The sequence below is a fragment of the Seriola aureovittata genome, chromosome 18 (assembly GCF_021018895.1).
Source record: "Seriola aureovittata isolate HTS-2021-v1 ecotype China chromosome 18, ASM2101889v1, whole genome shotgun sequence".
NCBI classification, from domain to species: Eukaryota; Metazoa; Chordata; class Actinopteri; order Carangiformes; family Carangidae; genus Seriola; species Seriola aureovittata.
Genome location: NC_079381.1, coordinates 10,455,331 through 10,525,578, shown reverse-complemented (window position 1 = coordinate 10,525,578; position 70,248 = coordinate 10,455,331). Strand labels below are relative to the sequence as shown.

The 70,248-nt window shown below is 38.5% G+C and overlaps 5 protein-coding genes across 10 annotated transcripts; 3 read left to right on the top strand and 2 right to left on the bottom strand.

The window, feature by feature from the left end:
* The first annotated feature begins 14,082 nt into the window (after positions 1-14,082).
* ube2g1b (ubiquitin-conjugating enzyme E2G 1b (UBC7 homolog, yeast)) lies at positions 14,083-17,793 on the top strand. Of its 2 annotated transcripts, none has more exons than XM_056403630.1 (6): positions 14,083-14,453; positions 14,904-15,006; positions 15,112-15,209; positions 15,690-15,868; positions 16,440-16,550; positions 17,298-17,793. In XM_056403630.1, exons 1-5 carry the CDS (start codon positions 14,411-14,413, stop codon positions 16,524-16,526), a joined length of 510 nt encoding a protein of 169 aa, XP_056259605.1. In that variant the 5' UTR covers positions 14,083-14,410; the 3' UTR covers positions 16,527-16,550; positions 17,298-17,793. The 2 variants fall into 2 exon arrangements, with proteins under 2 accessions (XP_056259605.1, XP_056259604.1); XM_056403629.1 differs by having other exon boundaries at positions 14,091-14,453; positions 16,743-17,793.
* Positions 17,794-17,961: 168 nt separating this feature from the next.
* arpc3 (actin related protein 2/3 complex, subunit 3) lies at positions 17,962-21,573 on the bottom strand. The gene is made up of 7 exons (XM_056403628.1): positions 21,441-21,573; positions 20,949-21,048; positions 20,195-20,271; positions 19,729-19,797; positions 19,296-19,422; positions 18,681-18,775; positions 17,962-18,238 (listed from the first exon to the last, which is right to left on the bottom strand). The coding sequence occupies exons 1-7, from the start codon at positions 21,444-21,446 to the stop codon at positions 18,176-18,178; spliced, it is 537 nt and encodes a 178-aa protein (XP_056259603.1). The 5' UTR covers positions 21,447-21,573; the 3' UTR covers positions 17,962-18,175.
* Positions 21,574-21,653: 80 nt separating this feature from the next.
* Positions 21,654-24,343, bottom strand: gpn3 (GPN-loop GTPase 3). Its single transcript, XM_056403625.1, has 8 exons — positions 24,164-24,343; positions 23,889-23,997; positions 23,235-23,402; positions 22,956-23,080; positions 22,703-22,818; positions 22,362-22,458; positions 22,143-22,271; positions 21,654-22,060 (listed from the first exon to the last, which is right to left on the bottom strand). Exons 1-8 carry the CDS (start codon positions 24,209-24,211, stop codon positions 21,995-21,997), a joined length of 858 nt encoding a protein of 285 aa, XP_056259600.1. The 5' UTR covers positions 24,212-24,343; the 3' UTR covers positions 21,654-21,994.
* Positions 24,344-24,874: 531 nt separating this feature from the next.
* On the top strand, positions 24,875-30,032 carry rnf170 (ring finger protein 170). Of its 2 annotated transcripts, none has more exons than XM_056403627.1 (7): positions 24,875-25,046; positions 26,055-26,218; positions 26,775-26,850; positions 27,546-27,660; positions 27,864-27,937; positions 28,437-28,568; positions 28,945-30,032. In XM_056403627.1, the coding sequence occupies exons 2-7, from the start codon at positions 26,079-26,081 to the stop codon at positions 29,212-29,214; spliced, it is 807 nt and encodes a 268-aa protein (XP_056259602.1). In that variant the 5' UTR covers positions 24,875-25,046; positions 26,055-26,078; the 3' UTR covers positions 29,215-30,032. The 2 variants fall into 2 exon arrangements, with proteins under 2 accessions (XP_056259602.1, XP_056259601.1); XM_056403626.1 differs by lacking the exon at positions 24,875-25,046 and adding an exon at positions 25,144-25,421.
* Positions 30,033-30,674: 642 nt separating this feature from the next.
* hook3 (hook microtubule-tethering protein 3) lies at positions 30,675-59,735 on the top strand. Of its 4 annotated transcripts, none has more exons than XM_056403621.1 (25): positions 30,675-32,463; positions 38,392-38,477; positions 38,799-38,871; positions 39,172-39,222; positions 39,441-39,573; positions 39,722-39,789; positions 40,024-40,086; positions 40,683-40,766; positions 41,756-41,818; positions 43,561-43,724; positions 43,845-43,985; positions 44,369-44,456; positions 44,648-44,761; positions 44,918-45,028; positions 45,366-45,450; positions 45,559-45,628; positions 48,625-48,765; positions 49,166-49,253; positions 52,142-52,176; positions 52,330-52,412; positions 52,632-52,732; positions 52,867-52,971; positions 53,502-53,573; positions 54,262-54,398; positions 56,122-59,735. In XM_056403621.1, exons 1-25 carry the CDS (start codon positions 32,407-32,409, stop codon positions 56,135-56,137), a joined length of 2,229 nt encoding a protein of 742 aa, XP_056259596.1. In that variant the 5' UTR covers positions 30,675-32,406; the 3' UTR covers positions 56,138-59,735. The 4 variants fall into 4 exon arrangements, with proteins under 4 accessions (XP_056259596.1, XP_056259597.1, XP_056259598.1 ...); XM_056403622.1 differs by having other exon boundaries at positions 54,572-59,735; XM_056403623.1 differs by lacking the exon at positions 41,756-41,818.
* Positions 59,736-70,248: the final 10,513 nt, after the last annotated feature.

Below are 70,248 nucleotides of genomic sequence, written 5' to 3'. Positions count from 1 at the left end.
GGCGCAAAAGAAGGATTGAGAAAAAGACAAAGACAGACAGACAAGATTAGGAGGTTAGAAAAACTAAGGCTAGAACAGTCAGAGTATGAGCAGAGAGGTGGAAAACAGACAGCAAAGGCATGTCAGGATTGGAGGGGCGGCCAAAGACAAAGAGTTTCTGAGTGAAACAGACTCAAACACATGCACGCAGCCAGATAATGATCCAGGTTAAGCACAGGTTTGGCCCGTGTCCAGCTGGTCCTGGTCACAGAGAGGTCAAGCAGGCCACATCCATCAGCAGAGAAATGCAGGATAGACTCTTAAATGGCCTGGTTCCTCTCCTTCCAGCCGCTACAGAGTGATGACGGCCTTGTCTGAGATAAAGGCCGATCCATTGGTCTGATTTGTGGCTGGTGGAGCAATTTCAATACCCGTCTTTGGCTTGATAGATGAGGCCCCTGTTTGATAAAGGGCCAATTTGCCACGGGGCCAATAGGGATGAAATTGCAGCAGTCGCCTTTATTTTGTCCTTTCCTCAATCCACAGCAAAACAAGGCTGGAGGGGAAGAACCACATAATGCAAAGTAGGCACAGTAAAAACAGAGCTGGATAGAATATTGCTCTTTTCACTTGTAGCGGAGACTGAGGCTGTCTTTGATCATGAGCACACATCCTATTTCTTTAAACAGCAACAGTCAGATTTTAACGTACGAATCTGAGAAAATAAAATGAAAATGGCTTTGGGAAAGGACTGCTCAACAGTACACACGGAATATTAACTATCGGCCCGATTCAACTGCAGTAATATAAAACACAAAAACAATTCACTTCAGCCACCTGTCAATCCTCCCTATAGACTGAAGCTCAGGATAACTGTTAATGACAAGTGTCAAACTCAGGCTGTCAGTCAGGAATCTACAGAGTCGATTCACAGTGCATCCTTTGTGCTGCAGCATGGCGAGTACACCTGCCATTACTGCTAAATTACCTAGATCAAGCTCTTGCTGGACTCGCAATTGCACTAAAAGCACCAGCATATTGGCTGTGATCTCTAGAGAAATGTATAGTCTGGAGGCTGCATATGTATCTTTTCAATTTCAAGAGGTCAAGTGCCCAAAATTGCCAAAAGCCTTTGGGAGCAATATCTTCTTCTTTGTTCAGTCCCAGAATGTCTCTATAGTAATTAGGACCATATGTGCTTTAACTGGCAGAATTGAGGACAAGCAATTCTGGTAGGACGCCTTAATGTCATGTTTCATGTGAGTGTGCTTGATACCAGACCAGGAGAAGAATACAGAGTATGAGAGGCCCACATGTTTATATCTGCCCTAAAGTTCCTTTTTCTCACCTTTTGAGTTTCTTCAGGGAGTTACAACTCCACCTATGCCACAGTAGACTATGTAAATCATATCTTGGGGCACACGAGCGTCTTGCTCTTGAGGAAAGATGCTGGCTGACAACGTTTTGACATGAGAGGAAGAATACGCACTTGATGTGGTTGACAGGGTTCGTGTGGAATCTTTTCCTGCCAAAAAGAAAGAAAAAAAAAAGAAACACAAAGTTGTGTATTGAGTTGACTGCATATGGTAGAGTCAGCTGGAGACTTTCCAATTTACACATTATTATTGGTTTTAGTGTGGCCTTGGGAAAAAGAAGAAAACAGACAACTTGTTTGTTCTTGTGCACCAGTGGCTCCCAACCTTTTTGGCAGATGTTTCACCAACAGCTGTGTCCTCTAGTCCTTCATCGATGCCACCCACCATGTTGCAAATGTCTTCACTATAGCTGATTTCAAATAGCACATTATTTAACTGTTAATTCTATGAAATTGGATATAATATGGGATGTATTTCATACAATTCAATGTTAACAATTGTAGTACTTCCAACCATTCAACCTTTTGCCAAGAGATTAACCCTTTATCCATTTAGTTAACTATCCAATGTTTATCCATTACTTATTGCTAGTTACCCGCTACTTTTACCAGTTGGTTGATTTATCCTTTTACATTTCGCTAATTATTTAATCTGTTCATCCATCATTTTTAGCTAACCATTAAATCTGTTTATCCATTACTTTTAGCTAACTATTTGATCATAACTAGTCCATCATTTTTACTCGTCTATTAGCCATTTATTATTTTACTATTTTACTTACTATTTCACTGTTTATCTATTCGGCTACTTTTAGCAGTCTATTTTAACTATTTTCTAGCTAACTATTTAATCTGTTTTTCCATTACTTTTAACTAACCATCTCAACTGGCTGTATAGCTACCTGTTATTAGATAGCTATTCAGCCATATATTTCAACTAGCTATTTATTACAACATTTATCTATCTATTTGAACCATTTATCCGTTACTTTCCGCTAACTGCTTGAACTTCTCTCCTCATTGCAACCTAGTTGTCGCACTGTTAGTCATGTATGTTCTGTTCAGGTGTTACAGCTGACAGTGTGTGTATATACTTTTTTCATCGAATCATAATTTTATCCATAAATGGTCAGGATTACATGAGTTGGTAGAAATTGCACAAAAAGAGGGGAGTTCACTGATGAATTAAATTAAGAATGCAAATGTTTTGACTGAAAAAAAAAAGTATTTTAGAATAAAGTGATGGATGAAAGACGACAGAGATATATTAGGCATCTGTGGGAAATGTCAAAAACCGGTGTCAAACGAAAATCAAAATTTGGTCTGAGCAATATGAGATATGATATGACAAAAACATTTCAGATTTTCATCAAGTTTGTACAAACCTTATGAAGATGTTGAATATAGAAACTTTGATGGAATTATACCAACCCTTGTTCTGACTGCACCAACTGTGTGCATTGCAATCACGTTGCAGAGTCATAAATCAAACTTCAGCTTCTCAGACAGAGATTATCAGAAACCTTGTTTCTGCCTCCTGAGTCTCATTGTACTTGAGAATTTCCCATGTGTGCACTAAAACATCAGTGGTAAATGAATTTGAAGGGACTGGTCATTGAGCTTATTTTGGAGCAAATAAGTCTCAGGCACATACAGAGAACGGCTTTTCACAGAAGAATGGATTGAAATATCTCAGAACAATCATTAGCCTACCACTGAAACAAATGTCAGCAGAAAACTGCAGCAAATGTAAGAATATCATACATCATCTTCTCTATTAACAGGGATTTGACTTAAAACACTTGAAGCAGGAAAAAGGATGAAAACGGAAGCCCTCAATTTAAAATCAATGGTACTTGCGCACCCTATATCAAGAGCTTTTCTCCTCAAAACCAGATGTGATACAACATAATCATACTTTTCCCAAAAGTAGATTAATATATCAAAGTGTAATGCTCTTGCAGGGGGATATTAGACTAATTTTACACACCCAGGATCTCTTTCAACCCGTTTGCGTGCATGAATGATTTCTGTTAGATGTTGCATTATCCAGGCCAATCTTGTTTTCATCCTGTAATCTTGTTAATCAATTCTGTTTTCCTCTGTGCCACAGCTTGTTGTGTACTCTTATAGGTGAATAAATAGGAACATTGATGAACACTGAACACATGAAGCCTCTCATTTGTGCGTGGCCACCAACTGAGAGGACAATCAGGACAGCAGCTATTCCTGGTCATAAGCCTGAGGCAGCCCTCTGTCTATTACTTTACTGGACAATATTCAGTAATAGGGCAATTGGTTTTTATGAGCACAAAGCAGCAAGTATTGTCCTGGTTTTCCACAGTATGTATTTACAGTGGCGGCTTTAAAGGTCCTGCTCTGAAATGTCAACAGGCAATAAAAAAAAAAATACATTGGAAGTCTATTTTGCATTCAAGTATATTAATTTATTTTGGTGTCATTTTCACCTATAATCTATCATTTATCTTAAATTGAAAGGTCAAGCATCAGACGTAACCATTGTTTGTTACAAGCTACACAGTAGACATTGTGCACAACCTTTTAGGCTTGTAACCCCTTAAAATGAAGCTTGTGACCCCTTCATTACAGGGTAAGGTTTGCCGTGGTCATGATTTGTGAGCAGCTCAACCAAAGAGTGATTTTTTCTATTCAGACTGGTTAAGTTTAGGGAGTTTTAGAGACCCGATGTTGTAGAGGTGTAAATCTTTTCATGAGAAAAAAAAGCAAACATTGACTAAAAATTAACTATGTTATGTAACAGAGGTCTTTTATCACTTTGTAATTCAAAGCTGACCAACAGAAAGCATGTTGAGAAAAAAAAAAATCAATGGTCTTTGAAAGATTCTTTCCTTTGAAGATTTCTGTAAATACCAGGGAACCATTGTACATGTCTTTTATAATTCTGCTGTAATGTGGAAAGGCAGGGTGATATTGGAACCCTGAGTGTGATGTGTCGGCTGTACAGTGACAAAATTAGATTTATTTACCAGCCATTTATTCATCATTTTGACTGGCCTACTAATATCCGGGCAGAACCACAGGGACTCCAAGGATGTTTGTGAGGGATGAGTGCATTTAAATCAAAGCAGGATGTAATCAGCCATGCAGGGTGTTGAGCTGTCCCTGGGGGATTTAATACCCCATTATTTAAAGCAGGGCACATCAATGTGAAAATAAAACACACGCTGGCAAGAGTTACTCAGAGCTGTCAAACATCAAACCAGCAAAAATCACCAAATTTGTGATTTCACAACATATCAGATTCGTTTTTTAAATTAGTTTGTCATTGTTCTGTCAGACACTTTGTTCTAGAAATGATTCTTCTTTCTAACTTTTTTATTGTCTTTCCTCTGGAAATGCACTTGCTGTTTCTCTAGAGCTTTAATTTACACAGAAAAGCATAACCATTAAGACATTATCACACTGTTTCAGCCTAAATAAAGGCTGTACTCCTATAAATCCAGTCTAAAACTCTGCTGACTGTGTCCAATAAAAATATGTTGTTCCCATTAGAGTTGTCTTATATATACTGTAGTGAATAATTATTGTCTATTAAAAGATAATAAGGCTGTAAGCCCTGACCTGCGGTAAATCATTTGAATGTACAGTCCACATTTCAGAACAACAGGACAGTCTGTGTCTTGGGAAAGTGGGAAAAGCTGTTTTTGTGAATGCAGGATTGTCATTGCAGTTCCCCAGATGATCTGGAAGGATGCTGGACAAGGGAAGGGATGTTCTTATCTCACACATTTGCTTTGGAAGTTGCAAGAGGCTAAACTCTCTGGTGTGTTTGTCTAGGAAGTTTATACATAACGTTGCATGCTCAGCAACTTTCTCCGCATAGGGAAAAGAGGTAATAGGTGAAACTGTCAAACAATTCAAATCACAAAAGTTGCAGGTTGTTATGTTAAACTCATGAAGACCTACAGTCTCCCCATTTAAAATGTGGGTGACACTGCCATCTATTGAAAGGCAGCACCAAAAGACAATAAATATACTGCATTGAGACCTTTTGATACCAGGACACCTTTTTATATGAAAATATTTGTCTTGTTTATCCCCTTTATTCTAATTCATCAATGCATGGTATAAATATTTACATCTATATTAATTTCTTTTTTTCTTTTGAAGTCAATTCTGTGCTAATATGATTGTAAAAACATGACTGTTGATCATAAAAGAATTGATTTGGGGACAGTTTGTCCATTTATTTATTCTGCCTATTCTCAGAGATGTTTATTTTCTTTGCTGGAGACTAAGTGGTGAGTTGGGATATATAAGTCCAATCAATGAATTTCACAGAATGTATAATTTCCCATACAAAGGAACTTCAATTCCTTAAAATAAAAAACTTCAGAAGCTAAACGCAGCAGATGAGCCAATCTGATGTTGTTGGAGGGATGTAGGTATTTTATGAAGATAATGGCGATTACTTGAGGTAGTACAATGATGACTGTGAGGTCTTTGTTTGTAGCTGTGATAAAGCTTACAAAAGCTTTATAATAGTTACATTATACTGAGTCTTATGTGAAAGAAGATTATTAACCAAATGTCTTGAGTAGCACTCCAGACAGTGTGAGGATGACAGCGACTTCCTTTTTATCAATAGGAAATACTTTTTCTAAAAGTCACACCATAAAGCTTTTGCCTTGGATAAGTGTGAAATTGCTGTTAGACGACATTTCGCCTCTCAGCTAAGGAGCGAAATGATGATGAGTCATAACAGCACATGATTGTATATTCTGTAGCAGATAGTGAATAAGAAGGTAGTTCAGTTAAAACTACAATCTCCCTCTTCCTCCATGTTGCTGAAACAATCAAACAGGAAGTCCCCTTCCCTGATGTCTTTCCTTTAGTGATGAAGTTGTTACATACAAGAAGAGAGTCCCTCAGGTCAACAGCAAATTTTAAAGAAAAAATCAAAAGGCTTTAATGACAAATTATTCCTGATTAAAATACAGATGTTCTAGGCTTTTCTGTCTTTTGACTACAAACTAATTATTGCAGTGTATTCAACTTCTTCTTAAGTATTGTGTTATTGTAAATAAACCATTTAGCAACACCTCAGATAAAGCCAAGTCACTGTAAAACCCACAATGATTAAATCAAACATGGCGAAATTGAAATTCAGGGTTCTGTGCAGATGGGAAAAAAAGTTTCCACTGCAAATTGTACTAAAAACATAAATTACCTGCATTTCCAAAATAACTTGTTTTTATGCGCAATGGCACAAAATCAGCTCTCAAAAACAAGAAAAATTGGGGAAATGACAAAAGTCAAATTTTGCTGGCTAAGATTTTTGAAACAAGTAAAAACAAGCGTGAAACAAGTGCAATGCTGTAAGATAAAAACTGCCTGGTAGGAAGAAATATCTTATCAGACAAAAAACAAGCAAATATTGCCCTGATTTAAGATATTTCACCTCGTTAGTAATGCCATTAACGTGTTTAAAGCTCAAATTAAAAACACTCTACATTCTCAGCAGAGGCCATTGATTCAATAAATGATGGTAAATTCAACTAATAGCAGTGAAGGAATTAGTCCATATTGATCGGCTTTTTCAGACCACAGATGCGGTTTTATGGATGCCTACTGAGACATACTTTAATTTTGTTCTCATGTTCTGGCCAGAAACAGTCGAACAAGTAATTGGGACTGCTGATCCTGGGCCTAGAAAGTGTATTACTTGCAGATGTAGTTAACCAACATTGCTAGAGGAAAAGTCAAAGGGTCACCCAAATCAATAGTTTTCCTGCTGCTGATGCTTGAATGTGTACAGCAAATTTCATGGCAACACTTTTGAAATTCTAGTCATAGATTTAAAAAAAACAAACAGATGGAGATGAGTACATGAATTCTGCAACTCTGACTTTACTATCTATTAATTACTTCACTTTATGTGAGGGTGTACAAAGTTAAAAAAATCCCCAGTTGTCCAAAAAAGACAAATACAAAAAAAAAAAAAACCTACTGTTGGTTCCAGGCAGCAAATCATTGTGACCCTTTTTACAACTATCATAGTCCAAAGAGAGTGAGTAATCCCACCAGCCCTCAGTGCAGTAGTAGTAATAACCTTTCCACTAATTGCTTTGGCACCATGACAGTGACTTTCTACCACCACGCTAGTTTTCAGTTGCATGCGTCGCAGTTTCCCTCAAGCCCTTATCCACCAATATCAACTGTTCAACAGGTGGCATCACCAGCGAATGAAGAAAAACATACTTACCTGCAATTATAGATTAACAACGAATGTACAAAGGTGGAGTTTGTTTAACAAAAGGAATCACTGGTTATGTCAATAAATGTTATAGAATCAGCCGTGAAACATCAGCGTCTTTCCACAAAACAGACTCCACTGTACATCAAAACAGCATCAGCAGCAGACAGCATCAAACAAGGCTGCGTGCAAGACATTTAAAAAGCAATTACTATCAGATTAGGTATGAGAGACTACAATGACATTGTAAGCACAGTTTCTAAATAATACCTCTCTTGATTACTGCAGGCGTAAACTAATTAAGAGAAACAAGCCATCTGGCGCATGTGGACATGGTCAGGTCAGCTAAGATTTCCTGATTAAAACACATTAAAAACAACAGCAGACAGGGCCACATTCACAGGTGAGACTGTGGAGCATGCGACAGTTTGTGCGTAACCTTGGGGATGTAGTTCAGCTTTGATCATACTTTCATGAATGACAGAGCCATCTATGTCGAGTAGCACTTGAATCAGCAAGAGCTGGTCAACCTGGACTATTTTTTGAAAAGGCTGAAACTTCTACATTCCTTAAATCCCCCTCAGTGTTACCCATCGTGTTCAGAGAACACCGCATGAGCACCAGATAAACTCTTTGTTCAGAGCTTTTTTGACTTGATCAGTGAAAATAATACAGACAGTAAAGGTCTAGGAACATAACACCATAATGCTGATTGTGTGATATTTCCAATCCTCCAAAGCAAAGGAGTGTGTGTGAGATTAGCTCCATGATATTCAGGTTACACATGCCTGACCAAAATATTTGAAAATCGATTGTGTTGCCAGTATAAACAGCCCTTGTTGTTAAGTGGTCCGTAGCTCTGTACAGATCAATCTTCAACCAGGCTGAATCAAACATAAATAATTAAAGTTACTTCTTGGAGCCAGGTACAATCTGCCACTTCTTTATTTTTTTTTTCTTTTCTCATTAGAACTTCATGACATTTGAGTGAAAATACAGTGATTATATATTTGATTTCCAGTTTTAAATCAGAGGCACTTTTAAGGTAGCCTAACCTTCCATTTCATAGTAAATTTTCAAGTAAAGAGGTGTAAGTCAGCAACTCATTCGCTTTCTCAGTTTAAAGAGTATCAATTGCATTCTCCAATGCGGTTTCGACCTCAGAACACCAATGAGACAGCTCTAATCAATGCAACAAATTACCTGCTATTAGCCACTGACCAGGGCTCTGTATCTTTTCTGCCTCTGTTTTCAGCGCAGCCTTTGATAATATGCAGCATTTTTTTTTTTAAATCACTGTACTATATCATTGCCTAGTGACACAGTATTTAATAGAAACATTATTTTATACAAATAAGACAAGTTATATATACGGCATGTACAGCTTCTGTCTTATGTAAGTGTTAGCACTCTAAGTTAAGTGCACATTTCCCAAAAGCCCCATTACATTCTGTTATAAAATAGATGTTGCTGCTTGCTGCCTCGGAGTCATTCCTGTTGTGTTTGTCTTTATTTATTGCTCCATCGCAAAAGGGAAATGTGTTTGAAGAGACTTTTTAATCTGCATTTTGCTCACTACACTGTCTAATGTGACAATTTTCAAAAGCTTTGGTCTGTTTACATGTTACACATTGAGGCAAATACATGTTGAAAGCCAGCAACAGGCCAAAACCAAGAAAGTGCTGTACCATTCTTAAATGAAAGGCTGGTTGACAGCTACATACCAGGCAGCATTAAAGGCAAAAAAAAAAAAAGAGTCTTTTATCTTTTATCGTATTGACACTGGATTTTCCTCAAGCTATCAGAGAGTTTACAATGAGACAAGACAGCATCTGTGTAGCAGTCTACAACCACAACACGTGTACAAAACATACCAACAAATGTCAGTTTCAGTCAGAGACACTTTCATCAAGGAATTGAATATTTATAGCAAATGGTTACACAGCTGGGGGAAATGCTTCTGCTTTTTGAGGGAGCTCTCCCCTATTAACATACACATGCATGGATGTTACAGTTAACAACAGACAGAAGAATCTACACACCTACCCTTGTGGCAATGTTCCTGTAGTCTGCACAAATGCAAGATGATGTTTGAAGGAGCATATGCAAAGAGCTTATCTGAAAAAAAAAAGTGAGGGTGACAGCAGGATCTGTGTGTGTGCTACCACCCCCAAGACTAACCAAAATAGACACTCCTTCTAATTTATATTTGATTAAAACACTCATTTTCTCTGCATTTATGATGGGTGCCTGTGGGCAAAAGTCAAACAAGTCGGTAAAAGATCTGAGGTGACTGGAGTGCTGGTTGAAGCAGCAGAGAAGTTCCTGGTTATATGAGTGAAATGCAGTAGGGATTTGTGAGGGGAGATCCACAGACATGAGTGAGGATGTCAGCTAAGATGAAAATGAGTTCAAGAAATTATTTAATATGCCTATGTTGTATTTTGTGCCACTAACAGGCAGGAAATTTAAAAAATTGTTGATTTTTTTTTTTTTTTTTTTTTAGAATAAACTGGTATTTTAGGTTGTTGCACCCATGGGCGTAGGTTTCGTTTGAACACTTGGGACACACACTAAGTGTGGGTTCTGGGGACCCTCCCCCTGGAAACTCTGAGCATCAAACACTTCGTTACCTGTATTCTGGCGAATTTTTATGCACCAATTTGTGCCTTTCCTGCATCACTTTATGGTGGAAATGTCTTTATTTATGAGAATGAAAACACAAAATTCAGACACCAGGTGACAGTTCAATTTATAATGAAATATAATGCAGTAAGGCTCATGAATTCAAATGTCCCTCACTGTCAACAAATCACATGCTGCCGTTCTTTTGACTTTCTTTGGACAGCTGTTGCGCAGTTAATGCTGGATTAGCTTCTCAGCTGCTATCTTAGCTAGCTAGCAAGGCTTTATGGGCAGGCAGCATTACCTTAAGATTAGACTTTTCCCTTCTGGCTCCTCCATGGTTATCAACCTGCTTGCATGAGCACGGTGCCAGAGGAGAGGAGGAGATGCTGTGCTGCCGCTGACTGAGATCCCAACACTGTGTGTGTGTGTGTGTGTGTGTGTGTGTGTGTGTGTGTGTGTGTGTGTGTGTTTGTTTGTGTGTGTGTGGTGGGGATAATTACATTTGCCTCAAAAGATTCAGTGGTTGTATGAACTCATAATTCATATTCATATTTTGGGAGTAAAAAAAGACCCACTGCTGAAGAAAATAGACCTGCCCCTGTTGGAGGCAGTGTTGCGTCTATGAGTAATGTTATAGTGTTTTTTTTTATTGTGGATGGAACAAGGCACGTGTTCAAAATATTGAGGGGGGACATATTCCCTGCATCGTCTTATATTCCACGCCTATGGCTGCACTACATTATGAAAGAATGAAAGTTGTATTAATGCAGATGGGGAAGGGTTTATTCCTGAGCACTGAGAAAATATCCATTAAAATAAATAATTATAACTGTAACTTTAACTGTAATTAAATCTGCTAAATTAGAGTGTGAAAATCAGCGGTGCATGCATGGTTAGTCAAAGAAGGGTATTAGGATACAAGTGTCAGAAGATAGGGACACTATTACTTATATACTGTAAATATATAAAATATTTTTAAAGGAACCCAAAGCACAATGAATCAGGCAAACTCTTAAGTCGATACAAAGCTTAGGGAAAGTCATTTAAGTAATGAATGACCTTAGCAATGGGTTTGTTAAGAGACTAGGTGATGTAGTGTGAAATGTCAAGGAGAAACATACAGTTTTTCGATTTTAAAGCCATGAAAAGACATCACATACCATTCATACTGGCTGAAAGTTTTAAGATCATAGGATAATAAATGTTTACAAGCTGGGCAAGCAAGGTTCAGAGTGGCCATATATGGTTTTATGTACTTCACCAGTATGTGTTAAAACCCGTGGGCAACAGTAAAAGCCAAAAGAAAACAGAGTGTATCAAACTCTTATATGTGAATTCTGTACTGCATCAAGAAGCACAACATCAGCCTCATGCTCCCATAGAGAAACAGAAGGTAAACAGAAAAGGTAGTTTTGTGAGCACAGCGAGTGAGGAAGTGGAACAGCTAGGGTTGAGTGAGATGGAGAAAGGTCACACAAGTTGCTGGCCCTGAATTACAACGCGGCTGTAACCAAAGCCTGAACTAGAGCTATCAGTACTAGATTGGATGAGGAAGGAGGATTATGGAAAGCCAGTGATGAGGTTATGTGAGGGCTACGGAAAAATTAGTATATTTCACCTGCAGATTTTTAGAAATGGATTTCTAGTAGATATGATTCTTTTTCAAGGAAAGGCTGCTGCCAGAATAAGACAAGTAACACCACAGCATGGGTGTTTTTTCCCGCCGATGCACTGACAACACTACCAGGGGGATGATCTTTGGTCAAACCTGACACCGTTTTAGAGCTTTTAGTGACCCTGTATTGAGTGGCAATAGTGAGTGCTTTGGTATTTTAAGAGATTCAGGCATAAATAGGCATAAAGCTATGAGACTGCTGATGTAGCAGGTAAACAAGCAAAGTGAGATGAGGTGGATTTGAAATGATGGTGTAGAGTGGAGTGGTGTATGGGAAAAAGCAACAAGGACGTGGAAGTTGGAGATGGAGAGTATAGCAAATGCCATTTTTTTTTTAGCAGGGGACACTTTGTTGGTAAGTGATAAGGTGATGAAGACAAAAAAGACAGGGGTAATGTTTTAAAGGCAACATGGAGTTTAGTTGAGATTGAAAGGCATAAATGACGGTAATTGCAAAGATGATTACTCATGCTTAAAATATAGGTTATGTTTGAAGAGAACAGAGACCATCATTTTTTATATGACCAAAATATGTGAACAACTACATCCATTACTGTGATTGCTGAACATCTTATTCCAAAACGATGGGCATTGATAGGGCTGGACTGCATTAAACTGTAAATAAAGATGGATGTAGTCTCTGTGATGTCACCCATAAGTTTCTGAAGACCAGTTTTGAAGCTCAGAGTGGGCTGCTCTGCTGTTGCCATTTTGTTGTGACTCTGTCCAGCTCCCCACTAATTGGGAAATGGGCAAAGAGGTGGGGGTGTGCGTGGAGCAGAGACTTCGGTTCATACCCACCGTCAACTGTGCATAACTTTAAGCCTTAATACAATTCAAACGGTTGAGTAGGATAAAAATTCACCCCCCATACAGTTTTAGCTATAGAGACTAAGACAGTTTTTTGTAACTGGCTGTTAGCATGTTTATGTCTGCTGTAAAGTTGGGGATTTTAACATGGGAGTGTATGGGGATTGAGTGGATTGGAGCCAGCCTCAAGCTGCCATTCAAAGAACCGCAGTTTTTAGCACTTTTTACCTACGAATCGTTGGCACACAAATGTATCATAAACTGTATTTTAAAGGGCTTTAATGCATGACCAGACTGACTGAATGAATAGACTTTTACTGTTTTTTAAAATTCTGAAGATTTACTTTTTTCATTTTCATACTCTTATCATTCCACTATCCAGAGATTTTTGGTTCTGAACCACAGCATCTGACACCAGAAACGGGGAGGACAGGGTGGGAGGGATGGGTCAGCCTAGTAAGAGATATGATTAGGCCAGCCCTGTGTCATTATAGAAAATGAACCATTGGGCTTCATGGTCTGGTCATGGGTAATATTTTTTTAATAAATTTGATTTTAGTGACCTCAAGGTGCATCAGCCCACCGGGAAAATGCCTGGTATGCCAGATTACCAGTGCAGCCCTGGGCATTAATATGCTGTTATAACAGCCTCCATTCTTTAGGGAATTTCTTTCCACAAGATTTGGAGCCTAGCTGCAGGGATTTGCTCCCATGCAGCCACAGGAGCATTAGTGAAGTTAAGCACTGTTGTTGGATCATATGGCCTGAGATGTAATCTGCGTTTATTCATTCTAAAGGATGGTGCTGCGTTGAGAGCTCTGTGCAGGCCGCACTATAAGAATATTTGGATTTTGATTGGATTTGATTTATTTGATATTTATTTATTCAATTTTCCTACATGGTGATCTAAACACTATCTAAAAGTGAATTTTATTGTATTTCTAAGTGACCTGACAGTAGTCAACTTTAAATATATACTGAGCCTAAAACTAAAATCAGCCTGTAAAATACAGTCACCAGAAAAAATACAGAGGATATCATATGCCATTTAGTTCCTTCAATGGTAGGTTTAATTGGGAAAACCATGTCTTTATTTTCCATGTCCACATACTTTTGGTTATATATGCTGTGGTGTCTACAACAATAAAAGACTGGATTCTTACGCTCTGGATGGGAGGCCTAAAGTGTAAAGAGGAAATGTGTAGTATCCATTACAAACAGCTTGAGGCAGTAATGTACCAATGAGGGTATAGACTGCTGCAAAGACACACGAACAAGAAAAGTTAGTTTTTTTTTATTTTTTATTAAACTACCGCTCCCTGGATTTAGCCTTACAGGAACAACTTCCTTGGCTGTGTAAACAACGGATTAAATCTCTTTGGCTGGGATTAGCAGCCCTATATCTCAGATATGGCCCTTATAATGGCCTCAACTTTTATTTGATTGGCGGCCCTTATTGTGGACACTACAGTCTTGAAGCAATGTGTGCCTGAAAGGTTAAACTGAGGGCTAAAATAGACGGTGTCGTTTCCTCTGACTTCAGTCTTCTTTCTTTTGACTCATGTTATTGGCATTACCAGACAGAGACAGAGAAAACGTGGACTGTGCGCTTTACCATCTTTGCCTGATGCTTAATTTAACCGTGTTGACAGTTAGTTAGCATTAGTTAATACAAAAATCAAAGTTGAAAAGATATACCTCTAAAATGACGGAACAGTCTTCGTTGTTACTGCGTAAACAACTAGCAGGTAAGTTAGCAAGCTAACTGATGGTCCTAAACTTATAGCTTAAACTATTGTATATCATATGGTATTTTGTTATGTATGCGAAAGTAACATCTGCGGTTCTTTTGCCTGTTGTTGTAATTGGTTAACCTGCGTTTTTTTACGTACAGATAACAGTGACAACAAAGTTGAAAGGCACGTGTATAGATAGCGTGCCAGACAGCTGTTAGCCGAGATGTCACTGTAAGCATAGCTGCTATTGCTCAATAACTACTGAAGGTAGCTTTTTAAAAATTACCACACTGTGGATGTGCTTGTTTTTCCTCGGTGTACCAGACATCACCATTACTTGTCTTGTCAATAGTTTGCTTCCAGCGTCCGAGTAGTTTTGAAGGATTTATATCCCATGACGATATGACATTTAATAATTGTAAGAGTTAGCCTACATCTGACTAATTGTATCCTAAATTTAAGAGCTCAACAAGAACCCAGTGGAAGGCTTTTCTGCGGGTCTTGTAGATGATGATGACATCTATCAGTGGGAGGTGGTCGTCATCGGACCTCAAGACACGTTATTGTGAGTGAAATTATGCATCAAATAATATACAGTAACTTGTGATGATATGTGAGTTGCCCAGCTCCTGAGTGTACAAGCTAACACTAGCCTTTTTCTCATTTGCAGTGAAGGAGGTTTCTTCAAAGCCACCTTAACCTTTCCCCGTGACTATCCTTTGAGGCCTCCCAAGATGAAGTTCGTCACAGAAATCTGGCATCCAAATGGTGAGAACAAATTTCCCAGGTATCACTAATTAATCTGTGTCAACCAAAGTAATACTAAATAAATATTTTCTGCAGTCATTAAAAAAGAAAATGGACATATTTATGCACATATTTTCAAAGAGTTGAAAATGGCTATAACAATCACTTCAAAATTGATTCTCCATTGCAAAAGAAGTTTACATTATTTTCAAATTTATAAATCAGGCTCTGTTTGGTATCTTAAAATAAGTAATCATTTATTTTATAACTCAATCAGAAATAGGGCATTTTAATAAAAGAAAAGTACATTAGTGTGCACTTAGTTACATGAGATAACTTCCTTGACAAGATTTTGAGAATCTCTCAGCTGGCTGCACCATATGGTGTACTAGGTTTGACCTTTCCCATTTCATAATAAATGTGAAGCTGTAGCACAATATTTGATCTTGTGCTGAAGTGGGAACTTGTTAGAAATCTTTGTGTAAACTTGTTTTCTCCTAGTGGCAAAAAATGGCGATGTTTGCATCTCTATCCTGCACGAACCCGGCGAGGACAAGTATGGCTATGAAAAGCCTGAGGAGCGCTGGCTGCCGATCCATACAGTGGAGACCATAATGATCAGTGTTATATCCATGTTGGCAGACCCCAATGGAGACTCTCCTGCAAATGTGGATGCAGCTGTAAGTGCCTACTCAGGTTGTGGTTAGTTTGCAGACTCTCTTTCCAGTGATACATGTGCACGAGTCTTAATTCGAGCCTGAGTCTTGTTTAGTGTCTTTATTAAACAGAGTTAAACTGTAGAGCCACAGGGAACAATGGGAAACATTTCTTCTAATCTATATATAAATATGAAGAAGGATGCAAATTAGTGATCTACAGGTGAAAAAAAAAACATCAAATGACTGTTAGAAGGCACCACTCAGTTTAGTCTAGGTCTTTTAATGGAAATCCAAACAAGTGGGCAGAGTGACGTGGGTCCCTGCAAGGGCAAATCACTGCCTGTCAAGGCCAAGCAGAGCTTTGGTTGGGTTAAAATGGCTTATCTCTTTATTCAGAGGTTCTGCCTGGAGACAGAAAAAGGTGATAGTTCAAACTCATGTTTGAAGCGAAGTAAATATCAATCGGTCAGAAGTGCTTAGAATTTTTTGTGTAAAATGTGTGGCCAAGAAATAGAAAGAAATAAAGCACAAGTGGAAGGGTTGCACTAACATAGTTGTTGATTTGAGTTTTTGTATCTGCCATACCCTGCAGAAAGAGTGGAGGGAAGATCCTACAGGAGTTTTTAAGAAAAAGGTGGCCCGATGTGTGCGGAGGAGTCAAGAGATGGCTTTTGACTAAAGCCTCACTCCAGTCATCAACACCGTAAGTACAACCACCTGTCAGGATTCATCATGGTGTAGTTTGGACTTGAAATGATTGAAATCTGAGAAGTTACTGTTCATTGCATTTAGGTCATTAGGTCTTTCCTTGTAAAACCATATAAGTAATCCTGCTGTAGTTTTACATGAATTCAATTTATTGAGAACTAACCTGAGATGTACGTTTTTGTTTTAGGTTGGAACTGCGCAGGGGATTTGATAACTGGTTACACAAAGAAGAAAGACATTTATAAACCCATGAATTCTTTAGTACCATCAGCTGTGCTTTTTTGAGCAGTCACATATTTCTCTACTAATTTTTGTCTTGGAGTTTGAGAGTTGTTATTTATGAATATTGTTGAATGGTAGTGGCGGCCATGCTGCCAAAACTTCCCATTTTACTTTTCAATTTTTCATCCTCAGATGAACAAGTCTTCCCTTTCAAGCATCAGTATTTCACTCACAGGAAGATGCAGTATACAGGCTCTCTGTTATGTGCATACTTTCTGGGAAGAAATATCCCTTCTGATAAACGCACCATTTCCAAACTTAGTTTACTTTATATGTACCTATTTATTTAGACTGAGACTATTTTAAGATGCATATCGTCTGTTTTGGAGGCTTTTCTTTTTATTCAACCTGCCACACTGAGCCATCCAGTCTATTGTTTAATAATCGATTATGCAGTTTTGGAGTGTCATTAAAGAGATGGAGATACAGACACTGGCTTTCCTTTCCTGCACTTTTCTAGGAGTTCTGCAGAGAAAGTGTTTCTTCTTTCCCTGAGGGGGAAACTTATCATCCAGCGCTGCCTTAACTTTGACTGCCAAGGAAGGAAACCTGTTTTCAAAAAGGACTGCATCTGAAGGCTTGTGTTGGAGTCAGAAAAAAATAACTATTGTCAGCAAACCAAAGAGAACACACCAATAAATATTTTTTGTAATGAACATGCAACATTTTTACCTATGTAAATATAAACTACTTGTCCTAGTCATTGCACATGTTCAGAGGAAAAGCATCCATCTTTCCTATGGGAGAGGTAGCGCTGTCCTAGTTCAGTAGCACTTCAAATACCACCCATAAAGTGATCTCCTAATCAAGTGGCTCATCAGGGTTGAACAGTAGTGATAACATTTTTTATGCTGAGTAAGGACATCATTTGAGTAGTGGGTATACAGTTGTACCCACTTTTGAGGTCAGTGAATGTTAGATTGTGAAACAAGTAATAAAGCTCAATGTGGAAATTGTTGGCTGATCTGGTAAAATGTTTGTACCTCTCTAATCTACAACTCGGTCTTCACTCTTAAGTTGATGTATGAGCATCTCACTGGAAAACAACTTCTCTCAGAGCTACAGTTAAAGATATCAGTATGTGTTTGTAAGTTTAAAGTGCAAGAACAAAACACAGTCCCATCTTTCTTCCCAATCTCCATGATTGCTTTATTGAATTAAGCACCAGCTCAATTTGATCAACATCCAGACACATAAAGACATATCTTTGAACTCAAAGAGTATAAAATCATTTTTTTAGCAACACAAAAGCAGATCCCTCCCACCCCACCCAACCCACCCCCAAGAAAATCCATCCATGTTGCAGGTGTACAACAGAAACTGAGGGTCCTGAGTTGCTCACTGTCCAGGAGCTGACAGACTTTTGTTCATGAACTGCTTCTTGACAAAGCACACCCACCACTGAAAGAAAAAAACATTGTTAAGAAATGTCTCTGAAGCTGTTGCACTCAAACTACCTGTGGCAAGAATTTAAAAAAATCTAACTTGGGACCACACGGCCCATTAGTCACAACAGGATACAAATTGTTTTAGTGCAGATATAATACTAGAACTTCTACTCAATGTGTTGATACATAGTATATTCAGGGTTTAGTTTGAACAGCAGTTAAATGTTGAATCTTGTGAAGCAGCTATAGCTCAATTTTCTCTAATTTCCTCTTCTCAAACAAGTAAACCTTGTTTTATATTACAACTTAAACCACAGAGGATGCAGTTAACTCAGTAATTACATTCTGAACAAAGGAAACGTCGACCAGTGCACATTGTTTTTTTTCTGAAACAGGTCAGAATTGTGCTTTGTGCCTGTAAAGCTGTAGTGTTATTTTGGAGATGCTTGGCTCACCTTGCTGGGTTTGTCTGTCTGGGGGTCAAACACACGTTCACATAGCCTTAAGCCAGTCTCCTGACGGATCTGCTGGAGGTATGCTCTCATAGTCTCTGAAAAAGGTTGCGGCATGCATCAGTATTATAACAACCACTTACATCATCACAGTGTTTACCGGTTGACAGTATTTTATAAGGAGAGTCACACCTTGCATAATATGTCACGAGTGGGAAATGGGACATTAGGGACTGCTTAAATTGTTGACCCATAACCCTAATATATTCTTAATTTTCCAGCAAAAAAGAAGCCAGTAAGACGCTGACATACAGTCAAGCATGAAACAGCACTTCCAGCCTGAGATCCTTAAAGCTGATAGGGCCTTGGTTGGCATTACTATTTTTGGCTTGATATTACTCAGTTAGGAATTAGCTGAAACATAAGAAGGGTACAAGGTAACTGGCGCTAATTCAGAGTACAGGGTAGTGAAACAACATAAATGGACCTCACTGATTCACTGCTAACAATCAGTAGAAATAAGGTGAAGTGTCCAAATTAGCAAGACTCACACTTTATTTTGTTTTGTTTTCTGCAGGCCAACACATATTAGACCTTGTTGAAAGCGCTTGTTCTTACCTTCCTCCTGCTTGTTTGTAGGTTTGACGTACATAGCATTAAGAGGGAAGCCAGGTTCTCCAGGAATGGGGAAGTTAGTGATGCCCAGAGTGTACATCTCCTTCTCTCCCTGGCTCCTGGAGCTGCACTGTAATGAGCCACACATATGCCGATGCAGAGGGTGAGATCACTAAATAAACTTTAGCTCATCTGTTTGACTAATATCCTTTAAAATAGACCTTTAAGCTGCTAATTCCTTCTCCTTGCATGCAAGGAAAAGCAATTTAGTCTACTTATCTTTTAATGGCTCCCTAAAAAACATCTGGTGAGCCCTTTGAGGATCCTCAGCCTTTGGTTGATTTGTTGTTACACATATTAGGATTTGCATGAAGCCAGTATAAAGTGCAAACATCCACCTCTGCAACCTCTATACATCAACCAATATACACCTTACCTTCTGTAGCCTTTTTAGGCATTCAGAAATGTAGAGTGTGACATAGATCAGCGTCCTGTCAGCCTCATTCTGAAAGAAACAAATACACTCACGTTACTTATTTTGATTAGGACATCTCTAGTCAGGTCTGAATTGTAAAAGGTTGCATAGTTTAAATCTCAAGCAACTATGCAGTGCTGAGGGGAATGAGAAGAAGCAAGCTGGGGCATGTGGAGGAACGAAGTGCACAGCTGCTTCTCAACACAAAGAGAGATGGGGAAGAGAAAAAACTCACAGGAACAAGAACACTAGTGAGGTACATGCTTGCTCCTCATGCTCGTATTTTAGCTGTTAAAAACTTTAAACACTTTTTTTTCTTCTTTTTGTTTAATTTGGCTCAGTTCAATGATTACAGGCAACTACGTTTAGTCATATGCGATGAGGGATAAAGGCAAGTTGCCATCAAAAGTGACAGTAAATTCCTTACCTTGATTTCATAGTTCTTAAAGAAAACATTGGCTTTGAAGTAGTAGATAGCCTCATCAATGATGTCTGAGTCTATGCCTGAAATGAAAACCAATATATATATAAATAAATGCAAGACTCTCAAGTCAAGACATAATGAAGTCATCAATCTAAGTGTTGTGAAACTACGTTTATCAAGACAAAGTTATTTCCTGTTTTGGTCACCACATATCTTTTTTTATGTGGCCCTATATTTAATTTGTCATCTAAAAGGCAGTTGAGAAACCACTCCAAGTGGCCAAACCCCATTTCTTATGTATAATATTATACAATTATAATGCTCAGTTTTTAATAACTTGAAATGTGGCATATTCTGGTTATTTTGCTATGTTGGAAATTTATCAAATCATAACACCACTATATGATACGTAAGCAATGCTAATGTAAATTATTACATTCATAGATAACATGTACAATAATCCAAAATTTCTAAAAAATCTTCACAAACAGCTTTACAAACAGAAAATCTGTAAACTTAGTGTCACAGGAAATTAAAGAAGTTAAACTTCAGGATGCACTCTTCAGGCCATATATGGAAGTGAAGCAAAAGCATGTATCAGGAACTGAGCAACGTGTCATAATAAGGAATGAAATCTGCACAAACTTGACCAAAGTAATTAAGTAAGCAGTTAAAAACTAAACATAACGTATGTGTTTCTGTTGTCAGTGTGGGTCGGCTCCAGTTCGGGCTTGTAAAAATCACCGTAAAGCCTTACCGTCTCCTCTGGCTGGTCCCTTGAACTGAGTTTTGATGGGGAGCAGAGCCATGTTCCCCACCAGCCTGGTCTCAGGAACCATCAGGTTTGAGTGATACGCCTTAAAAATTGAGGAAAAAAGTTGCTGTCATGTACATTTTTTACTGGGAACATTTCTATCAGATAGCATCAGTGGCATCTCTGCTTTCGCACCTCTACTTTAACATCTATGCTATCACCATGCAAGACCGCATATTTTATGGATGCGAAACTAAGAAGCATTAGCAGCTTAGTTACAAAGGCGAATTTATTAGTTCTAACAGTTCCAGCATCATTAAATTGCGAGCAATTGCTAATGTGGCTAACCAACTATGCTAACGAGACTCGCCATCAGAGCTAGCGTTAAGTCGGAGGGCCTTGTGTCACCAACTGGAGTTTCTGTGTAGGTATTATTTGCTCTGAAGCCCACAATAAACGCTTCAGTTTGTCAATTGTCATGCAATTTTTACTCACCGGCATGTTGAGTGATAAATAAATCAGTCCAACTGCTCAGCGAGAGAAAAATAGTAGCACCACAGGACCCTGCTTCCGCCTGTCCCACCCTTCAGCTTTACAGGAAGTAGCTACATGTCATGTTGCGCAGTGACCACACGAGGGCGCTAACACAAAACACAGACTGTATACACAAAGCACACGCACTATTTCTTCACAACTGCAGGCAGGTAGTACATTTTGTACAATATTTTATTTAAAAATATAAATGTATTTAATAACACCTCTTTAAACTTAAGCATTGTCCTAAAATAATCAAAAGAGAATAGATTTAAATTACAAATTTCTTGAGTCATCAAAGTGGCTCACAAAAACAAAACATTCTAAACATATGACACTGGGTATTCATGATCTTCAGAGTGAGTCTTTCCCCTCCCATTCTCACTGTCCTTGAAGTCACATGCAATTCTCCACTTGGCCTTGATATAATATGTCTTGTTTTTTCATCAGCCTCCAATTCGTTTTTCATCTCATGTAAAGTCTTTTTCGTAGCATCTCTGGAGTCACATTACTCTTCAGCTGTCCACTTTGCCTTGAAAAATCTCGTCGTAATTTAGGTTAGCGGGCTCCTCCTCAACCTCCTGTAGAAAAGGAAAAGATGCAATGTAATTACACCGTGTTGTTAAATTATATGTTGTGTTTAGTTTTTGTTTCTTTCCTCACCTTTGGCTCCTTGAATTCCAGATCCTCTCCATACTGTATAGAGAAGTCGATGTGTTGTAGTACTATGTTAATACCTTCCTCATCTGTGCGGTCAAAAGGCAAGAATCTCACCATGCTGTAGTCATCAATCTAGACACAGGCAGAGAGACTGTCTATTAAAACAAAATCTGAATTCTGATTCAAAATTAAATGCAGTATCAAATTAGTGGCCTCACTTACCAGACCACAGATGGCTTTAGTCAGCTTCTTGAACTTTGTGCTTTTGATAGTATCAGAATTATCTTCCATCATTGAGTACATATCTGGGTCCAGATACCTAGTGAAAAAGAAAGCAAACCATGAGGAGTGCTGTTTCCAGATGAAAAGGCTATTTCATGTGCATTCACTGTCTATAATAAGAGAACTTCAAACCCTACACAATTCAATTTCGAGACACGTCTTAACTTTCCATTACTTGGTCCTTAGTACTAACATTAAAGGGAATCATTGCTGCAGGTTTCATATAAACTGAACAAACATAACATATTTGTACTGTTATACTGTACTCATATGAAACTTACTTTTCAATTTCCTTCTTGGCTTTGGGACTGAGCAGGTCCATTTTGGTCATTATGTTTACTTGAGGAATCTCTAATGACACCATGGCACTGAGGGCAGCCATGACTCCTGAGATGAACTGCAGTGAGGGAAGATGTGCAACTTCAGGCTTACTGTCATTGCTACATTAAGTGCAGTCTATTGCAGAAGTGAGGTGTGTTTACAAAGACAAACATGGTAACTCAAATAAACAGATGAAAGTATTGGGGAGATTACCTTAAATGACTCCACCATGAACTGAGAGTCAACCAGAAAGACACCGCACACCCGAAACTCCCACTGCTGGAGCTGCTCCACCAGCTGCCTCATTACAGGGAGGTGCGTATAAAGTTCAATTTGACCTGCAAAATCAAGCCACTTGTCAAAACTGCACCACACTTTGTGTTGACAGAACAGATGCCCTCCCATCTCAGCACCCCTTAAGTCTCTCCCCTTCACCTCCTCACACCAGGTCAGCACAAAGTTTGTAAACCCCTTCAGCATGCCTCCATTTACCTGGGCAGTCAAACAATATGTAGTCATCTTCTACATGACCCAGACTTTCTTCCAGCCAGTCAAAGTTGTTGGCGAAGTACTCCATGCAGAAGACCAGGCCTCCGTTAGGGCCGAATCTGAGAGAATCGTCTTCCATCACGTCATCCACCTGGATGAGCTCACGGATGTCTGAGGACACAGAAACAATGAGGTTGACATGTGGGTCATGTAGATCTAAACATTTATCTTACTAACATTTTATCCCTCTCCCCTCTAGCCATAGAAACATTTTCAGAAAGAATTGCTTTCTTTTTAGCTGCACTCTAGCAAATACCATTACATAGGCACATTCCTCAATCTCATTTGTGATTATACAACTTATTTTCTTAGTTTAGTGTGCTGTTATACTGTATGGGAACTAACTATTCTACCTATCCATCTACCTATCTATTAACAGCAAATCACATTTCAGTGCTTCAGTGTTTTCAAAGTAAATCTAAAGCACCATTTATATACATACGCATGCAATGACAGAAACTATATAAATCTCTTTTTATTACTTATTTAATGGGCTAAACATTTAATACCCCTCTGTTGTGGATTATATACAGCTAACTCTAACAGTGTAATTAACTGTAACTATCCTTTTGCAAAGAAACAACAGGCTATATTCACCTGCCATAACAGGGTAGTCAAAGTGTTCAGCAGCTGGGTCCAGATTGACCACCTGAACTGAGCGGTTTAGGGCTTCTGAATGCTGGACCAGTGTGGAGCAGTAGGTACTCTGGAAAAAATAAAATATTGAGCTTCAGCAATAATTAAATGAAAGGAAGATGATTGAACTCAGTCTATGTGTAATACAAGACAGCCTCATGCCTTAGCATAGCGCGTTAGCCGAATAGCATTAACAAGACATTTCAGTAAGTTTAGGTGAATGTCTGATGACGTACCTTCCCGCTGCCCGCCGGGCCCATCACTAGCTGTGCATAACGAGGCATTTCGCCTCAATTAAAAAGTGTTGTGGTAAATGTAGGTGTCTTTATTCACTGGCTGTAGCTAACTATATTTTGTAAACGGATGCCCCAGTACTTCTTCGTAATGTAAAAGACATTCACACCAGTTGTAAGTTCTACTCACTACTACTGCCTGGTGGTCAGAGTGGGAAGTAAAATGAAGCACACAGGAAAAGAGGATTGATAGGCGTGTCTCATGCTCTGACTCAGCTGCTGCTTTGATAGCTGTGAGGGGGGAATTAAAAGTCAATTCTATTAATGAGATGTTCACTTGTTTTGTTTGGAGCAGGGAAGATTATTTGTTTTAAGAAAAAAGAAACAGTTACAACTTCTAACCAAAAAGGCTACCCAGGAATAACTGCAGGGATGTATTTAATAAGTAGGATAAGTCCGCTTATATTAAAATATTAAACTGGTTTATGCACATGTGGTAGTTCTGAGATAATCCAACATTTTCTCTAAAAAAACAGGAAATGCAATTTTAAAATGAATGCACCTCTTTGGTGCAGGGGATCATATTGGTCAGGTCCAGATCTATTTAATTTTCTTTTTTACTTTTTTTTTTTAACTACCAAAGACTTAACTACCTGAGTGAGGCAGTACAAGCAGCGTCTAAATAAACAGTCCCAGAGGAAGAAAAGAGGGGGAAGCAACAAACTGAAACAAAATGCAAAAGTAACTAAGCAGCTGCCACTCGCTCACAACGTGACTGTGTGACTGATTCTCTAATATTTGTCATCGAAAGAAAATGTCACGGGGAATAATTGGAGTTGACACGTCAAGCCTTTAGACAAAGCTGGACTTCTTGTGGGTAGCTGAGGTAACGTGTTATGCCCTATTTTGTACTGCATAGGATTATGGTGTAGTTAGCGGGTTACATAGACTCTATTAGCTCGATTGTGCTCTTGGCTCTAGTGACTCTTTGGCAGCTAAACGTAGCAACAACACCCAGGAGCTCTTGGCTACCCGGGCTATGTTTATGATTTACAAGTGGTAATGTCCTGCTTCAGCTCGGGTTTAGTTGAACAGCCGTCTTTTATCGGTGTTTAATAACCCTAGCTACTGTCCACCGGCGGAGGGGGCTGCCCAAAGCGAAACCATACAACGTTGGCCATCAACGTCAGCAGTATTCATAAATGAATTACGGCGTATTATTACCGAGTCAAGGCTAACGCTAAACTTGGCTAGCAGTGTGGTGAGCACTAACTTAACTGTAAGCTTATACAGACTGATAATATCAGGATAGTTAACATCAACGGCTTTGTAGACGTTTTGGGATCTTGGCTGAGAAGTATTCTTGGAAATTTGACTGTCCAGCCGTGTTGGCTAGTTTGGTAGATGTGCTAACGATAAGACTTAGAGACTCACTAATGTTTAGCTAGTTAATGTAAAACAGGTCTTTGTAGCGTAATATTGAAAATTCAACTTATTTTTATGTCTCTGCTGAAACATTTTAATTAAAGTGACTAAATGACAAAAATGTACTTGACACTCACTGAGGACATGAACCGACATAACTTTAGGCATCATTGTTTTGGTACATTAACCAAAGCAAGCTTTTGTTTGTGGCTGTGTTCAGTGAAAAATCTAGATGTATTATTTGGTGTATTAACCGGTAGATTAGATTATTTAGATTTTAGTTAAAGGTAGTAAGTTTTTTTCTTAATGCCATTTTAAGGTAACAACATTTAGACAATAATAATGAAAATGCAGTATTTTCCTAATGTAGAAAGCAATGTATTCTCTCTTTCTATAGAGAAATGAAGGATTGGAAACAGAACTGTTTCCAGTTATGTACTAACCTCTTTTTTGTCTCTTTGTTTCCTAGTGTTGTAGACTATGAGTGTGGGTGATGGAGGACAGCCAATGTGAGGACTTGGACTACCTGATCCAAGATGAGGACACCCTCATTGAAGGTGTCAGCAACCAGGTCTTATTTGTTGTAGTGCTCAGTATCACCTTCCTTGCAGGCCTCCTCACTCTGCTGTGCAGGTAAGAAGCAAGTTCAGTTTATGTGTTTTTGAGGCAAAGTTGCCTTAAATAGTGGAGAAACTCAGTTTTAAAAGCAGTAATCTTTTTTGGTTGCCTAATCTGTCACAATTAGTATATTCTACTTAACATCAAAACTTTACTGCTGGCTCAGTCTCATATAGATGAATTTGTCTCTTGGCTGTTGGCCAACCCAAACATTTATCTAGCTCTGGTCATTTGATTTCTTCTGTAATTTAAATGTAAGTAATCCGTAAATACAACCTTACACCATACGAGCAACTTAGTCTCACATCTCTCCAGTAGTCAGTAGCAGCCAAACTGACACATTAAAACCTGCTCCTCATAGTCAAATAATAACACAGTTATTAAAACTTTGCTTGGTGTTTTGCATTAGATGTCCAAAGCTTTTGTTTGATGACACAATTAGATGTAAAATCATCCTGTTATTTTGCATAGCCAAAAACACAGGACTGAGGGTTTAGTGCTGTTACATGTTTACACTTTCAGCTCAAACATATTGATGATGTATCAAATATCTGCCATTTGTCTTTTGCAGAGAAGAGGAGCAAAACATTCATCCTGAGAATCAGGAGCATGTTCGAGCCGTCCGACAACAACTTCAAACAGAGCAGGTATGCAGGCAAATGAAACTTTAGCCTTTCGAGCCAAATATGGTTTACAAGAGAACCACACAAACAACAACAAAAGTACATAACATTTGTTTGAGTTGTTAGAATCATTTTTTGGAAGATGAATAAAATTACATTTAGTTACAGAATTGTTCTACAGTTATATATTTCACACCAACAAACAAAAACAACAAATTGAGTCAAGTTTCAGAATCATATTGTAACTCGGAAGCTGTCATCCATTTTATACACCAGCTGAACAAAATGTAATATTATATATGCATTTTGTGTGTTATAATAAGAGAGAAAGCTTTAAGATAATATTATTTTCTGTACCGTTGTATGAGAATGTATTTTGTTTTGGATTGTCTCTTAATTATTTAGGTTAAAAAGTAGCAGAAAGCTGGGAGAAGTAAGCAGAAAGGTGTACAATGCCAATCACCACGGGAAATTGCAAAAGGGAACCCAAAATTAATCATGAAATACTTTAATTCTACACATCTCAAAGAATATTTGACCCATTTAATATATTTTGCAGGTAGCAAATAAGGTAATACACTTTGTTATTTTGCAGGATTTGTGATAGGTTTATCTTTCAGTGAGAATGCAAATTTCAAACTTGTCTGTATATATGATTATTTACAGTTCAATTTTCATATGTTTTTTGAACTTTTATGAAATTGATTTCTTTCTGTCAGGATGAAAATCTGCAAGCGGAGGCCAGGCAGCAGTATTACACAGACATGTCTTGTCCCGTGTGTTTACAGCAGGCTGTTCTGCCAGTGGAAACCAATTGTGGACACCTTTTCTGTGGTAAGACAATTGTATGGATCTTAGTAATAATTACCAAGCAAAACCAGACCTTGGCGTTATGAGGATGAATTGTTGGTATAAGCTGATTTAGCTTCAAACAGAAATCAGAAAATAAAAACAGAATATAGAATTCAAAATATAAATTTATCAATTCATATATTAGTTGTTTTATTTGTACTCAGTGCTATCTTTTTCCTGCATAGGCTCCTGCATTATTGCCTACTGGAGGTATGGCACCTGGCTGGGTGCTATTAACTGCCCCATCTGCAGACAAATGGTAAGGCATGTAATGAATCTTGAATGTAAAATTGTTAACCTTACACCTTTTATTTTTGCATTAATTGCATTAGTTTTTGCATACTAGACTTTCGGTACATACTGACCCTTGCTTGCAAATTTATCGATATATATGTGAGATATTGTATATAAATTCTATCATCTATTAAGACTTGTACTTGTTTATCTCTGGGTATGAAATACCTTTCATTTTCAGTTTAATTATCTCCTGTTATTGTGGAAATCATAGTCATAGTCATCATAGAAAAATGAAATGAGTGAAATTTGTGTCAAGGAGAGTGATGGCAGTAGTCCTCACCCCCTCAGATAGCCCCATAGCCTATCCCACCTGCTTAGTCAAAACTTGATGTCTCTTTTCATCTCTGGGTACACAGTTTGACTGTTTCCTCATTGGAATGTGTCTGTTAATGCAGGTTTAACCCCTAGAGTTCCTCTTAGCATTAGTGTTGTCATGTATTGAGTTTTTTTTCCTTTTCCAGGTAACATTGCTCTTCCCACTATTTCATGAGCATGCCAATCCTCAGAGGGTCCAGGATGGTGAAGCAGAACCTCTGCTCATATTACGAGACATCAACGATTATAATCGCAGGTTCTCAGGCCAGCCAAGATCTGTGAGTATACTGTAGCTGTATACACATTTAGGCTTGTAGAAGTTACAGGTTAGCTTGGCATACTTAATGCAATATTCATACTTAAATTACTTGTACATATCCATGACTAGAAACACAATAATTCTTGAAATAGAAATAGGATGAAGATGCTACTAGAGACACTTCTGTTGTCCTGTCATAGATGTTCAGTTACTGTACTTTTTAGTATTAAAACATAGCGGGAATTTAAAAAAAAAAAAACTTTCCCACCAAACTGCATGTATTCTATAGCACTGCTGGTAAAAAAATGAGATACTGACTTGTGCAGTGCATTATAATTCAGGGGAGTATATTTAGGACAGACTTCTTCATAATATTTCCTCCTCTGTCTCCTCAGTTTATGGACAGGCTGCGAGATGTGCCCACCCTGCTTCGTCATGCCTTTAGGGAGATGTTCTCTGTGGGTGGCCTCTTCTGGATGTTCAGGATTCGAATTCTTCTCTGCCTAGTTGGCGCACTCACCTACCTGGCCTCGCCGCTCGACATCCTCCCTGAGGCGCTTTTCGGCCTCCTGGGATTCATGGATGATTTCTTTGTAATCCTGCTTCTCTTTGTGTACATCTCTATCATGTACAGAGAGGTGGTTACACAGAGACTGAACGGCTAGGTGATGACTTGTACAAGAGGCCTTAGCTTGCTCATGTCAGGCTCAGGAAGAAGGGAACTCAGCAGCTCAGGTGGACATGAAGACTGAATAAATGTTCAGAGGACAGTTCATCAATTATGCTGGTTCATTTTAAAGCCTGAGATGTTACTTCATCACTGGAGAGGAGCTATCTAGAGACTGAGCTCTGAATGTTTACTCTGTATATAGAAATCATCATTAGTGGTTCATAGGTTAAATGTGGTCAAAGCCAACAACAGTTAAACATAATGAGAGCTGTGGAAGGATGTGATGTAGAAATCTACTTTGAATCAGACACTGCAGTATGTCAGGGACAGCTCTAACTGAATGACTAGCAGTACTACCAGCCAATTCTTTGACAGCATTGCCAAAAGTAGTCCTTTTATTATCGGGCATACCATCATAATGGAGACATTGTTGTAATATAATATGATCTTGATTGTTCTGTCTTAATTATATGCATTTAAATTAGGCTGCCTGCTGCATCCAAGTTGTTGCCTGCCAGACAAAGGAGTGTTACAAGAGCAATCTCGCTGTGGCTAATACAGCCTGTTTGGTCAGTTACACTGTTGGTGCACTTTTTGAAGTAACAAGTGACTATGCATATTTAGAAAGACATGAAAAACAAAGCTTTTCATGCTTGTGTGAAAATCACTGAATCATTTTTACCTGCAGTTGACAGTTGATCAGATCTAATGAAATCTGCATGTATCCATGAGAACTGAAGAAGCCTAGGACAACCTTTCTGATGCATAATGACTTCTGAAATGACAGATTTTTATTAAAGAAATAAAAAGTAATCATTTGATCATAAAAAGAAGCCAAACTAAAGGTATCAAGGAGCAATTACAGATTCCATTGAATGTAAACTCACTCAATTTATGAATGTTGACTTACTATGTCAAAGTTTACCTTGCCACTCTAATGATAATTATGAGCCTCCAGCCCAGATCTAAGTCAGTGGTTGAACAACTCCAGGTAAACTGTAAAACTTTTTTGTCAATCAATTTGTGGAACGCCAGTGCTCTGCTTTTTTAATCTGTAAGTACATTTACAAAATGAATTGAGATTTTATTTTTAATCAAAAATGGAGTTAACATGTTGTGCAGTGTGTGATTCAGTTAATTTCTTGTAAATATTTTGCACAAGTTATATTCATTTGGCAAAGTAACATTGTCTTGAGGGCTACATGGGTATAAAATGAATGAGTAGACTCTCAGACTGTCGAAGTGATCACTTGAAGAGCTCCATTAGTAATTAATACTGGTGCGCATTAAAGATGCAGTTGTCATTCTCAAGCTTTTTGAATTGCGACCCTGTTAATGAACCAACTGCCATATCTTGTGTGGAGAGTTTTCTGGTTTATTTGACAATCAGAGAATAGGCCAATAATGAATGGTTATTTAATTTTAGAAATTATTTTTACACCCCTGTTCCTGTAAAACCTTTCTTGGCATCCTAGAGTTACTATGTCCATGAGGGGTCTTGACCCTAAAGCCTGAAATGGCTGTTTCAGAGTGGTAGCTGAAACTGTATCCAGGCCATTTGCTTTCTTGGGGCTCTATTTTCTGAGCCAGCATTGGCCTTCGTGTTCATGAATAGAGCTTGAGGTTCACGTGCTGGATAATGACTGTAAAACCCATTCAGTTTGTTTGACAGCTGTAGATTACTAGAAAAGAACATCAGTTCGCTCTTGGAATGTTATGGTGAGGTGTGGCACATGTCAAGCCATGTCATACCTTTTTGCAGTCACCTCCACTTTGTCTCCAGGGTGTCTGACAAACCTCCACCCTTTTGGTTTTTGGTAGGTAAACAAAGGGCAATGAAAGCAGCATGTGTTGTGAATGCTTCTGCTGTTCTACAGCTGAGAACCGGTTAGATGAGAGTCTTCGCCTGGTAGGAAAATACTCTAGCTGCTGGAAGAGTCAATGCTTTCTCAGGATTGAGAGTTGTCAACCAAAAAATGCCCTTAAGTGACTGAAGCTATGAAACAATCCTGTGATATTCTTCGATCGATTCAATAACGACTCATCAGTCAAGATCTCTGTCGAGACATTCAACATTTATTGGTGTGTGGTCTGCTCCTGTGATGCTTCAGACAAATCTGTGTAAGCATGATGTAGACTTGTCTGAGCACAACCCCTCTGTCTTTCTGAAGGAAGTGAGTCAGCTGTGCACTTTCCCAAACTTGGCTCTGACACTGTTCAATGAAGGGGGGTAGATGAGGCAGCTACTCATATTATGGACTGCTTCAGTTTTGTCTGCAAGTCATTGGGTGTGTTATTGAATTCATGTACTAACTTTTTCAATTACTTCTACATGTTGTGGGCATGACCATCATCTAAGCTGAGCACTCCTAGAATGAATGAAGTGCTATTTTGTTTGTCATAGCTTGGGAGCAAAATTGCTTCTTATAAATGGCAAATTAACATACCAGTGTTTATTATTATTAGTTTTTTTTTAAGAGTAGTGTCTATGCATGACCTTTGTCACCAGATGTACATGTCCACCAGATGTGACCATTTCAAACAAAATAATTTTTTCCCATAATTGTAGTTGGATACATTTTAGAGTCCTGAAATTAATTTTGTTAGAACAGATACTATTTGTTCCCACCCGTTGAGGCTGGACTTGCCTAAAGGGCAAACAGGGCAACTGTTACTTCCCCTGAGGGTCTGGGGCCAGGTCCCAGGTTAATCTGTGTGGCATTTACTTTGTAGTTATATGACAGAATACACATTGGAGATTTGTCTGGTAATATGCACCAGTTAAGCACAATAAAACTGAAATGGTAGGGGCTAACAGGTCATTTTGGCCCCAGGTCCCCCTAGTATCTTAATTTGTCACAGGGAGTGTTTTCTTTACCCTCCTTGCCCTTGAAAGTGCCATTTAAATGAGAAGCTTAATGTGTGTCTCACTTAAATGTTCTCCATGTCCCTCGTATCCTAGAGCAAATTTTCTCCCGATTGATCTTTTTGTCTGTAATAGTGGGAGTTTTCCTTTAAATAAACTGCAGACTCCGCCCACCCAGCCCTCCTCTGGCAGACGCCGAAGTAGCGGAGCAGCGAATCCGACTATTGGCCAACGGATAGTCAGAGACCTCGGGAGTGTATGAAGCCGACTATCAACTTCAGGCTCAGTTCGCCTCTCAAAGTCAGTCTACATTAGGTAACAATGAGTACATCGGAGTCCTTGGATCGAATGGAACTCTGTGAAAGCCTCTTGACATGGGTAGGTGATGAAATACGAAGTTTGGGGGCTTTTTTTCACTGACGGACCGCTATTCGGCGCCGGCGATGCTAGCTAGCACACAGGGCTAATACTAGCTTGATGAGCTAACGAAGCAGACTAGAGGAAAATGACACGGGCTCACGCTGGTTACGTATGCAGGCCAGCTGTTAGCTGCTTTAGCTGCTGATGTGTTGCCTGCTAGCCACCAGCAAACCACATACCAGAATACAGAATACCACAATTTTGGTTCTAGCTAGCTCTGTGCAACCGGGTATTTAGCTAGCTCAACTTTCTTAATGCTCTGTCGTATGTTGTAACGGGGATCAAACGGCAGAGACGTTGGCCTTGTTGTTGTTGGATTTAGTATACAGTATAACGTTACAGCGCTGTCTGCTTTGAGTCTGAATTCCTGTCATTGTTGTCCAGTGCATCATTATGTCCGCTTTCCCTTCCCCATTCCTTCTTGTGACAAAAACTGCCAAATGCAAGGTAGCTCACCGGGCGTGGATTTACAATGTTACACTAAATATTACTGGTCAAAGCTTGAAAACGATTTTAAGTATCAAGTGGAAAAAAGGCATCAGACTGTAGGATCACGTGCTACCTTTTGGTACATGTTTACATTGCTGAAATGCAGCTTTGTGCTAAGAGCTGAGGCGATATTGATCAAATAGATGTTTGGCATAGTATCTAGGTATCAGTAATGTGCTAATGTTTTCGTTATGACTGTCTTTGATGTAAAATTCAATCTAAAGCAGAGATGGTTTTTCAGAGAAGAAAAATTCGTTGCTGATGTGCATATGACAGCCAAGCAGCTAGACATTCACAGTTCATGTCATTCCTCTTCAACAGAATTGTGACTGAGATGACATGTGATGGAAACTGTGCATACATGTTTAAACTATACACTACTGGCGTAATGTAAGAAGTGTATAGTGCAAACATGCATGTGTTGTTGGTTATAGTGGAGTGCCATAGTACAGGCAAACTATCATGCTTCTACACAGTCATGTGCTTTCTTACATGTCTTTTAACTATGCTTGAAATCAATTTGGTGATTCCCTCTTGTGAAACAGAGAAGTAGGCCCTTCAGAACTAGTGTGCTGAACATGAGCAGAAATAAACACATGTGCTTCATTTACAGCTTGAATACAATAAAATAAGGTTTTTCCATAGTTACTCTTTGTTGGAAGTGAAAGCTTTGAAGGAAAAGATACATTCAAAAAGGTGGTTTCGGTACAAAGTGTATTATGCAACTTAAAAAATATAGTGGATGTGCAGTCACAGCTAATCTCCCTCCTGTATCTGTCAGTGCATCACTGTCACCTCCTCCTCTTGTTGTCATAGCTTGGTTTATGCATGACAACCCACAATGGCCTTTCTTCGTGTCCTAGTAATGTTGTGGCTGGCAAACATTTCTCACATACCTGTTAACTGAGAAGTTGCAGTGTGACTGATTATTACTATAAGGTATTAGGCTGTACCTTTTAAAAAATAGCCATGGAAATAACCAAGCAACTGTTTCTGCTTTAGGTCAGCACAAGAGAATGGCCACATAGTCTTGATTTAAATGATGCTGAGAAACAAGAAACTGGATGTGTTTGATTATTATAGGTTGTGTGTCAGAATGCTGAAGTAATAGCTGCTTAAAAATGTAAGCAGTTACTTTTGAACCCTGTCTTCATTATCTTACTGTTCTCAATAAAGATGAATAAATAAATAAAGGGAGACAGGATGTTTTGGGGGTTGCAGTCAAGGCAACTTATCTTTTTAGATTTAACCATTAAATCTGTCTGTCAGCCAAAAATCACTGTGTTGTACTGACAGGTATTTCTTTTATTTTGTCCATCTCATTTATATCAATGAGGGTAGGATAAATAACAGAAACATCTCTGTTTACTGCAGTGCAGTTCAAGATCACCACAAACTGCAGCCTCTAAAATGATCATACAGGTGAATCTACACCTCTCTAAAACAATAAAAAAAAAACTGAACATAACTCTCCTGAAGGTAGAACTGTATATATTAGACTGCATTAGTTTTAGCTTGGTGTATGTAATAAACTGACAACTAAATGTATAGTTGCTATATCAGCTCTGTTCTTTTCATCTGGTGGATCTTGCATGTTGAACAAACCCTACAGTCTATGGTACAAACCAGTGAGTCTAATAAGATAATGGGGAATAATGGGATGCAAGTGATACAGTTTTATCTCATGACACTACAGTCACTGGGAAATAATGATGAGTTTTTCCTTTTTACCCTTGGTGCATATAATAGTTTGTTTGTATGAGAAAATTCTTCATTTCTGTTGAGCTGAGCTATAGCCTTAGCTGGCCGATACATTCTTTCTGGTGTGGACATTTGGGTACCTGTGACGATCACTTCCCTTCTGAATCTAAGCGGTAGCTTCTGCAGCCCATTTTTTTCCGAGTCATTTGACATACAGTATGTTTTTTTTCCACAGCACTACTCTCTCCTTCCTAAACTGTTTCCACAAATCCGTAGGTGTGGATTTCCCTTTTTGACCTCAGTCTGCCCTATCTGTGAGACTTGTGTGTGTCCATACTTCAGCTGTGGCCTATTGCCGAGTTTAAGCAAGTATTTTTTTCAAGAATATGATTGTTGTTTTTTTTTTTTTTTATTGCATGAGTTTTGTGGCTTTTCAGAACTGAACGCATATTCATTTCTAATAGATTAGAAATGTAATTTATCATGGGAAAGGCAACTTTTGGTGAAGCGCTCTTTTATAAGCCCTTTAAGCAGATTGCTACGGATGATATGATCAAAGCATGCTGATTGTAATCTAGAACCACCGTGAAACATGAGCAAATCCTAAACTAAATTAGAGCCTCAGAATGCCTCAGGTCACATGATGCTTTTCTTCCACATTAATTGGTTTTCAGTCATTACGTTGCAACTCACACACATATTGACACATTAAAATGTTAAATATGCCTCCATTTCAAAATTTAAATGAAACAATAAATTAAAAGCAATAACAGCCCATATTACCAAAGCTGGAGTATAAGAAAGTCTCAAATTCTGAAGAAGTGATTGTGCAAATACCGTTTGGGAAATGTAGACAGAGTTTGCAGTATTATAGCATCCCAAGCATCAAAAGTGACAGTTAATGGTTCAGATGGATGTTGCTGTTGAAAAATGTAAGCCTAGTAGCTATGAGCACTGCAGCGGGCTAAATATAAAAGCAGTCTTGTGTAATAATGAAGGCAATACAGAAAATATTATTCCAATATATGTAGTAGTGGTTGTTGACCTCCTTTTATTCTGTGGTCAGTGCTTCAAGGTGATTAATATCATCATAATAAGCTGATTGGGAGGTGATCCTGTTGACGCAGGGGACGCATGGCTTAGGCCAGAGCTGTCTGAAGAGTTCTGATGTTACAAGTGAAATCAACAAAGTCCAGATAGCTCCTATTTATTGTTGTACTCATTCACTGACAACTGGTACCCTACAATATCCTAAACGCCATAAAGCCACTCACCTGCAGTGCTCCACTGTGGCTTTTCAAGAGACATCACATGAGCACATGTCCTTTTTAAAGGCTTTGTATCCAGTGGTATGTATGCTGCAGTTTTGTTGATGTAACACGCAGTCAAGCATGTGGAGCTCACGTGGCCATTAGAACGCATTGCTGCTCGGGAACAATAGTTTAGGATGTAAATAAAGCTACAGAGCCCTGGAAAAACTGAAAACTCACCCACAAAATGCAACAGATACAGTAAGCTTGGATGTGTTGAACCTTTAGTAGATGGTAGATTGAAGGTTAGCTGATCAAACACGTTCACTCATCAGCACTGGCCACGTGTTGATCAAGCTTCCAACCTGACATCAAGCATATTATATGTCAAGAGCCACTTATTCGTTTCATTTTCAAAAATGCTTTATAACAATCTCCAGCTGACAGCTGTTGACTGGCTGTCAGGTTTCTGTTAATGCTTTTGTTGGGTGTTTGTGTGTGTGTCAAAAGGAAATGATGCATGGTGGAGAGACATCAACAAGTTTAGAGCAAAAGATCTGCATGCAACCATTTCTACCACAATGTTTGTCTTGTTTCAATAATCTACAATTCTGTGCTCCAGAGTTCTGTTTACATGTTTAGAATTCAGTAATTTTTCACCTGTATGAAACAACAATTTGACACTACATTTTTGACACCAGTGGTTTAATTCCTACTCTATCCACACAGATACATATTAAAATACAATGCCATCTAACCAGTATTGTATGGAAGTTTAGAGGATAACGTATCATTACAGCAAAGGGTGTAATCTTGCTTAAGCTGTAGTATAGATCTGGGGTGCTTTTGTAGCAGAATGGGTTAAATTATGGAGTGAATACTGTGTTGGTAATTGAAGTGGTTACGTTTTTCTCAGTCTCTCACTGGTAATTGATGTTATGTAATGGGGGTATTGTTTTGGTTCTGTTGTGTGTTGGCTCTAGGCCAGTGGCTGGCTTTAGCTACTAGCTGCCTCGCTGACACAGGGTACCCCTAAGGGACTGACCCTAATTGGCCCCTTAAACGTTATTTGGTGGGCATTGCTCCACGTAAAAAGACAAGAGCCAAAATGTCTTGAAGCTTACATTTAAGAAGAGGTGATGCACCTAGTGTTCGACTGTGAATCTTAAGTAAAATATCAGTCTAAAAGCTTTTCTATTTAGATTATCTCAGTTTGTCTAGGAATGTTGATGTTGTTAGTGTCATGTTGCCCTTGTGCCATGTGAAGTTTGTCCTCTCCGGTTGAGTGTCAAAGGTCTTCTTGTTATGTTTACTGGTATCCCACTCTGTCTTTGCTAATAAATGATTGCAATTGCAATTGAATACTTCTCAATATCTCAGACCTAGAGAACGAAAAATTTAACAAATCAAGTACAGTGAATTCACTTCACCTTTTATAGTTTAAAGTCATTTAAAATAGACACTCGCATTAGTGCAAGTCAGTAATTGGAGATGGTGTTGTTATTGCATCATGTTTATTTTAAGAAAATTGCGTAAACAGTTCTACAGCCATAGCCATGGGTTTAGATGGCAACAAGTGAAATGGCATTTTCTTGCTAATCTAACACTTTAAGCTGCTTCTCATAGTAAAATCTTTCCAGTCATAAGACCTTCGAATGGGTTTTATATTGGAAATAATAACAAGTTGAACATATGTGACAATAAACTTACCTCAAGCTTGAGTCTGATTTAAAGTGCTCTGGTCAGTTCACTTCAACCCATTTACCCTGACAAAGGGCTTGAGAGCTGCATGTTGTATTTGAGCCACGTAATGAAAAGTGAGGCAGACAGAACGATGAAGAAGGTGCAGGCAGAATTTCAACCTCGTCATTTTCTTCCTGTCAGAACTTCAACATTCCTTCTCTCAATTTCCCCTCCTCTTTTGGCATGTTGGCTGTTGGTATATAGACAGAAGAATATTCACTTCTGTCTGAGTAACAGACTTTCAGCCCAGAGGGAAAGAAGCAGAGAAGAACATGAAGGGTAGAGAGAGAACAAAGACATATCAATTGAGCTAGTTCAATCGGAAGAAAAAAACTTTGAAATTAACGACAGAGGTGACATAAGAGAAACTGAGCAACGATGATAGACAAAGTTGAGAGGGAATTTGCAGCGACAGTAAGTCAGCTCCGCTTTGGTGCACACAGTAATATATTTGAGTCACTCAGGTACCCTTGAGGCATGTAACTCCCACCTCCTCTAATGGAGCTGCTAACGGGCCGGCAGGTAAGACTGTGGTTATAGTGGGCAGCTTCGAGGTGTTCCTGAAAACAGGGTGTCATAACTTTTCATGTAAAACGCTTGTTGAATATCTTGAGCAGGTTATATTGTGTGTCAACATAATAAACTACATAGTTGTATCCTTCACCCAGCACTCACAAAGTTTGTGTGTCTGTTTGTTGTTTAGATCCAGACATTCGGAGTGGAGGCTCCATGCAAGACAGTAGAAGACTTGACGAGTGGTGTCGTCATGGCGCAAGCTCTACAGAAAATGTAAGTTTTCATCCTTACAATATTTGTTATCAGTTGCATTTTTATAAAACAAATTCTTTCTATGTTATTTTACATTGTTTGTGGCATATTCTGAAATGTTTGACAGCTAATGTACTAAAAACATTCAGTAAGACACTCCACCCCTGCAGGCCCGGCCCTTTTCTCATACAACCTCCTAAACCTGCAGCTTCATAAAATGCCATATCTTGTTATAAACTTGCCACTTTGTCTGTGCTTTGTTTATTTACAAAATCACACTTAAGAAGAACTTCATGCTTTAAATCCCTGTCCTTTTGTCTGTCTGAATATTTTTTTTTTTAGAGATATAGGGTATTTCACTGACGCTTGGATTAGTAGAATCAAGCCAGAGGTTGGAGACAACTGGAGGTTAAAGGTAAGAATCAGACATGATTTGGATGGATTACGATGCTTGGTTTAGGTAGTTTTTTTTTCCAATTAGCTGAATGATGTAGCAAGTGTGAATGAACAATATCTTTGTCTAGAAATATTAATCATAAAGGTATGTTGGTAATGCATGTTCCTAAAGACTTAGGTGATCCCACTGCTTCTTTGTCACCTTTAAAAATATAGCATTATTTGATATTGGTTCAGCATAAATTAGCAGTCGGTGTTGTAACATTTTTTGTCAGCCTCAATTTGAATCAATGTCTACATGAGTACTCTCTTCTTTCAGGTCAGCAATCTAAAGAAAATTCTGAAAGGCATCCTAGATTATAACCAGGAGGTAAGAGCAATTAACTGTATTTGTTTCGAAATAAGAGGTTTGATCAGTACCAAGCATTCAGACGTAAAGCGCTATGTTGCTGGGCAGGAGAAGTTCAGATTGCCTACTGCCCACTTAATCCTTACAGGCCTCATAATCTAATTTTCATATCATGAAAGATTTAGATTATTTGAAATATATATATATATAGATAGATAACATCTGTTGCTCCTGTCTAGGTCTTAGGGCAGCACATTAATGACTTCACACTACCAGACGTTAACCTCATTGGAGAACACTCCGACGCAGCAGAACTTGGGAGAATGCTACAACTTTTACTGGGCTGCGCTGTCAACTGTGAACAGAAACAAGGTGCATATTCCATATTTTGTGTGCGTTTTCGCTGTCTGTGATATGGAAGTTTATATTGGAAAACAATGTTTTTATATCACATTACGTTAACAGCTGACGCAGAAGCTTGAATTTACCTCATAAATGTTTCTTTTTCTCTGTTTTCCAGAATACATCCAGACCATAATGATGATGGAGGAGTCAGTGCAGCATGTTGTCATGACAGCTATCCAAGAGGTAGATGATCATGCTATCTAGACCGATATGAAGTAGTATTTGCAGATGATAGTTGATTAATGAGAATAAAGTGGGATTGGTCAGACAGATTTTTAACATAAAACAAGCTTGCAGGTGGGATTGGGATGTCACGTCTGCAGGATCAGATGTTAATCCTGTGGGTCTGCAGGAAGGCATCTTCTTGTCATCATCATCTTCTTCCAACCTTTAACCTATTTTTGTGTGTTTCTGTAGCTGATGAGTAAAGAGACTCCGGTGACGGGAGGAAATGACTCGTATGTGGATCTAGACAGACAGGTATGGAGACTTTATTGAAGCTCACTGGGCTGGCTCTTAATGCAGGTCTGTTTTCTAACAGTGCTGTCAGTAGGATCTCATATTTTAGAAAGACAACACCTTCATTTGTAATTTCAAGTAGTGAAAATGGTTTTACATTTTCTTAATTCTGTCTAGAATTCAAAAATATTTAATTTTAAATGTAACTGCCCTGAATTAAATAGAATTGACTTTTAATGTACAATATTAAAATCTTTGAAATCACACATAGACACCCTCCAGCACCTTTTCCACTGAAACCTCAACACAAGTGCGTTTACTTTCTGAGCATTCACTATGAAACAGGACCCTCAACCCACGTCTTACCCTCTTCCTTTTTGGCCACAGAGCTGTAAAACAGCTGGATCTGTGGAAAAGCTTGCTTCAACAGAACCGCAATACTACTACGTCAACGTTACTGTGTACATAATGCTTCAAAAACACCTCAGACTATTTCTTGTATTTGTATATCCCCAGATCAAGCATGTCTGTGAGATGTAAGTGAGTGTTTCTGTAGTCTCATCCAAATGGAAATGAAATCTGCAGGGTTTTGACTTTGATTTTCTTTCTGTTGTCAGCTGAAAAAGACAGTCGAGGAGCTGAATGACGCTTTGGCTACCAAGGAAGAGATCGCCCAGAGGTGTCGTGAGCTTGACATGCAGGTTGGTTTATTGCTGTGGCAACTCCCCATGTCGTAAGCCCTTTGAATGCTGATTTTGTACAACATAGCTATGTGTGCTGTTAGTCACATTTCTGAATAACCTAACCTGAAACACTTACCCTGACTAGTGAGTCTGACAAGTTAGTTATTCACACACATTCACAGGGTGAGTGTGTGTGAATAACGAGACATTAAGATAAATGGTTATTATGACACACTGAAACGAACGTCTTGGTAATTCCATCTTAGTCATCAAAATATTAATCAAATATCAGTATTGTTAGAAGAATTCCATTATGTATATGTCTGCTGCAGTAGTCAGAGGTATAATTTCAACTGTTGAATATCAGTCATTAATCTTGAACATGATCATTTTCTCAAGACAGTGAAATTTGAGACTGTTAATCTTTATCTAAAAAGATCAAGGTGAGACATAGGGTAGATAAATGATCATTTTTCTTGTAGTTTGCAGCAATGTAGTTAATAGTTTATTAAGTTGAATATATTCATAGCAAAAAAAAAACCACTTGTATAAATACATAGTATTCACAGCCACCCAATTCCGTTATATTTTTACTTTCTTTCTGTGATGTTCATATCTTTTACTATCTGACTGATTTTGTCGTACTGTTTTTGGTTACACTTTAAAAGCAGCTCCCTTTTCTGCATAATTGCACCTTAATTAAATGGTATCAAAACAACTGATTAGCTGATTTATGTACTGTGGATACACCATTTACTTTTAAGATTTTTTTTATTTTGTTACCTTAACAATTATCAGTTGTGGCAAATAGAAGGAAGATCCATCCATCTTCATAGAAGATGATTATATTTGATATCATTATTTTGATTTTTTGATTTTTCTGCCAATGACACAGAAACAGCAGGAACATGGAGCTGTACTTTAAAGGGTTACCTACTCTCCTGTTGTATTAATTCAGTTTCCTCTTATTTCCTGACTATTTCAATACTGTGTGCCTTGCTTTAAAGGCCCTCCATGTCCAAGAGGAGCGTGATAGACTGAGGTTAGAGTTTAATGAGCTAGAAGAGAGGGTAAATCCAAACTTTCTTTTCTTTCTGTCTCTTCCCTCCATTCATGGCGTGTGGTGTGTCTAATAGTCCTTGATTTTTTTTTTCAGTCTGCTTGCACCAGCATCCCTTTTGGAATCCAGATCCCCCTTCTCCTAACAATGTGTGCATGTGTGTGTACATGTTTGTGCACAAGTGTTTGTGCACACGTGTACACCTGGTCCTCTTGGGGCACACCAGTCACAACTGCAGTTTTGTGTGGGTGTGTCACCCCTTCAATAATAACCTCCGACCCTTTTCACCTTGTTGTGTTTCATGCTTTCCCACAGCTAGTAGGCAGCAAGAGGAAAAGCTTGATTTTGGACCAAGAGGAAGGAGTCATTAAATGGCAGAACTGTTGAATATATGTCAAATATTTACACACTGTATATTATTTACATGTTATGGTATAATTTTGGCTTTTTTCTCTTGTGGAAGTACACATCAAGAACCTTTTTTATTTAAAAAAATATGATCACTAAGCAATCAGCAGCACCACTGCACATACTGTAACTCAATACCTATATAGGAATGATGGATGTTTTTAGGAAAACCTTTTCTGGTTTTGAGAGTGAATATTTGAGCCCCGCCTTATTTCCTGCTTTTTGAGCTGTCCTGATCACATCTTTGATGTGATATAAGCTTGTTGCAGTGAGAGAATTTTCACATTGGTGCAAGTTCTCTGAGATTGCTTCCACATAACAGTGTTACTGCCATTTAAATGGCATACATTTTACACACAGGAGTGTTAAACAAAATAAAAAGGCAGACATAGTTAATAATGTTGTGCTGGCTTGTGAATATATTTGAAAATCCTACGCAATGGATTCTACAGGTTTAAGAAGCAAAGTTCATTTTCTAAGTCTAGAGTCTACCAAAAATAATACACAAGCTGCACAATAATCAAAATTTCTCTTGAACATTGAACTTAACACAAGTCTATACAGTGGTGCACGACTAAAATTAAACCCAAAGTACTGCCAGACTGGTGCTGCGTGAGGCAGAAGGCATTAAATAAGATCCCTCTCTCTTACTCACTTACAGTTGCTATGTAATTTGTGGATATCACTTACACTAGTCTAGGCACATAAGAAGGTCAGGGCATTTATTTTAAAGTCCCAATATTTTGGAAAATGGTTATTGGCAAATCCAACAACAATCAGGGATTAGACATGGTGGTATGTGGTAGTGAAAACAACCAGCTTCTGCTTTGCTTTGTGTGGAGAGTTTGATTCCCTGTCTATCACATTGAGAAGACAACATCAAACCATATGTAGCCCTCTTTAATGTTGGAGCTTCTTGGTTTGTGTGTTTGTTGTGTCCTTGCTTTGTAACTGGAGTTGATGCTGCAGTGATTGTGAATAACTTGGACTGAATGCTGTAAAGAAACTGTTACATATAGATTTGAGTTGCTTGAGAGATATAAATTGAAAGTTTCAGTGCATTTCCCTCCCTAACTTGTTTCCCTTCTCTGCCTCTCTTCTCTCTCTCTCTTTTTAACATCCTTTCCATCTTCACCTCTCATGCTCCTATCATCCTATCCTCCATGCCACCCCTTTTTTTTTTGCCTTTTCCTCTATGTTGCACCTTTCTTATTATCCAAATCCCTGTCTTCTCCTTATTCATCTGATTCTGTTTATCTCACTACTGAACCATATCTTCCTGCCCTTTCTACTCTTGTGTATTTCCATTCTTTGCCTTCCTCTTCGCTACCCTTCCTCCCTCAGGTGGCAGCCTTGCAAGAGGAGAAGAGCAGTTTGCTAGCAGAAAACCAGGTCCTGATGGAGAGACTCAACCAGTCGGACTCCATAGAGGATATAAACAGCCCAGCTGGACGCAGACATCTCCAGCTGCAGACACAACTGGAGCAGCTACAGGAAGAAACTTTCAGGTGTGGAGTTACTAGATGGAAAGACATTTTGTGACAGAAAAAGTGAGAGCTGATTTTACTGATGCTGATGACTCATATGTTCAGATTTGAAAGATGATTATTGTCGCTAATTCATTTTAGGTTGGAGGCAGCAAAAGACGACTACCGGATCCGTTGTGAGGAGCTTGAAAAAGAACTTTTAGATGTAAAGTCACAGAATGAAGAGCTTGTGTCACTGGCTGATGAAGCCCAGTCCCTCAAGGATGAGATGGATGTCCTTAGGTAAGTTGGGATGTAAAATCTAAGTCCTCAACATAGTGTGATTACCTGAGTAAAGCACACTAAACTAAACACTAAACAAGAGAAGAGATTCTAATCATTGTTCACAAAACCCCCAGAGAATCACCTTGATTAAAAACATGAACATGACACTATTGTTAAAAAAGTCTTGCACCAAAGACCTAATGGATGTGAAAATGAGTTAAAAAAATAGAAGATGACAAAAGAAAAATAATGCATTGTTGAACCACTATCCTGTTATTTCAGATTTCCTTTGTCACAGGTGTGTCACTATATAAACAGAGCTTTAGAAAAGCTCTCTGATTCCTCCTCATTGCAAATATAACATCACAAAATTAAGCCATCTGTTGTTTTTCCCCTGGTAGGCACTCATCAGACAAAGTGTCAAAGCTGGAGGGCACAGTGGAACACTACAAAAAGAAACTTGAGGACATGGGACTTCTCAGAAGACAGGTACACAGTCTCACACAGACAACAGACAAAATTAAATATATATTTTTATTGTGAGGAGTTTTACTAAATTCTTCTCACGTTACAACACATCCATTGGTTTGTAAGAAGCATTTAGTTTTTACTCATCACAACATGTAAGACACAAGATGGACAGTGCAAACGAAGCTTATATTTCTGTCGCTATTTTTCAGAATAAGCTGATGGAGGAGAAGAACACAGTGTTAATGCAGACCAACGTCAGTTTGGAAGAAGATCTACGAAAGGCAAATGCTGCCAAGGGCCAGCTGGAGACGTACAAGAGACAGGTACCCAACCGACAGCCATGTTGACTTTCACATGTAAAAATCATTATTTACATCAGCCCCGGCTGGACTATGTAACTGAACTTGCTTCGATACTCTGTTATTATACTCACACATGATCGATAATGCCTTCACTTTAAATGTCGCCTCTCTGCACAGGTGGTTGAACTTCAGAACAGACTCTCAGAAGAATCTAAAAAGGCTGACAAGATGGAGTTTGAGTATAAACGCGTCAAAGAAAAAGTGGACTCCCTGCAAAAAGAAAAAGATGTACGTTCAATTCACTTTATTAATGAATGAGTTAATTAAACTGGTAAAATGATAAATGCATTTTCTGTAGAAACATCCCACAGTACATGTTCTCTGACCTATTTTATAGATGGAATCAGATATATTAAAACCAGAAAAATGTGCCTAACTTTGTGATTTAATAAGTAAAGTAAGATCAGAGTTGCAAATGCCACATTTGCATAAAGTTATGAGAGTGGTAGCTAAGGGGTTTACATATGACAAATTCTATTGGCATTTAGTACATTGAGAACTTTCATTCTAGATCCTGCTTTATGTATCTCTTATTCACACTCTCTGCTCTCTGTCTCCTTTCTAGCGTATGCGGACAGAGAGAGATTCGCTGAAGGAGACTATTGAGGAGCTGCATTGTGTTCAGGCTCAAGAGGGACAACTTACATCAAGTAAAGAAATGTCATAGTGGCTGAAAAAAAACATCAATCTCAACCACTCAAGTATATCCTGTTTTATCATGGTTTACCCTGTAATAACACCACTATCTGTTTGCCCAGGTCTGTTCCCATTGGTCAGCAATGACGGCTCTGATTCACTGGCTGCTGAGATCACCACCCCAGAGATTCGGTATGACTTTTGAACCCCACTTAAGTGATTAAAAAAAAAAAAAGAGAGAGAACATAGTGATATAGAGTTGTTGCTAGAGTAAGGTTGTTATTTAATCTATTTATATTCAGTAGGTTAGTTATGTAAAGAGATGTAAACATCCTGATTTACAAAGGAAGAAATATCACAGCAAAGTATGTAAAAAGTATGTAAAAGAAAATTCATCTGTATTGTGTATTTTAGAAATACTGTATGTTGTGATGCAAAAGACAAAAGATTTTTGTCCCTGCATCGCAAATTGTATGTTAAAAACCCATCATTCCAGATGAAGGATAAGATTTGAAAGGTGCTTTATAATGACAGGGGCCGACAGTGGGATCCTCTCTTGATGTTGCTGGTTGTGTGTGTGTGTGTGTACAGTAATGTCCGTGGTGCTGTAGCCAAATGGTCTGTAGCTTTCTCCTTCTCTTTCTGCCATTTTAAGGTAGATGAGAGTTTGTCCTAAAAAGAGCTGTCTCTGTAGTGAGTTATGTAATAGTTGTGCGTGAGTTACATCAGCCTGACTGCTGCTGTCCAAGAGGGCTGGGTTTTCTGCTGGTAGTCAGAAACTGCCTGGATTTTATCTCAGCACTTGTGAACCTAGAAAAATGTGGATTTACATTGAAATCCTAATCTTCCAAAAGCTGCTTATGAGAACCAGTCCAAGCTATTCATTAGCCTTCAGAGGTAATGAGAAGCTGTTGTATCCTGAAGTGATGTCATATCCTGCAAGTGTTCGAAGATCAAAGTAAAATGTTGCAACAGCAATGTTTCGTGGGAAATGTCTAGAGAGAAGAACAGTGTTTGAAAAACAAACTTGCTAACTGGGTACTTTGGTGATTCATGTTCATTTATGTCTGTTGGTTGTCAGTTCAGTGTCCAATAGTGAGTGTGAAAAGTAGTCTGTGCCTAATTCAACCTGTTGCTTTTATGAGCAGCATCTGGGGTTGATTTTGTCAGTCAGTTTTTGTCTAAGCTGAGCACAGCCAGGAAAACAGCTGGAAACACAGTTATTCTCTCAGCCTACTGTAGAGTAGGAATCAGAACTCCACCAGAAGAAATCCAACAGTGATGTGATCTTTTTACCCAATAAGCTGCACTGGAACGTCCTCTCAACTCTTACTTGCCCTCCTTGGCCTAACCTTTACTAGCCAGCAGCTGTGAGAGTGTCTTGAAACATTTAGCCAGTTCTCCACTCGGAAAAGAATCAGCAGCCACACCCTGAAAAAAACACAAGACTCAAGTAGCAGGCTGTGCTCAGTTCTGTCAACAGGAAGATCAAATCTGTTGAGTAGATGGGCTGAAGCAAGCCGGGTTATCTGAAAAAGCCACACTATTTGGAAAAGTGAATAAAACATCAGAAACAGACAGATTACTAAGATAAACCTTGTGTCCAAAATTTATTGCCTGATTCACTTCCAGGCTGCCTGAGTATCAGATGCCTCCTGCGCTGTCTATTTTAGTGTTTACCTGAGTACAAAGACTCAGTCCTCCTTATTTACTCCCCTTTGTACTGTGTGCATTGCTGTTTGTTTTTTTCATATTTTATGAGAAGAGAAGAAAAATAAAAGGGCAAGTGAATGTGGGTGCACAAACAGCAATTCAACTAAATTAGTGTACAGAAGAGAAGATCATGGGAACACTGAGCAGCCTTCTAAACACATTTCACACAGATCATATTTTACCACTTGCAACTTTGAATATTACCTTCTTGATTTTGGCAGTCCCTAACTGCATTTCACATTGTGGTTGTAAAGACACAGACGCTGCAAACTGCAGAGGAAACACATGAACTTTAGATGATGCAGGAATGCAAACTGGATAACAGAACTGAAATAAACTTGTCAATAGGCCTGTGTATATTCTCATTTGTCCAGGTCATAGTATCCTAAAGGAGTTTTTTAAATCGAAAACAACTGGACTAGGTTATTTGTCTGTGAAGACGTTTCACCTCTCATCCAAGAGGCTTCAACGACAGTGCATGCAATCGACTGTCGTTGACACTTGGAGCACAAAAGGGAACCAGTGACATCATCATCCTTGTGAACGCCCACAAGAGGTTAAATACCTGGGTCTCCACACCAGAAAGTAGGACCAGTCCTAGCCTGGTCAGATGCGTACACGAACTGATGAAGCCTCTTGGATGAGAGGTGAAACGTCTTCACAGACAAATAACCTAGTCCAGTTGTTTTCGATTTAAAAAACTCCTTTAGGAAACTTGTCAATAGTTTTATCATCAGGGAGATGGTTCAAGTTATAACATCATCAGTGACTACTCAGTGGCAGTATCAGTCAGTATGACGTAGTATTAGAGCAGTGTTGCAGTAGTGTTATTGTTGCAAATGTTACCAGAGCTGTTGTATGATTCTGTTTGCATAATAGGTGTTTGTAGAATTAATTAAGTTTGCCAAGTACTAGAATAAATCACCATCTTATATTATGTTCTTATGTTCTTATATTGGCTCACACACGCACTGTGGGCCCTGTCTTACACCCCGTGCAAAGCACCCATCTGAGCACTCATGGATGTGTTGGTCTTGAATTGAGGTGTGGTTGGGCGCATTGTTTGTCGCATTGCTATCTTTACCAGCATAACCTGGTCTGAAGTCAGTGTCGCAGTATTTCACTGTTATTTTAAGGGCGTATTTTAAAGAAAGTAATGAGTGCCTACATAGGTGGATACACAACGTGCGTACACTGGCATTCCGGTTATGCACAAGTAGAGTGTGCTGAAAATGTGGTTCAGATGTTTGGATAAGTCAGGTGGCACCATACAGTCTGTGGGTGGAACATTACAATACTGACCTCAGAAGGTCCATTGTCCATTATAATATGAAGGAAGAAAGAGATATTGAGGTTATTATTCTGTAGGGTCGCTGATTACAGTTGTATAACAACCAATATTGTTTGTTTCAATGAAATGTGATCAGTTATCAGTGTTGTCAGAAAGGAATTAACTCTCCGGTTTGTTTTGACAGAGAACACTTGATTCGTCTTCAGCATGAGAACAAGATGCTAAAGCTGGCCCAGGAGGGATCAGACAATGAGAAGATTGCGCTGTTGCAGAGTCTACTGGAGGATGCCAACAGAAGAAAAAATGAACTGGAGACAGAGAACAGGTCAGAAAAGCGCGTAACAACATGCAGATTAGCAGCATTAGCAGCAAAAGAAAAGAGGCTGAATTGTTAATAACATTTGCCAAGGAAAAACACTACTAAATTTGTTCTCAATATGTAATTGAGCTAAAATAGAGCAAAGAGAATAGTTTCCTACCTAGAGTATCTTGATTTGTTCATGTCTTAGAGCCATTTTGTTGACTGTTGGGAGATTGTGTTTCCCTGTGTTAGAATGTGGATCGATCTTCCATTTATTCCCCCACAAAGATTTTCTTTGTCTATACTGGCCCTTCAGTCAGTGACTTTTTAGCCAGAAGCCTGCCTCTCTGATTTTTTTATCTGCTACTGTACAGCTTGCTGTTAAAACTATGTTGTAAGACTGGTCTTTTGTGACTTTATCAAGATTAATCAATCAGCGTTTGATGGAGGAACAGAGTCAGGTAGAGGAGCTACAGAAGAATCTTCAGGAGCAGGGCTCCAAAGCAGATGATGTAAGTAATGAAATGTGTGCGTGTGTAACTGTGGTATCAGCTGAAATTCTTACCATACCACACCTGTTGAATAAAGATCGTCGACAAGACCGCAGTACACTGCTCCTCCTGAGGGCTCAAGGTGTTTGTATATTTTATCTAAAAAAATAACTTGCAAAAGTGAAAAGGTCACTTTTGATTTCTTTTTGATAGTACTACTACTTACTAACTCCTCTTAATATTAACCATTTCTAACCCCCATTGTATCTATGGTGTTTTATTTCTGTTGTGTGTGTGCTTTTACTTTATTTCCATGTGGTATTTAGAAAATGATTAGTTTTCCTGGGATGTCTACAAGCCTTGTGTCTTTAAAACATTTGACTGGGTTAAGAGCCCTGATGGCGTCAGACCATCATAAAAATACAATTTGAACATATTTTCATTAAAGAATAAAATCCACATATATCAATTGAAAATCTGCCACGCAAATTTATTCTTGTTAATATTAAGATATTTAACTTATGTCTCATCCTGAAACACAAAAGGGAAATTTTTCCATTGCCTTCTTCTCTGTTCCTTGTGTCCCCTCAAACCAGTTTCTAGTAGAGGACTACTGGTATGTAGGAAGAGGAGGTTTGGAGCATCTCCCAACAAGCTTTATGTGTGAGAGAGAGTGTGCATGCATGTTTATCACAATCCATGTGTGTCTTTACTAAATAATCAACCTTAATCAAAAACACTTAATTTCCTTTGTGGGGGTTTCCAATCGCCAGCATTAGCAGTCTTGCTTAAACTATCTTTCACTCAAGATGAACAGAACGTTCACAGTATTTTCAATATTTTATAGATGCAGTCCAGTTTATAGAAATAAGAACACAATAAACAGAGGATGCAGAAACTGTTTTCATGAATGCATCATCGCAATTGTGGAGGAAGTCCTTCGGAAGACCTTTTTATGCCTCCGTGCCGGCGACAGCCAGAGCTGTTTTTGGGTTGTCTGTCCGTCCATCCATTCATCCGCCCGTCTATCCCCCGATTAGATTTTGGTGGCCAAAGGTCAAGGTCACGGTGACCTCACAAAACATGATTTTGGCTCTTTTAACGCAATATCTCCAGAACTCTTCAAGGAAATCCCTTCAAATTTGGCACAAACCTTCACTTGGGCTCAAGGATAAACTGATAAGGCTCGGTGATCAAAGGTCAAAGGTCACGGTGACCTCAGAAAACACTTTTTAGCCATTGCTCAAGACTTCACTCAGCAATTATGACAAAATTTCACACAAATGGTTAATATATATAATAATTAATATATAATTTTATATGACTCTGGATAAATAGGGATGTAACCTGAAACTAGTCTGGGTGGCGGAGGCATACAACCGCGAGGCAGTTATTCTAATTATTTATGTAAAGTTATAATTACAGAATCAGTCATTTAAGGAAGCAGTGTCGGGTGCAAACATGGGAAAGACAGATCACTATATGGATGTAAAACCATCCACATTTGGCAGGGCTGTGATTCTTGCCATTCGTTAAATACTTGAACATCTTTTTTTTTTTCAAATGATGCTCCCACTGTCAGACAATAGTAAGTATATCTTTGTGATTCCCGACAAGTTCCCTCTTCTACATTCTGCTCTTTCATGACCTAGAGTTTTTTTGACTTCTTGAAACAAATGTGTCACAACTCAGGATGTAATGAATTAGCACCTTATGAAAACTGTGCATAATGCAAAGCCAATATTGTTTTAGATATGTCATATTTTTAGAGAATAAAATAAGAACTCCATGATTCTATTGTTTGCAAATAAAATTTCAACTTTGATGGCCAGAATTCTATCAAGAGTCATTGGATTTTAACCTTTTATTGAGCATTTTACTGCTTTTAATGCATTTCTTACACTGAGTTGTACACATGTAAGGGTCACGTTTTCTCTAGCTGAGTGTTGACGTTCTGCAGGTTCACTATCCTTTCCTGTTAGAAATAGAGAGGTGTCTTTACTCAGTCCTTAGTCAGACACTACATGTACATTCTTCCTCCTTGTAGAAACCCACCTCTCCTTGTTCCTTGATGCTGTTGCCTTCTAGTTTAGAGAGCCAGTCTGAGCATGCAATCTTCTCTGCACAACTCTCCAGATTTGAACTTTGTCATGGTCTTGCTGCACAACACCTTAGATACCACATGGAGAGTGGTACCGCCTATGGACACAGAATCAAAAAACATAAGAATAAAACAATTAGATCACTCATCTAATTTTTGATTGTCTACCCTAGAAAATCAAATCGTATTATCACCCACACAGTACTGGTTTGGTGTTTACGTCACTTCTCTGTTGATTCCCTCCTTCTGATCTTTGATGCAGTATAATACCATTATGATAATATTTTCCAACTATTATTGACTCTACACTTCCCTCTGTTGGATATCATGGGAATTGTTCATAATTTTATCAAATCTTTTTCACCCTAGACCAGACAGACACTCTGCTGAACCTGTATAAACTATGTAAAAGTATTTGCTATGTTGCAGTGATGCTGCACATGTTATCCCAGGTGGCTGATCCTATTAATTGTAGGTTGGATGCTATGTTACAACAGAATTTATCATTATCATTTGCACATTATGAAAACTGCATAATGTAATAATAATTATTGTTTTAAATATATACATCATATTTTTGACTTGTAGTCAGTAAGCTAAACTGAACAATTTCAGGGACTAACATCACACACAAATGTGGCCGCAGGTTTAAAATTAAAGACCTGACGTGTGCTGCAGTTCCTGCATTTATCCAACAGAGTGGCTGTTTATTTATTATATATAATATTTCTGTTTTTGTTTTTTTTGTTTTTGTTTTTTTGGAGATGTAAGATATCTGTAACGTAATTTTTATCTTTTCTTTTTTTAGTCTTCCATTCTGAAGAAGAAATATGAGGAGCACATGTAAGTGATCTTTTTACAGACCCAGAGCTGTTTTTAATTAGTAAAACTGAATTTCAAGAGAATTTCAAGAGTCCTTATTATTTCATTCTGAGCTAATTCGTGAAATATTTAATATAAACCTTTTTGACATTAGTGCTTTGTTCTTTCGATCAGGGAGAAAGTACGAGAGTTGAACAATGAGTTGTTGAAGAAAAATGCCTTCATCGACGAAATGGAGCCTAAATACAACGCCAGCTGTGAGTTTGGAGCCCTTTCAGATTTGGAGTGTGTGAAGTGCACTTATAGTCTGTTGACCTTCTTCTTCGTCTGCAATTGATTCTTGTCATTTTTAAATTTGACATTATTTCATGTGTGATGTCACTACGCAGATATGAAATATTCAGTTCAAAAGGAAATGTGGGAAAAAGCACAGGAAAGGAGGATTAAACCAAATCTTTTATGTTGTTCCTTCTCAGCCCAACGAGTGGAGGAGCTGGAAGAGGCCCTGAAAAAGAAAGATGACGACATGAAACAGATGGAGGAGAGATATAAAAAATATCTGGAAAAAGCCAAGAGTGTCAGTCTATTTATATTGCTATAGGGTCAACAGAAATATCTTTAGCACACTGTACTGTAACCACTGATACTTGCTCTAAGTGTAGGTAAACAAGAAAACTGTGATTGTGATGTTACTGAATGTTTCCTCTTCAGGTGATCCGGACCCTGGACCCCAAGCAGAACCAGGGTTCAGGTCCAGAGGTTCAGGCCTTGAAGAACCAGCTGCAGGAGAAGGAGAGGATGCTGCACTCACTGGAGGTAATCTGTCAGTTGTTGAGTGGACTCAACAAGTCAACTCATAGATGATCTGAGAGATTGTATTGTATTGTAGCAGTTGTCTACTCTCTCTTGCGTTGTGTGATGAATCAGGTACAATCATCACTGTCTATGATGCCAACTAGCCATTTATTCTGATAGCAAGAGATTCATATGAGGTTTCTCACAGCCAGCTAGGTAGTAATAAACTCCAGAAATTGCTTAAGGTGTGTACAGCTGACTGGTATAATTGCAGGGGCCCAGCAGAGGGCGCTCATGTTACACACAACAAACCAGTCTTTGTGGGAAATGAATAATAATATATTATAAATAACTTTAACAAAAATAGAATAGTAATAGTAGAATTATTAACTCTGCTACATAATCACACAGGAAAGGGAACAGACTCTGGACAGGACAAAATGTTTTTCATGTGTGTAAAAACACAGTGGAAGTATTTGGACATCCGTCTGTAGCTGAAAACATTCTTGCATTTCTAGAATTTTTTTGTCTTTTCATTTCTCTCCAAACAGAAAGAGATGGACAAGACAAAGAGCCAGAGAGATTACGAGGAGAAACTGATTGTGTCAGCCTGGTACAATATGGTAAGAAAGACTTAATACAGTCTAAGACTGTAACACCAGTCACATGTATCAGTGGTTTGGACTAGCGTCCCTTTTTAATTGTGGCACACACTCATGTACAGCTGATATTTAAGGCTAAGAAATTAATACACAAAAATCACTGATATGATAATAAGCACTGAAGAACGGACAATATTTTAAAGTAAATGTGCAGAAAATGATTGCGATGTCAGCTCACCTATTGATAGACAGAACATTTTATCTTGTTTTAATGTAACATGGAATTACACATGTTTTTTATGCGTTGAATGTTTAATACTTTACACGTCTCTCTAATATACAGTAAATACCTCTTTTGCAAGTAGACCCAAAATAAAAAGTCATCAGGCATTTTAACCACTAGAGGGCAGCAGAGACTTTTCTGTAACATTAACAGGAACTGTTTGCACTGTCACATATTTGATCAATAGCTGGTGTTAAATTGGCACTAATATTGTGTTTGAGCAAATTCTCTTTCTCATGCATCAAGGTTAGTGCACTGATTATAGCTAATTATCTGGTGACTCTCTTACTCTTTGTTGGAACAGTTTAGTGCTCATGCATAAGCTCTGGCTCATACTGGTCTATTTAATCTCCATCTACTTACTGTTTCTATACTGATAGTGACTATTGAGACCATTAATGGGACTTCCTCTTTATCTTTTCCCAGGGTATGTCTCTGCAGAAGAAGGCGGCTGAAGACCGACTCGCCAACACCGGTTCTGGTCAGTCCTTCCTGGCCCGGCAGAGACAAGCCACCAGCACACGCCGCTCCTATCCAGGCCACGTCCAGCCAGCTACCGCAAGGTAGATGGCAACAGGGCAGAAAAATACTGCGACAAACTACCTTACAAATCCCCTGAACTTACATAAAGTAGATGCGCCTTTTTGGAGGCGCACTATTTCCATTCATTTCTAATGGAAGTTCTTGTTTTCCTGCATTCTGCCTATTGATTATCTTTTTTTTTCTTCTTGATCAGATCCATGAGGTAGAGATGCCAGGCAAGGCTGCCCAAATCTTGCACCACTTTTTTCCTGACTAAGCACATTTTTCCCAGACTCCTGTGATGCCAGGCTTCTACCTATTTCACCCCCAGTATATTTAATAGGGTCTGACTAATCACTCCAAAACACCTCTCTTCCTCCCTTTCAACCACTGACCTTCCTCAACCTGTACTCTGTGGCAAACTTTTGCCAGGCAGGTAATCTGAACCCCAAGGCTGAGAAGGCTTGCATCTTCTTGACAAGTTACTGTCATTTTTGTGTAGAGGATCCGCTCTGCCTGTTCATGCAGTATTTATGCACATCTCTACCTGTGATAACATTTGAGGTTCATGTTTTTTTTTTTTGTTTGTTTTCTTTGACTTGAGTTGACAGATCAGATTTTCTATCCCGGGTTATCTGTTTTAACTCTTCTGATGTAGCTTTAAGAAAGTCAACAGCAATTTTCTGTTACATGTGTCAATGTTTCACTTGTGATTCAAATGATGATATTTTCAGACAGTTGCTCCTTTGTTTTGTCATTGTGTTATAGAGTGTTGAGGCATAGGAAGATGTATAGTCATCACATGTAAATGTTACATTTTCTTGCTAAAAGTTCTGAGTGATTTCTAATGGGACTACATGGTTTGAAAAAAAACAACAACTGTTGGCTGGTAACTGCAGCAATAATTGTGAAAATTATTTTTTCTTCCAAGGGAAAAAGAAAAAGTAAAGTTGTTCCAGAAGGTGTGATCCACAGCTGGGTAGATTGTGTCAAAGATCAGTGTGCTACGTTATAGTGTATACTGGTTTTCTTTATGTTTCTTGACGAGCCACGGTTGATCAAAGCATGAAATGCATTAGTTCACATGGTTTTAGCTTTACCAGCATTTACCAGGTTGTCTGTGACAACACCTTTTGTGCCATAATGTTACATTTAAATGTATTTATCATAGTATTTGGTTAATATTTTACTTACAACACTGCAGACTTACAGCCCCCCCCTTACATAGGAAGAAATGTGTTAAAGGAAAATCTAGTCGTGAGGTGCAGTAGTTCCTGAGTTACAGATCCTGTGACTGTCTGGTTGAAACTGCATTTAGTTTGTAGGTTGCCCCCAATGCCAACAAGTCACCAAAAAGGAGGCATTTATTGAATGCAGCACACTGAAGTGGACTTACTTTCCATATAATTTTAGAATGACTTGATTGCTATCATAATAGAAAAGGTGTTTCAAGGTGTGTGCTAAGGTGTTTCAATAAGCACCGCACCGTACTGCTCATGCCACTTTACGTAGGAATCTTGAATAGGTATGCTTGTTGCAGCTGTTCCCGTCCCTTCTCTAACCCGTCTTTTGTTCCATTCTCTTTACCTTGTCGTTGTTTTTAAGGCAGCACCGTGAACAATCTCTCGTTAACATGATGGACCTGTAGAAGCATTGAAATTAACCCTGTTAATTTGCTGTTTGTCTGTTAAGATCAGGGCCCTGATGAGAACAGGCCCTGTCATCTGACCATTATCTCTCTCTCTCTCTCTCCTCCTTCAACAGCAATGTCACTGCATGACTGGCACACCAATGAACTGGCCAAGCCTGGTGTGGCTGGGCTAGGCTGAGGCACTCGATGCATGAACTACCTGCCTGCCTACTGTTTGCATGACTTTGCATTGACTCAAGCCTGTGAATAACCAGCGCACCCGGCTGCAGCATGAGCACTAACAACCTCTGCAGTGTCATGCATTGTAACCTCCAGACAAGCCTGAGGAGTGATGCGGTCAGAAAAAGAATACCCTCACGCTCCTTCCCCCAATTAATCTCCTTTCCACCCTTCCAGCTCTTGACTCCTCTTGTTCTCCTGCTCTTTGTTATCCTCTCTATCCCCTCTCCTCTACCCCTCCTACTTACTCTTCATGGACATGCCTGCTTGTGCTTCCACACTGCATCAAGTCTGCTACTATTCATGCACCAGTATGTTACAAACACCTAGGACCAGGGCAGTATATCGCAGTATAGAGTCTTTTCTGTAGTGCTTGTGTGCAACTTGACGTTGGCTAGCTGCTTCAGGATACCTCAATGACATATTTCCACATATCTGTTTCTATTTCCATGGTCGGAGGACAGTTGACGTCAGTAAGAGAGAAATATTTGAGAGGTGTAGCCTGCAAATTAGTCTGCATAACAATAAAGAAGCCAGCTCCCCTTTTAACTCCTGAGTGTGTATCTCCTGCAATGGTTCTGCCAGCCTCTCCTCAGTATGTTGCTAGATGGCATCTTAGAAGTGCTTTTACCTCAAGTATTAGAGAGTACAAAAACTTGTGGACTAAAGGAGAGTTTATGGGGGGTTGCCCTATAGGCTTTAGGACGGTTTGCAGTAGGAGCATAGGACGGCAACATAAGTGTTTTAAATCAATAACAATGTTACAGACATGCATTTTATACAGGATAAAAGCCCCCATTAAGCTTACTTGCAGTTTTTCTTTAGCTGTAATTGTTAAATGTTAGTGTCAGTGTAGCATCTGTTTCTTGGTAAAAATGCACATTTATACCCGTAATTTAGTGTTTCTGATGTTGGCTATATTGTAGCTGACCACTTTGTTGTCTGTTATTTGTCTAGTAGCAAATAAGCGCACGTTGTCTCATGTGTAATACACTATACCATAAAAATGAATGCCAATTTGATAGAAACATCAGACTATTAAAAAGGTGATATGAAACTCTACATTAACTCTTGTAGGCTAATGTATAGCACATTCATTTAGTTGGATTGAAAGGGTTAATCAGTTAAAAGATGTGGAAAGGGAAAACGATTGCAATTTCAAAAGAAAGGTTTTGGCATTAATTGTTAACGGAAGAAGCTGACTGCTCAGACATGCAGGGTTAACCGCTAAGCAAGACATGAGTTACATCAGACGCAAATTATAGTTTCAGTAATAGTGAAAGTTAATTTGGTGTTGATGTAAGTCATACTGTACTGTTGTGTAGCAACTGTCTTATTTAAATTTCACTTCCAGAGCTTATGTTGAGAAAAAGGGTGAGAGAGACTCCAAATAAAAACCTGGACCTGTGAATATATGCATATTATAGGCATAAATGCATACATTTGTTTAAATGGAAGAGATGTTTGAATGCTCCAATTTAGTGCCTTTGTTTAAAATACGATATAAAAAAAAGACTTTCTGGTCTTCCTAGGACTAAAGGCACGTTGCCTTTAAAGACCAGCTTTATTGTTTTATTTGAAAAGATTTAAAAAAAATGACTAAGATGGTCTTAAAACTCATCCACATGATGAATATCTTGACTTGTATTGTTTAGATGATGTAGGCTTAATGAGGGGCTTTTTCTTCTCTGTTTTTAACCTATTTTACTCATAATTGTTAAATTGTGTAACCATGATTTAATTCATGCCGTGCATTTTTATCTCAATGGCTTATTTATTCTTTTGCTGCTTGTACAGCGTGTTGTTACAATTTTTTTTTATATTAGTAGTAGTATTATATCACCACTTATACTGTTACAATGGAGGTGAAGTTTCCATACGGCATCAAAATACTGTTAAATACTTGTATTATGCAACAAAAGGAGGAGAAGGCTTGTAGTAATGTAGTGTTTGTCTCCATCTGATGAAAATGACACAAAGGTTATAATATGAACAGTGTCAGCTCAGATCAGTGTATATGGGAGAAAACGCTGTAAGGTTATATTTACCTCCATTCTTGTCAGGAAATTACTGTGCTAAGAAACTTATCATATTTGAAAATGAATGTTTTCTCATCAACAAAAAAAAAAGCACATTTAAAATTTTTAATCACTGAATCGTTAGTGAATTTACCGTGACCCTATAAATTATCATATTTTCCAGTGTTTTAAGTGACAGCATCAAAGACGGGGGCCTTGTTTGTGGGGAAAAGGGTTCATTAGTTGTTGTGGATGCACATGTAACTGCATTAAAAATTACATTAGTACAGATGTTCGGTTAAGTATCTTGATTAAATAAGAGCAAATCAGAAACCATATTTGGGCATCAACTTAATTTGTGTCCCAGGAGCGAGTAATGAAGTTGAACATTTTCAGTCTAAATTCATTTGCAAAGGAAAGAGGTGACATCTTTTGTCTAATTCTCTACTGTTTCTCTCTGTTTTTTGTTTTTTTTGTAAATTGCTTGCCATTAACATCTACAGTTTGAGCTGTAAGTTATATTACACAGAACTCTTTTAACCGTCCATCCCCACAAGTCATTGGTTTGGTAAGAAATCTGTATATAATGGAATACATCCACTGTAATGGTTGACCTGTTCAAATTCATATCAGGGATGGTTGGTGGGGGGGTGGGGGTGGGGTATTTTTTGTTATTTAATATCTCCCTGAAGAAAAATCACATTGTGTTATCCCCTCTTATCCACCCTCAAGTCATCCACTGTTTTATGTTTCTTTTATGTGTCTGTGTATATTCATATTATTACCTTGATGCAAATGATGAGACAGCGGGGGAGAGATTATTGCAAGGGAGTTGCAGTAATATAACCAGAGAAACTAATGTTTCACAGCCAGCTAGTTTTTCGGCCATTTTCAGATGTTATTAATGTCAAGTTCTTCTCAGTAGAGAGGGGAAGAGTGACACCTTGGTGAAGTATTTCAAGCTATGAGTCAAAATCCTCCCTTATTCCTGTTTGAGAACAAAATACTAAATGAGGATTGCAGTTTCCAAAACTCAGTCATAATGTGGTGTATTACTTACATGCCTAATCTAAAATGAGTACCCAGTATTTCCTAATGTTACTTGACTGCTAACCTCTGTGGGCCAGTCAAAAGAGTATTAGAGAGATGACACAAACAACATGAGGCTGTTAACAGGTCAGAATCTTATCTCGACGCGTGCAGTGTTTGCTGTATTTTTTTACTCATTGGAAAACTTTTTCTTTACATACTGAAGTAGCAAATAACCTTCCATTTGCCAAGTTTTATATTGATCTTGTACAAACACACTATGTACATACTTTATGTGACAGTGGTAGAGGAAGTGTCTGGCCATTTGAGAATGAGAACATAAAACTCATGTCTAGGTAGATGGATTTCATATAGCATCTGTCCGATGAGGACCTATTGATGTGCTTCCTACACTGCAAAACTTGGAAATGACATTGTAAATAAAGCTTGTATAAAACAGACTGCTCGTCTGTTTTCCAATTTTGTACATAACGCAATCACCAGTATAAAATGTGGAAATATTTTTCTCAGATACTGTCAGATACTACACACATCGTCAGTTGGTTCTTGTGTCTGGTTTCATCGGTTAACTGTAAGATACACACACACACACACACACATAAACTAAAAAGAGACTGCGGGCTTAAATCAACTCATGACCTCAAATTATACTGCCTGAGGGGCTGAATCTATTATTAGCACACAAAGTTAATTGATTTAATTAAAGCAGCTGTAATTGATATTTTGATAATGATATCAAATGACAATGTGAAAGAGGTCACTCATTAGCAGCTGAAGAGCCTGTGTTTCCCTATTTCCCTCAGGAGATTGAAACCAAAAACAGCTAAAAAAGACTGATTATTCCACAGGAGGCCAGATACACCACTCCAGATGAATGACAATGAGGCTCTGTAACTTCTGGATGTGTAAATAAGAAACCTCTGCGAACAAGTTTGCCGTATCGGTTAGAAAGGTGATGTGAAGAGCCGACTTGTACCCAACTTTGCAGTTTAAAGTAAAATTTAGATTTTGAATAAATTATAAGATGAGCAGATGCATCATATTTAGCAGAGGACAACCTTGGCAGATAAAAGTCCTCCTCAAGGCAGAAAAACAAAAACAGTCCTGTAGTAAATTTGTACACTTAGGTCTTCATTAAAATCCTTCCAGCAGACAGATGAGACAGTCTCCAGACCAGGCAAGAAAGAAAATGACGATGATCCAGGTTGTTTTTAAGTGTCCTGAAAATACCCTCTAAACCAAGATATATATGACTTTCTTATCCCTAATGGGAGTCGGGCCTGGTCTTTAAGTTATGCCAAGGAAATATGTTTTCCCTAATACCAGCTTGTCTAACCCACCATCCTATCCTGGATCTTAGTGTTATAACCAGACTCACTAACACAGAACTATCATGGCGAACTCAGATTTTCAGTATGTGCTCCTCTTGTGAACTGAGTCCGTGCACACAGCAACACAGAGACATCCCAGCCTGGGAAATGAAGCCTTCGTTGCCCCTCGAGGCTGCGGACACAGGAACTTCCCTGTATCAGTGTCCCATTCTTCATTCCTGAGAGCTTCTCTTTTCTCTCTCTAACCTCAGCCTCTGGGTGCTTCCTCCTGACATGTCACGGCAGAGGTCCAGAGTCAATAAAAATACACTTCTCTGGTTACTTACTCACTTCCATCATGATGGGCCTGAGTGAAAGGAGAAGGGGCAGTGATGGCTACAGTCCACTGTACTGATATCACGCCTGGATCAAATCCTATATGTTTATGCTGATGGTTTATTTTACCTCAGTTCCCAAAAACAAGTTACTCAACGTTGAGAAAATAACAAAAAGTAATTGATTTTGCTTTACTTTGATTGTCTGGGATGTTGTTTGCGAGACTGAACATTTGTACGGATACACGTCTGTTAATATATGGTAGTTATTTCAAACTTTCTCAATGTGTCAATTATTAAGTGAAAATTTGTCTAAATGAATGAATAATAATAAGAAACTTTAACACCTTTCATGCAAACAAGTGCTTTGCAATAAAAACAGAGGTTTAAAAACCATACACATACAAAAGGAAGATTTGTGCATGTGCTTAAAACATATAAATAGAAGAGCATTACCGCAGACAATGTTACTATAAAATAGCACAGCTTTTATAAGTGACACATAGATTACCAGTTTCTATTATGATAGGTCTGCATGGTTTGTGTGTAGAAAATGGACAGTAATGTAAAGGTATAGAACATCTATATCCTGGAAAGATATTTATTTTTGTTGATTTAAAAAAAGAAGAAAAGAAACCATCTTATAAACATCTTCACTATAAAAGTAAAAAGTAGTTACATGATTGTAAATTCCAACAGCAGTATTAATAGTGCCAAAGACTTGGCTTGCAGTTGAGAGCCAATTTGTAAGTGTCAGGTGATACAATCGATCAATTCTGTGACATAAAAGGAAAGTGACACTGTTAGTCAATTATATTGACTTCTCTTTTTCACAGTGATGAAGCAAGACAAACACCTCTCGCGTATTCGTTCAGTCTTAGATCTGTTATCATTTCAAGCAGCATCTACAGGATATTGTGTTCTTATAACCTTGAAATTACAAATCTCCGCTAATCCCGTTCCAGCTCCATTCTGTTCTCTTCTGTAGATTGGCTTTCAACTACAAAGAATCCGAAGCTAGAGAAGAGAAAAATAAAATTGGTCAGGAAAAGTCAATGAGAAAAATATAATAACACCACAGGCAGACAGTGAGTCATGAACATTATGAATAGGCTGAACAACCAGCAGCACTGACACGACTCCACTCCTGTGGTCCAGACAAAAGCCCCTGATTCGTGTACCGTTGTTAGAAACATGACCGCATGATGTCTGATTCACTATTATTCCATTTTGGTCAGACATTCTTTCAAATATAACAAAAATAGAAATAGATTAATTATGTGCATATATGGTCCGTACTGTAGATGCATTGTAAGAATTTTACAGCATCAGAGTTTATGAGAATTTCACTTTGTATGGCTTGGACGCGGAGTGAATGGTCTTTCTGTTCTACGGCCTTTCAGAATCCACCTTTATAAAAATAAGACGAGTTTGACACCTGTAATGTCAGCTATGTAGGGGAAAATTGGAGGTGGAAAAATTGTACACCAGTTTTACAGAACATTATTTTTCTTACCAGTAAATGCTGTCAGAGGAAGAACATTGTTTTTAATATCCAACGAAAATGTTGTCATTGATCCCAGATGTTTTTCTTTTTTTTCGACTCTGTTTCTCAATATTGAAGTAATTACAGAAACATTCCACCGGGAGGAAAATCAGAGCAAACGAGAGCTGTCATTTCCCTAATGAAAGAGCCTGTTATTATTTCTTCATAACTGTGCGTTTGGCTGACAATATGGGCTTTATGACACTTTCAATTTACATTTCAATCACACTGGTGGGGGTGGGGGCAGAGGCCTGATAACACAAGGCTCTCATTGATGCACACACTCCAGCGCGCACACACACACACACACACAATCAGACATGCACAGATCAGGTGGTGTTTCAGAGCATTTGGATTGAAGCCTGGCGGATACCTGACCTGCAATTTTAACATGCACGTGCACATGAAAAAAACCCACGGACACACACACACACACACACACACACACACACACACACACAGAGCACTTTCCTCTCCACTTTTACATTATCATTTTTGGCATGACTTCAATGAGACGCAGGTGAGAAGTGCACCGGGGGAAACTGAAACCTTACGCTCAGCCTGTTGACACAGTCGGAGAGTAAAGGGAAGGCAGAGTGGCTCTTTAGATTGTACTGACCCCTGTTAGCAGAGATCGAGGGGAGCGGTCTGACTGACAGTCGCTGTGTACAAGAAGCTGTGGTTTATAAAAGGCTGCCATGCAGGCCAACAAGACTTATTTACTCCTGTCATATTTCTGGCCTCCTCTCAGGCTTGTTATGTTGTTAAAATGCCTTTCGTTGACTGACAGGTTACAGAATTCTCTAGAAGAACAGATCTGATTTTCTCTCCAATGTGAAACCTGCCTTTTGGCAGCTCACACAGGCTTGCCGCCATGTTAAATCCCCTGTGATATGTTCACCGTCAAAAGCAGTGAACTAAAAATCATAGCATTAATCTGGAGAATATTTCTCTTTTTCCCACAATTTATGGCTTCATGATTTAGCCCAGTTGTTTAGCCTCACATCCAGCCTGTTGGATTAATTCAGATTGATGTTTTTCTTTTCATTTTCACTTTGATTTGTTATTTGGATTGGTATAATTGAAATAATAACCTGTAGCCAACAGCTGGACAAGTTTTTTTCTTATTCTGTTTGTCTGTTAAGATGAAAAAGTTATGAATAAATTTGTATCAGAGGATGATTTGAATCTTTACAGTTTTACTTGAATACATGTAGGCGTTTGCGGCTCATTAAAAGGCAAATAACTTCTGAACAAATTCATGAAACACAAACAAACGTTATCCGCAGACATAAAAAAGCTGGAAACCCTACTGAATGGGTAAAGTAACAGCATGGAGAAATTTTCAAATTATTTTCCAATTTCGTCAATTTTGACCACACTGAAAGTTTTTCCATAGCTTTGAACAATGGTACAAAAGGCATCCCAAATTAATGTATTGTGCTCAGCCAAGTGGTGTTGACACTATCAGCTAACGTGCCAACAGAAACATATTCCTTTTTCCAGTTTGACTTTTACAGTGCAAAAAAACAACATAACTATGATATTGGTAAAATAGGTCGTCATATATAACATATGCACTGCTTGATCATGAGCAGACTCCACAGTAATATAAAGCAATAAGATTTATGCTCACACGCTAATGAAACATAACTGTACTGGAAGTGGTAAACTCAGCAGTACTTGATACCATTAAAACTGAAACCTAAACAATAACTGATATCAATAGAAGCTGAAACACACCTGACTCTAAAATAAATCAAGATGACTTTACCTCACAACAATAACGTATTCGTTTAAAGGTACCCTGATCGCTAGTTACGCCACAGAGCAATGTTTTTACAGGCAGGCCCCTGTTTTTGTTTGTTCTTGCGCTTATGCACATTCTGCCGAGGGTTTCACACTGATCCACAGGTGTCGGAAAAACGAGCCAAGAAATGGTGAAATACAACAGGTTTTTCAGGCCTCAAAGATACATGATACAATGTGTTTTGGCGGGTAAACAGAAACTTTGTTTACAAGATAACTCGGGGCACCTTTAATTCACAGGTGTCATGTGTTACTTTAAAGTAAAAAAGCACAGTAATTGCTGATTATATTTCTGGTGGTGAGTTGTTCTAAAGGTATGAGGCTTTGATTGCAAAATGTTTTATCACTGCCTGGAAAAACACACTGACTAGCACTAGATGGCCCATGAAATTTTTAAATTTAGTAACATATTCCACGTGGTTTGACTTGGTCCCAAGGTTGTGGAGTATAAAGGAGGGAAATGAGTAAACTGCCATATTCTTTTGCAGCTATTTTTCTCATCCCTCCATCTCTCTGGGAGTTTAGGTCTTCTATCATGAGCAGATGCTCTATGAGGAAGAACATAGATTAGCACAAGCTGTGGATGTTTTTGAGGTTGATTAGTGCATTATCTCTGTTGTTGACATTTAGAATTTCAGGTGGTTCATGTGTAAGTAACAAGCTTTATAAATAGAGTGCATGTGGGTTTAACTTACCACATGAGCACAACTCATCAAGTTCAGGTGCAGCAAATACTGGGCACATTTAAAAAGCTCTCACACACATATGTACATATATATATATATATATATATACACACACACACACACACACAGGCCGAAAGAGAGCAGAAAACCACCGGACCATAGGGATGAACGTCTGAGTGATCTCCACGGTATTTGAGCCAGAGTGAGTCACGCTGGGCGACGTGACCACTAAATCAAAGCGCTGTTTGAACAGCTGCATTCCTTCACACCCCTTCATCCCCTCCCTCTCTCTCTCTCTCTCTCTCTCTCTCTCTCTCTCTCTCTCTCTCTCTCTCTCTCTCTCTCTCTCTCTCTCTTGCTGTGCAGTAATACCAATTCTGGTTTTACCGCTGACCCAAACCCCCACCCCCCCCAAAAAAAATGTTCTGGTGTGATGGAGATCAAGCTTAATGGAAAAAGAGTGCACAAGTGAGTTAAGTCATCGTTTGACTGCCGGGCAGGTGTCTGTTAAAAGTCAAGCGTGAAGATGAGAGGGAGAAACCCTGTGAAGCTTCACACCACACAACCGCAGCTGATTTATGAATCGTCAGAGTGAGCAGACAGTACAAAGTGTGATGACAGAGTTCATTCCACATGTTTAATGTTCAGAATACCGTGCATTTTCCCAGAGTGATGATAGGGTCAACAACTTTAAGGGATAGCCATGCAGGCATTTTGGGGAATACAGTATGTATATTTGCTTTCCTACCAGGGATTACATGAGATGATATCAATTTGCTCTCTCTGCATGCAGCTCAGAGCTCACTTCAGGAAGTGTGTAGCCTAACGTAACAAACACAAATAAAACAAGGGGAAAGCTAGCCTAGCTATACAGAGCCGGAAGTGACAAGTTAGAAAACCTCATTTGTGACAATGCCTGTCTCAACAGTACGACATGTGAGCTGCTTCATATGTCTAGATAAGATTCATAGTCTTTTGTAAAATTAATATTGTTTCTTCAATACGTTTTTTTAGCAGCCTTTAAAGAGCTCTGTCTCACATAAGCTCTATGTTTGTGTGCCTCACGTCTGAGTGGAGGGGTCACGGTTCTAGCTCAGACACGACTGCAGGATACAGAGGCCTGAGGCTGTAAAAGTTTTAAACAGCAGAGAGATAGAACTAGCAGTTAAAAACACAACATTAGGAGAGAGCGTTGGGGAATTTTATGGACGAAACCAAGTTACAATGACGCACTGTAGTTTGATTTTGTTGTTTTTTTGGTTTGTTTTTCACTATGCTCACATAGTAATTGTTGTATAACTTTGTTAAAATCTGAAACATTTCACATTTCTTATAGCAACAGCTGCAGTCGACGCTGATTTGTTTGACAATATGGAAAATAAACTGCTTCATTTTTTCTCAAAGATCTATGAAAGAAATGCTGAATGAGAAGTTAAGCTAGAAGAACAGAGGCGAGCTTTAGGTGAGTCTTCTCATCACCGCACCTTATTGAAGTTTTACTGTCTTTTTGTAAAATGCTTATAAACTCAATGTAAGAGAGGCACTGAACCACTTTATCCTGATGAAAATTTGGCCGTCAACACTGACAAGATAAAAGATTAATGCAAACAGGAGGGAATTCGCGACTCCTTCACGATTCTGCCAATAAGTTAATGATGACAACATAACCCAAGACTTCATATCAAATCATCAACCACCTCTGTGTTTCCTTTGGCACATGTGTATGGTTAAATCCTTGAAAGAAATGAGGCATGACAGTGTCTCCATTAAAAAGTAATCTTTTGACTCATGTTTTATTGTGATACCAATTACTCCTGTAACTGTGACCTTAAACAGACTGAGAAGAGAAAGCGATGAGAGCCATTCTCGTTCCAAAGAAGGATGAGCTTTAAATGAATGAAGATAGTTCCTTTCAAACATCTGGAATTTCAGGTAAAATGAGCCAAGGAAACGTCTACAAATACGTTTGTAATTAATATCCTACTATTCTGACTGGGTCATCGGTGAATATCTGCTTCGATAATCCCAGGAGAAACTGTTGGGAAATTCACATGTTGCGCTGGATCTGGTCATTTAAACAAAAAAAAACCTCCTTCAAACCTGAGGAAAAACAGTCTAGTGTCTGCTGCAGCGCTAATGCAGAACAGATGAGGCCCTTCAACCACCAACCTCGATCAGGTTAACTTCTGTAATAATGGAGTTATGAAATAATCTAAGAAACAAAGAGAGATTAATTTGGACATGTGTTTTTTTTTTTTTTAAATATTATCAATAAAATAAAAGCTAGACACCTTGAAGCACATGTGCAGCAGTAAAGGATCAACATCAGTAGCAGTCAACTTTTACTTCGACACCTCTGGCAGTGACAGACAACTGAGGCATTAACTGAAGCATGCCATCATGAAAACTAATGATCTGCATACACATCAGAGGAAAAGAGAGAGAGATGGAGAGGTCTGGAAGTTGAGGGTGGAGTTGGAATGATAATAGTAGGAATGATAATTATTATTGTCTTTACCTAACACTGACTCGGAGCAATAAACAGCTCATAATCAACTTTTGACTTCAACTGGTGACAGTCCTGCCAGAAACGTGGTGGGAGAGGTATCACATTTTAACCAGATTTTGTTTTTCAGCATTTTGCAAGTGAAATGAGCAAAAAAATGAAAATGTGTTATGTTGTTGTTTTTACCAATACACCAGTAAATCAAACCCACAGTAGAACAAACTGTTCAGCTTGCCAGATAACTTTCCACATGTCCAAATGATAGAGAGAAGTATGTGAAACCAACAATCTAAAACTCACCACTGCCTGGAAAGAGTGATGCAAAATGGCAGACTTTATCAACTTTATTTAGCAATACAGTTTAATGTAAATAGATTAAAAACAAAAAAAAAAAAACAAATACATGCTAATGTCAGTTTAAATGTTCCTTAGACTGGATCTTACATTTTGTTTTTTAACATTCTTTCTGTAAAATTGGAATACTTCAATATGGAGAAATCAGTCTTTCCTGCTCTGTCTTTTATTGTATCTTTTATTGTAATCTGTTGAATTATTCATTATGGGGGAAGTATTGCGATATAATAATGTTTTCCAAGAGTCTTACATAGATTTTGTGTAAAATTACTGGGTAATTTATTGAAAATGTACAGGGAGATTAGCAATATCCCCTAGTCAACAGCGTTGAAAAATCCTTTAGTTACTGAAGACTAATACAGCAACGCAAAACTATACTCCATTAACAGTAAAAGTCCTGCATTCAAAATCCTACCTATATGATTAATGGGAGAGGAAAGAAGAAAAAAAGTTCTGATACAAAAATCCATTTTAATTTTTTGGATTTATTTCTAAACTTGTTTCGGCCAATTATTATTATTTAGATTAAACCATGTGAGAGGTTTAGAGGGGAACTGGTAACATCTCATAGACATGACAAGGAGCCCCAATTAGACACTGATGTAGAGCCAAAAATATTGAGAAACAATTGTTTAATCTTTAACAATGTTTTGTATATCATAAATTTATTATGTTTTTATGTATAATCTTAAACTGTAAAGTCACTAGTACGTCTACAAATAATACTACAAATAATTCTAGTGGAGTAAAAAGTACGATATCGCCCTCGGAAATGTGGTGGATGAAGTTTAAAGGGTTGGTAATCGAGAACATGAGCTGAGATCAGACCTTTGGATCCAGTACATTCGGTATGTGTGTCTGCCCACAGAGCCGTCAGGACACCCGGGGTTCCAGTAAGTGCTTTATACCATGAACACCATTTCTGCTTTGATGCTGTGACTAACGGCTCAGTCACACAACCACTTCCATCACAACGAACCGTGCAGTCATGCCTTTTCTGCTCTGTGTGTCATTTGCCATTAATGTCATGTTTGTTTTTGAAATGTGAGACTACACATGTTTTACAAGAACCAGAAAATCAGAAAATTGAATGTGTTTTGAATATCAAAAACACCAATCATGTGGTTTGTAACCCTGCTAAAACTAGAAGGTCAGTGCATAAAACTCACTGAGGTTGAGTTGTGTGGAAGATTTGTTTGCTTGCTTTGGGAAGTCATGGATTAGAATAGATGGGATTACTGTAAGCGGGGCAAAAAACACCATTTAGACAAACTATCATTTCACACAGAGGAAATGTAAGTGGTTTATATTTCAGGAAAACTGGAAAAGATCTCATTACAGAAGTCAAATCTCTTTTCAACAAAGGCATGCTACCTTGTTTTTTTTTTTTGTTTTTTTAAATCTGCCTGAAAAATAGTCTCCACAATTTGTTTTGTTAGTGAATGGCTTTAATGAATGCTGCTAAAATAACTTTGAAAATCCAGATCAGAATTTTATAACCACCACAATGTTTCTGACTCACTTCGCTCAGAAACAGGAAATTTCACTGTTTACTGAGATTACATAGTTCAATGTTTTTCTGTATAACACTCTATATACAGGGTAACTCAGGGTGGTTTACATAAGCAATAACATGTCTGAGTTTAGGTCGGGAGAGATTACCAGAACTTCCTTAGGCAGGACGCTAATCCTGATACAGGGATTTTCATAATGAGACATCAGACACTCATGTTTTGTTCTTTTGTAATTGTTGCATTTTCCTGTGCATCTTTTCATAATAATGTACGTTGTCTGTGAGCTTTTTGTCTTTCTGTAGAATCCCATGTTGCGAGGAATATACAAGAAAAATCCAGCAGGTAAATAAATCCTTTTAATCTGTACCAGTGATGCAGTCAGTGGGGATGATGAAGCTAACAGAAACGTCCATGTAGTCACTGTCTTAAGAGATGACAGACAGCAGCTCATTCAGACAGTGTAGCAGCACCTGTCACTACCTGTATTATGAGCTACCTGGTGGCTCACAAAGAGTCGGCCGTCCTCCGTGTCTCATGTCTGGGTCAGCCTGGTCTCTGTAGGTGGAATAAAATGAAGTTGGTCCCTGTGTGTGACCTCTTTGTTGATGAAAGTCTGGCCAGACACCTGACTCCAAGCAGTGTCTGCTTTCATGTATCAGTGGAACGATTTCAGTGTCTGCCTCTGAAAAACTCTTCACTCTGCCAAGTTACGCTTGGATACTGACAGATGTTGATGCTGACAGAGACCCAAGCTGGACCAATGATGCCAGACTGAGCTGAGTCTCAAGCTAATTACATGGAGCAATTTTCCAAGTGACCATACGGTACTTTTTGGCAACTTGATATATTTTTTGCTTTTCAGTTTGAGAGTTCGTATAATCTTTGTTAGCTGT

What these genes read in the sequence shown, in the direction of transcription:
- rnf170 (XM_056403627.1), top strand. Translation starts at nt 26,079, where the DNA reads ATGGAGGACAGCCAATGTGAGGACTTGGACTACCTGATCCAAGATGAG. An exon ending in AACAACTTCAAACAGAGCAG is followed by an intron (nt 26,851 to 27,545) that starts GTATGCAGGCAA and finishes TCTTTCTGTCAG; the next exon opens with GATGAAAATCTGCAAGCGGA. An exon ending in TCTCAGGCCAGCCAAGATCT is followed by an intron (nt 28,569 to 28,944) that starts GTGAGTATACTG and finishes CTGTCTCCTCAG; the next exon opens with TTTATGGACAGGCTGCGAGA.
- ube2g1b (XM_056403630.1), top strand. Translation starts at nt 14,411, where the DNA reads ATGACGGAACAGTCTTCGTTGTTACTGCGTAAACAACTAGCAG. An exon ending in ACTGCGTAAACAACTAGCAG is followed by an intron (nt 14,454 to 14,903) that starts GTAAGTTAGCAA and finishes CCTAAATTTAAG; the next exon opens with AGCTCAACAAGAACCCAGTG. An exon ending in CTGCAAATGTGGATGCAGCT is followed by an intron (nt 15,869 to 16,439) that starts GTAAGTGCCTAC and finishes CATACCCTGCAG; the next exon opens with AAAGAGTGGAGGGAAGATCC.
- hook3 (XM_056403621.1), top strand. Translation starts at nt 32,407, where the DNA reads ATGAGTACATCGGAGTCCTTGGATCGAATGGAACTCTGTGAAAGCCTC. An exon ending in AAGAAATATGAGGAGCACAT is followed by an intron (nt 52,177 to 52,329) that starts GTAAGTGATCTT and finishes TCTTTCGATCAG; the next exon opens with GGAGAAAGTACGAGAGTTGA. An exon ending in ATCTGGAAAAAGCCAAGAGT is followed by an intron (nt 52,733 to 52,866) that starts GTCAGTCTATTT and finishes TTTCCTCTTCAG; the next exon opens with GTGATCCGGACCCTGGACCC.
- gpn3 (XM_056403625.1), bottom strand. Translation starts at nt 24,211, where the DNA reads ATGCCTCGTTATGCACAGCTAGTGATGGGCCCGGCGGGCAGCGGGAAG. An exon ending in CATATTGTTTGACTGCCCAG is followed by an intron (nt 23,081 to 23,234) that starts GTAAATGGAGGC and finishes TTGATTTTGCAG; the next exon opens with GTCAAATTGAACTTTATACG. An exon ending in GCCAAGAAGGAAATTGAAAA is followed by an intron (nt 22,459 to 22,702) that starts GTAAGTTTCATA and finishes CTTTTTCACTAG; the next exon opens with GTATCTGGACCCAGATATGT.
- arpc3 (XM_056403628.1), bottom strand. An exon ending in TTAAGAACTATGAAATCAAG is followed by an intron (nt 19,798 to 20,194) that starts GTAAGGAATTTA and finishes TGTTTCTTTCAG; the next exon opens with AATGAGGCTGACAGGACGCT. An exon ending in TACAAACAAGCAGGAGGAAG is followed by an intron (nt 18,776 to 19,295) that starts GTAAGAACAAGC and finishes AACCTTTTTCAG; the next exon opens with AGACTATGAGAGCATACCTC.